Source organism: Python bivittatus, unplaced genomic scaffold (genome assembly GCF_059951505.1).
Source record: "Python bivittatus isolate LINGU-HERP-01145 unplaced genomic scaffold, Pbiv_v1 ctg000330_np1212, whole genome shotgun sequence".
Classification (NCBI taxonomy): domain Eukaryota; kingdom Metazoa; phylum Chordata; class Lepidosauria; order Squamata; family Pythonidae; genus Python; species Python bivittatus.
Window position 1 is genome coordinate 27068829 of NW_028277058.1, and position 72089 is coordinate 27140917.

General features: G+C 36.8%; 1 protein-coding gene across 2 annotated transcripts; it reads right to left on the reverse strand.

Moving 5' to 3' along the window:
• Positions 1-21621: 21621 nt before the first annotated feature.
• Positions 21622-50424, reverse strand: RASSF9 (Ras association domain family member 9). 2 transcript variants are annotated; one of them, XM_007440086.4, is made up of 2 exons: positions 50021-50424; positions 21622-23271 (listed from the first exon to the last, which is right to left on the reverse strand). In XM_007440086.4, exons 1-2 carry the CDS (start codon positions 50065-50067, stop codon positions 22011-22013), a joined length of 1308 nt encoding a protein of 435 aa, XP_007440148.1. In that variant the 5' UTR covers positions 50068-50424; the 3' UTR covers positions 21622-22010. The 2 variants fall into 2 exon arrangements, with proteins under 2 accessions (XP_007440148.1, XP_087997986.1); XM_088141860.1 differs by lacking the exon at positions 50021-50424 and adding an exon at positions 49555-49660.
• Positions 50425-72089: the final 21665 nt, after the last annotated feature.

Here is a 72089-nt window from a genome sequence, read left to right on the forward strand (position 1 = left end):
TCTTCTGTGCTTACAAAGGCTCTGGTTTTCTGCAATTCAAAAGGATGGATTCAAAAGCACTTTTGTGTTTATGAAATTCAGTTCATAGTGGAATTATTTTGTATCTTGTATGGAGACATTCATGACTATACTAAAATCAGATGCAAAGATATTCTTCCACTTGCACAAAATATTCCTCCATTTGCATATAGGCTACTGATGATAAAATAGCATTAAGATGATCAAATCACATTATCACAGGTTTTTTTCCTTTTTCAGAATAAACGATGAAAAGTTTTGCTATATTGGAAATCCCATAGTATAAAAAATAGGGTTGATCGATTCTTGAAGATAAAAATTGTGAATAATCCCTGACTCATCCAACTTATCTGTTAACAGCTGATGAATAATGGTGGATAAATAGACTTAGAGACTATTCAGGTATAATGGGCAGGGTGATTATGGCTTTATTCACACATAAAAATTGGAAAGGGTGATATTGATTATATCATTGTATCATTATGGATATACCTTTATTCAGCAGTTGCATTAAACATGAAGGAAGGAAGCCATTACAATAGAAGAGAATGATTTCTTAATTACTTGCAAAAATGGTAGAAAAAGGTATAGCTACTTGTTCTACAATGGTGAATATATATAGCTCATATACTAATCCTATGTAGTTTTCATTATTACTTTTTAATATAACTCAGACTAAATTAATATGTTGAAATCCCTTATGTGAGTATTTAATCCAAATAACCCCTAAATCAAAAACAGCACTATAGAATATCGGAATGGAAAATCTTTGCAGAAAAGAATATGGCACTCAATATCAAGGCACCTTATATGGTATGAACTGCCACTATTAATAAGTCAGTAGCAAGTAACTGTAATAAAATATGCATGCTTATTAAGCACAGGAAGAGAAAAATTTCCATCTGCTGTTGTGTTCTATATATCAGATTCATGCATGACTTACATAACACAACACAGCAGGAAAAGAAGAACTTCCAAGTCTGAAAGTTTAATATGTCACAAAAGCAAGAGAAGGAACACAGCAACTTTTAAACTAAATACTGATTGCACATGCATTTTGTCAATGATCTGAGGCCATATGTTCAGTAGTGCTGGCTTGAAAATTTGTCCTCCTTTCCATCTTTAACCAGTTTTATTCAGATGGATGAAAAATAAACTACTTTCAGTGTTTTTGAAAGCCTCCTAAGTAGGATGACTTGATTAAGAGTCCCAGGCAAGATAGAACTAGACACAGACACACATTCATACACAACGGTATATCCAATCAATCCAGTCTATTCAGCAATAATTTCTCATCCACCCCCCTCCCCCAATTTTTATTTGGGACTAGAGCTCAAACAACATTCACCATAAAGGCACAAAGAACAAGAAGAAACTATTCTAAGGATTCATTTAGAGATTTGGAATGAGATCTCACTATTTTGCTGGCAACATGGAGGTCTCCCATCTCCCTCTTTGTATGTGTATGTGCGTGTGCTTGATTTTCATTAGAACCATATGTAGCAAGCGTTTACTAGTAATAGACAATATGCACGATGTGCACATACATGCATACACACAAACAAGACTCTCTCACAATTGTTATAGTATACAAATTAATAATGCAAGGGAAGAACAATTTCTCATGTAAAGATTGCATTTTAATTATCAGCAATGTTAGTACTGGAAGAAATAGTAGAAGTGGAAATCTAGAAATGTAAACAAGTCCATACACATTGAAATCAACTTACAAAACTCTTATCCAGTAGTTTTGAAGATCACCTGAATCCTATTTAAACCACTGTTAGCAGCAGTATGTATGTAAATAGATTTGTACATATAGCGAACTTTGTATGTGCATGAATTGCACACCCATATTTAGACAAATGTGTTAGTGGGTCTCAGGAGCATGTAACACTTCTCAAAAGACAGTATCACCATCCATATTACCACAAGTACTGCATGTACTATAATGGCACAATTTCTAGTACCTAATACCTGCACATGCTAAAAGGTGTGTGCTTGTACAAGGGAGGGTGGGGAAAGACCCTAAAAATTGTTATCAGATGAAAATCCAATGACACACAGCTGCCCAACTTATGGTACTAACTCTTTCGCTGATCATAAAAAAGGATCTCCAACTATACATTCAGCTGCTGGTTTACATATCTTCTCTCAACTGCTCTGAGATGGTTTGTAATGGTCTGCAGAACTGAAGCTTTTGAACAACATGAAGAATGTAGAGTCTTCTAATCCTAACCCCAGGTAGGTACAATTTTTCCTGGTGGAAGGGGCAATGTTTATTGAATTAACTAGTTATAAGATTGTTTATGAAGTCCTACCTACCCAAGTGTGGGTTTTGGTTTATTTCTGGAAACTTGCAGACTCCAGGTAGTTGGCCCACTTTGCTTAAATATAATATTATTGATATCTTGGATCTATCTCTGTGTGTGTGTGTCCACACGTGTGCACCTTACAGTCTCCTGGACTTGACTCTTGGAGACTGCCTGGACTAGTCCCTGCAGTTTTTGTGACAAGATTTTTCAGAAGTGGCTTGCCATTGCCTTCTTCCTAGGTCTGAGAGAGAGTGACTGGTCTAAGGTCACCCAGCTGGCTTTGTGCCTAAGGCAGGACTAGAGCTCATGGTCTCCCAGTTTTTGCCTCGTGCCTTAACCACTACACCAAACTGGCTCTCAATTCTATAATTTTATATATTGCAAAAAATCAAAAGAAGAAAAACAAAACCAAAAATTGGCTGCTATTACTTGTACTTGGCATTTTCAAGGAACTATTACTGATTATAAGTTCAATACTGGGTTAGACTGAGAAGTTTAAAAAAATCCTGGAAGAAGGCAGTGGTAAAGCACATCTGTATTTTTGCCAAGAAAGTTACATGGACATGTCTATGAAGTCATCAAGAGTCAAACTTGACTTGAAGAAAACTTTATGTTTTTATATCTTCTTAAATAATGTAGCAATAAGTTATGTGCAATCAAAATCAGAAATATGCACATGTGAACATGGCTCCCCCCCCCCACTGCCCCCTATCAATTTGTTCAATGAAGACATGTATATTGGCTTTCATGATAATATTCCAATGTTGTAGTAAATAGCAGCTTAAGGGGTGTCCTTAATGTGGGGCAATGATTTAATGATCTTAAACAGTCCTTATGCAACAAAAAGGAATTGGCATAGTGCTCAAGTACTGGAAGTAATACTGAGGGAATGTAGTTTAAAATATCAGTTAGTGGATTTTGGCTGGTCACTACCTGTCAATCTAGCCTCTTCCCCAGAGTTTTTAAGAAGATAAAATTAGGGCAGGGTGGAAGAACCACAAAAATACCATGAAAAGGGAACATAAATGCACTAAATAAGATAAAATGCATTTTGATTGCCCACATGGCAGTTGCTTTTTTGATGGCCATACACAATTAATGTAATCTTAGTAGTTCACTGTAAACCACTGTAGATTTTGATATTTTCATGCACCTGTTCCTCTTACTGCCCTCTGACCCATAGCTTCTGCCACATAGAGTTAAAAAAGCTCTTCCTATGATCTAGTTCTAGATATTTTAAAGGGGTTACTTCAAGAATTAAAATAGGATTGATCCTTTTCACTCCATTAACTGCAAGTTATCCATTATGTTTCCTACTTTCCCCATCTGGGTTCCTCCTTGCCAAGTAAAATGACTACATTTATATAGTATAATAGCAATTTTCAAATATATGATTTTTTGGAGATTTTTATCCATATGATTAAGATAATATCTCATTTACCACATTGTATTTCTTTTCACTAATAATTTCAGTAGAATGGTTACTTAATTAAGTTCACAGTGATGTGAACCATTGTGAAAGTGAAACCATTATGTAATCTTTCTCCTTTCTGTAGTATAAAAGCTTTCTAATGTTCAAGGTAAATGATACAATTTGCCTTATTTCTTATGATAAATATGATGTCCAGATTGCTGGGCTGCACAAAGAGAGTCTGTAATGAAATCCTAACAGTAAGCCTTACTTGAGATAGGCACATTTCTGTACAGCATTGGTACAGAGAGTAATAAGTACAGGTGCAAGAACAATTCCCTTAATAACATTGCACAGCTATTCCAGAATCTCTTCCAGCTTATTTTCTCAGAAATGAGAAGCTGAGGTTTGTATGAAAGAGCCTCTTCCATGTATCTTTGCCTAATAATGCGAAGCAGATGCCTATGAAGGACAAACTTTGCTGTGGTGGGACTGCAACTGTAGAATGCCGTCCCATGGATCCAGGCTTAGCTGTTGTTTGCACTGTGGTACTTTTAGTGCCAGAAGAAGATCTTTTTATTCTCCCAGACTTCACCAAGAGAGAAATACTTTAAGCTAAACAAATGTTGATTAAAAGTAGCTACTGATTATTGTGATTTATGCCATCAATTGAAGAGTTTTATATTAATGCCAAGATGAAGATTTCTTCTGCATATTTTTTCAACTACTTCCATTCACTTTCAGAATGACTTTTTTCCCCTTCTCCCAAGATGGAAGAAAATAGTGAAGAGATTTGCATGGATGGATGCACTTACCTTAATTAGAAAGGTGACTAAGGGGTTGCATATGTGTGAATGGCCTGTCTTTCACTATTCAATTATCTCTCCAACACTTTGTTATCCTCCTGTATTCCATTCTTTAAATAAATCCCAAGGGAGAATGCTCCCATGAAACGTTTTCAGATCTGGAATCATGGGCAATCAGGCAAACCACAGAGTGATGGAGAGATGCATAATCAAGCAAAACAACACTAGACTTTCAGTCAATTCACATTAAAATAAGCTGTCAAATACTACCAGAAGAAATGTGCTAAAAAAATAGAATGATATGAACAACAGAAGCTTCTTACTTAGAAACAAAAGTCCAAGAAATAAGCCATTTATGCATCTGTGAGAAATGGGGGTAATTATTACAGGTAATTTAGTTCCTGTCATTTTCCAGAATATATATTTCCGAAAATCACACAAGGTCCCTCTCTTTTGGAGGCTATTACAGTTTTAGAGGTGGATTTTGAGTTGTTGAAAATGTGTATTGTTATAGAATTTCCCACACCTGGACACATTTTGGCTGATATGGGGACAGGTCTGGAAGAATCAAGGTCCATGGTTTACCCCATTGGAAGTATTTTATTTCACAGCTCATGAAGTATCAAAACAAATAATACAGATTTAGTGCTGTGACAAGAATAGACACAATTAAGCATTTTCTCATAAAGCAGTTAGTCCTAGATCTACTAACACAGTTGTCCCTCAATATGGAACACCCTCATATAATGATTAAAAAGAAGAAAAAAAAAAGAAAAGAGAATGACACCAAGAGAGAAATACTTTAAACTAAACAAATGTTGATTAAAAGTAGCTACAATCTTGTAAACTAAACAAATGTTGATTAAAAGTAGCTATAATCTTGTATTAGAAATTATTTATCTTTTTTATAACTTTATTAAATTTTAAAAACAGAAAGATAAAAACTAACAAGAACTAATAATCAAGAAAAAGAATAGAATACAAAGAATAAAGAGAAAGAAGGCAAATAGAAGTGTAGAAAAATAAAAAAAGAAACAAATACAAAAAAAGAATGACTTCTGACTTCTTTTACAGCAGATATAAATAAAACATACATTAAATTCTTACTCCAGAATTACAATTTAACATCCATTTTTGATAATCTATTAATTTTACTAATCATCAAATCCATATATCATAATCTATTTTTTTTTCTTTTAGTCCAAAAGGGACTTCCAATTAGCATTAAAATTAGTCAATATTTTTTCTCTAATCAAAACTGTCAATTTTGCCATCTAGCTTCATCAGCTTTAACATCCATTCTTACTTTGTAGGTAATATTGAGTCTTTCTACCTTTGAGCATATAAAAGTCTCACTGCAGTTATCATATATAAAAACAATTGGCAAAGATCCATAAGATATTTCCAGTTGTTTATCCCTCAGCCCCAAAAGAAATATCTCTGGTTTCAATTGTATATTAATCTTCAAAATCTTCTGAATTAATATTTGTATTTGAGTCCAACATTTTTTAGCTTTATTACATGTCCACCAAGATTTGATTTGATTTGATTTGATTTGATTTGATTTTTTTATTTATTTATATTTCAAATTTGTCACCACCCATCTCAATGCAGAGCAACTCTGGACAGTTTTCAGTAAAAAGAATAAATATTAATTAAATAGAATAAATATGAATTAAAATACATTACAAGAAGACTTCCTATATAAATAATAAATACCTTAGATTTGGGTAGTGTCTTCAAGGTTGTGATGGAATGGAATTATGAAGGCCACACTCAGGGAGGCAAACATCCTCTTTCGTCTCCAGAAGGGCGAGGAAGAGATAAAAGGATGAGGCTGGCACCTCCCTGAGGAATTCACTCTGTTTTCATAGCTACTGTGGGAACAGAGTTTGAGTCTGGGAAGACTGATGTCAGGCCTAGCCCAAGGAACTCCAGGAGATCATACAGATTCAGTTCAGCAATGTTTATTAGCTACAACCTCTATCAAGAATCTTCCCAGACCGAAACTCTGTTCCCACAGTAGCTATGAAAACAGAGTGAATTCCTCAGGGAGGTGCAAACCTCATCCTCTCATCTCTTCCTCGTCCTTCTGGAGACAAAAGAGGATGCTTGCCTCCCTGAGTGTGGCCTTCATAATTCCATTCCATCACAAAGGTGCTAGCCACTCCCAAGGCTGATTTTATCCCCATTTGCCCCATGCAAGTAGGCAGAGCCGGGTCTTCAGCCCTTTCTGGAAGGCCGGGAGAGTGGGGGTCCGCCTCACCTCTGGGCGAAGAGTGCTCCACAGGGTGGGAGCAAATTCTTGTTCACATTTCCAACATATATTTGAAGTCCCTTTGTACATTTTTGACAATTTTTCCAGTGATATCGATACATCATTTTATAAAAATTCTCTTTAAGATTATAACATAAGATAAATTTCAACCCTTTCATCTACATATTTTCACATTGTTCCATTTGTATATTATATCCAAAATTTTAAGCCCATTTTATCATATAATCTTTGTTCATCTTCTGATTCAAATCTCAACAAACGTTTATACATTTTAGCAATAAGATGTTCGTCATTAGTGCATAACTCAATTCAAATACAGTTTTATCACATTCAAAACCATATGTCATTTTATCAACTTTAAATCTTTCTACTAATTGTGTATGTGAAAACCATTGACACATATATCCTTCTGATATCAAGTCATTTGATTTTATTTTAAATTCTCCCTGGTAAAAAATCTAAAATGTCACCATAATTGTAGTAGAAATTATTTCTCAAAGGAAAGTTTTTATCTAAGATAAAGAACACTGATACGATTTACGGGAACCCAAAATAAGCAAAATGATTTGATTTATTAGAAAATTTCCATGGCATGCCATGCTTCATCTATTCCTTTCCCCTGGTTGTTAAACTGTCAGCTGGCTAGCTAGCAAAAAGCCCCATCTGGGAACATGCAACAGCAAAACAGGCAATGGATAGAATGGGTCATTAAATCTTTTAATGGAAGCTCAGATAAATGAGTGGTATAAATGTTCATAGCATAAAAGGTGTTTGCACAGTGAAGTGGCAATGCATTCATTGTATGGTATCAGGTTTAGTTTTCAGTTATACAATAGAAATTGGAGGGCTATAGAAAGGAAAACTTTGTGAAAAAATGTATATAATTTCTAGATGAAGGTATATGAAAGTAGTCTGCTGTCTGTGCTCCTATGTTCTTGTTAGTTCATTATTTGGAACACAGAAAATGGGCAAGCTAGGTAGCATTTATTACCTTTGGTAGCGCATCCACCCTTCGTTACTATTCATGATAAGTATTAGAAGTCCTTCATCTTTAAATAAGTTGGATATTGATATAGTCTTCATCCAAACAATAGTTTGTCTCTGCATGCATCTAATTTTAGGCACTATAAACATAGGTTTACTTTTTTTTTTTTTGATAGCACTAGCATTATACATGCATTTTAGTGGCCAAGCATGAAAGGTATGGATGGAGTTGGATCTTACTAGGAATTATTAAGTCCATTCTGCCACATAGGAAAGTTGACACTGTTTTTCCAGTTTCTGCAAATGCTAACTGATTCATGCACATTATTCCACATCATAGCAATTCAACCTAGATGTATAAATTCATTTATTCACTAATAGTAAATTGGATTCCAGTAAGGAATTTACACAGGGCTGATCAATATTCCTGTTCCATATGCTAAACAATATCTTATTCCTTTGCTATTATATCACCAAAGAAATCCATAATTCTTAAGTTGCACGATACATTCTCTGCATGTCAACTGGATATTAGCTACGCCACTCCCTTGAAAAGTTATCTTAAGGCAAAATTAAGCTTAAATCCCAACCAGAGGCATCTGAAAGCTCTGAACAAAATTGTCCTTGACGTAATATTGCTGATGGAATTAATTTTCCTGTTCAAAACTTTATAACCTTGGGACCAAAATGTGGAGTTAGTTATTTGTTAAGAAATACAGAATTCAATGGATGTTAAAATGGATCCTTTCCATTTCAATAAAATTTGCATTTTATTATGATTTCCTATAAATGTTTGCTTTAAAAAATTGCTTACTTTACACTTTCTCTGTGTTTACAGAGAAACAGAAGCAAAAGACATGTCCCTAAACTGAAGATTGTATAAACCAAACTTACATAAAATAATCACCTCTATAGTGCTCTGTCCTCTAGACCCGCAGAGTTACAGGTACTTATGGATTTGGAAGCAATGACCACACCAGCATGAGTACTTAAGGCTTTATTCCAAGATAGTACAAGAAAATAACAACAGTATTTCAAAACAGTAAAGGTGACATAATAACTAATACTGAAGAAGAAAAAGAAGAAGAAAAACCAGACTTTATGCTCTTTCTGGTAACTCTTGGGAATTCCAAAAAGATGACAGTGAGCAGACCCCCTTCAAAGCTAGCAAATTTGCAGTATTTTCCAGACTAGGTCTACATCAAAGTCCCATCACAGGGGAGTTTCTGACAAGCTTATATAAATTCCAAACCATAATTAAGTACAGCTGTTTTCAATAGCTTCACTTGATTTGCCAAGGCTAAGGAGGATACATTTATTGTATCTTGTCCTTGGAATGCTTTACCTACTCCTGCCAAGGATGAAACTATCTCAGGGTTAAGGAGCATTTGTTTATACCAGGTGATTTGTACTGAAGATGAGAAAGATCATCGCACAGGTGTTCCATACCAAAGACAGGACAAAACAGAGGATAACCCTTTAAAATAAATGTTTAATTCTGCATTACATACTCAACCATCACATGGTAATGTAAAGTTCTATGTATCGTGCACATAATGTAAAGAGGTACACATCATTATCCAATTGCTACTTGCCAGTCTTCTAGTGAAACCACCCACCAACCCAACAATGTCACAACTCTACTAGTGGGCTGTAATCTCTTTTATCTGTTAGTTTTGTAGGTCTACATAATATGGCCACTGCTCTGAAAATTTAGCAGCTCCAATTTATTCACTCCAGCTTTTTCTGATGATTGGGAATATTGCTTATTTTTTGGCTACCTCTCTATGATAATTACTGATCCTATTTCTGCTTTCTGAAAATGCTTTTTTTGGACATGGTATCATCTGTTGCTAGGTTTGTAAGTCTTCAGGATTTATTTTTTTCTCTAAGGCCAAACTGAGGACCTGGAGACTTGTATATTGTACAAATACTATATGTTTTCTCTAGTAAATGACAAAAGAGGAAACAGATCACCCTTTCATTGTATCTATTCTGAAGTATCCAAAAGGCCAGAAATTAGCTATCTATGAGAGCTAAAAATGGTGTTTGCAAGTTACCAAGGCTCTTTATTACTACAGAGCAGATGTAAGCATTTTGGTTCTGACAGCTCCAACTAATGCTTTGATAAAGCTTGTTGGATTCAATCTGTAGAAACTATGATAGTTCCTTTGTCCCTTTGTGTAACATTGGTATCAGCAAAAGCTGGGCCTGCTGTTACACTATGAAGAATGCAACCTTATAAGCTTCTGGCTTATCTTCCATACCCAGATTTCACAGTGGTACAACTATGTTGTCTTTTATACTGCTCACTACTCTGGCTACAGACTAAGGCTGCTGTATTTATCACTGCTTCCTGTCTAATCATCTTCTTATTTTGACACAATGCTATTGAATCATCTTTTGAAAGCTAATTTAGATTAAAGTAATCCAGACTATTGTCATAATACACTGGGAGAATCAAGCGGAAAGACAAGCATAAAAGATGCAAGATTCTTCATTTTTTTCTTAGAGGAAAAAAGGAAACATGCTTGTGTTTAGTGTGATATGAAACTTTGGTAGAGAAAGCTCTGTGAGTGAACATTTGATGGAAAAAATCTACTAGCGAGTTCAATGATCATATTTGGAGTTGAGATTCTTTAGACACCCATTCTGTTTTGATCTGGAGATTCCGTGTGCTAAAAAGTCTCTGCTATAGTTTTATTATAGGTGTTCAGTCCAAAGACTCCAATGTGCAAGCAGAACAACAACATGGAAAAAAGGATCGAGAAAAGAGCAGAACTAAACAACAAAAAGTGTTCTTAAAAAAGACAAAACAGATAATTAGGCTATAGTATGCCCAAATCTCCTCAGATGCAAGATGTTATTCCACTTAACATCATTCATGTTATCATGAATCAACATCAGTCATTCAAAGCTTTTGGATATGTATGATGAATATAATATATTTGCATGTACTATCTCTATCTCTATCGTCTCTATATCAAATTATGTTGTGGCTTTGAATTCAAGGCTCGTTCATCTATAGTGGGATAGTACATTCTTTAATTCTTTACTTCTATAATATGGATACCACTTGTCATGCAATGAGTCTCCAGATAATGTATAGCTGATTATAATATGTACACCAAATGCAGCATGCAAACCTGTGCTGTTGAGTACTGGATCACTATCATCATGCAGTGTCAAATGCAAAGGAGAATAAAAATGCTTTCTATATGCCCTAAGGTAATAATACTCTCTTGGTTCCCCACCCTAAATAGAATTCTCCAAATCACTAGTCTTTAGAGCCATATTTCCCTCTTGGGACTGCTGGATAAACAGTTAGAAAGCAGCCATGGAACACTGTTTTTATGCATGATAACTGCAGTGAGATTATTGTATGCATAAAGATGGAAAGATTTGGCAATATCTACAACAGAGGAATGGTTGGTGATGACAGAACTTGCTGAAATGGCTACATTAACTTGTTTGATTAGAAAAAAAGACAATATCTACATTTATTGGTGACTAGAGTCGCCTTATGGACTTTTTGCATAAAAAAGAAAAAAAATGAACATATGATTTATGGTTTTGATGATTAGACAGGATAGATTATAAAAAGAAGACAGTCATGATGTAACTTTAGAAAGAGAGGTTAAAATATAATTGTACTTATAACTGTTGTGAAGAAGATCAGAAGCCACTTCTTTATATCTTTCTTTATATCTTTTTTCCTATTTTTCTTCTACTTTTTTTCTTTCTGCACTTTTAGCCTTTTTTTTCCCCTTTCTCCTTATTCTTTTTTGTTGTATTTTGATTTCTATTAGTTCTTCTTATTGTTAAAACTTTCAATAAAAAGAACTATACATAAAGAGAAAGGAAGCTCTGAAAATTAAGTCCTAGAAAAATCCCACAGAACTTCATGAAAGCTCATCCCTTTGTGTTGATGATGGATAGAAACATGTTTGAGACCTATGAATTCTTGCTATGTAGAACTTTCTCAACTCTGGTTCACATTTAGGGTAACAGTGGAAGCTCATTTTTTATTCATGATACTTTTCAGCCTGGCATGAGTTTAAATCCAAAGAGCTTAACCTTAAAGAGGGAGCGGGGTACACATTTGGTGCTTTCATCATACAAAATGGGTGAGTTTGTGGGCCAAGGTAAGGAAATAATATTCTTGAAAAGAATTAAGGATCTCCATCCCTGCGGGCATTTGATTACTTTTTAGCACCAGGACCAGCAAAACAATCAATACCTTACAAGCTAAAAAGGTCTGTATCAATATGACGCCCCATGTTATCCTTTACTGAGGCTTTTAACATTTGTTCTAAACACACTGAAATGAACTTCTTTGACAAGTACCCCCAAAATATTGTCCTATGTCACAATTAAACAATAGCTAAGTTCCTTATGTGTCCTTTTAAAGGGAAGTAGATGTGATTAAGAGATACTATGTGTGGGTGTAATAATTCCTTTGCCAATGCTATAACTCTGGCAGCATCGGTTCTGGCTCTGAACACCGGCTGTTGAGGCAAAGGAACAAAGTAGCACAAGCCACCCAGTTAGTGATTTTCCTCCAGTGCTAGAGGGAAAGGGCATATTGCCATTCACTCTTATGAAACATCATTGACAAATTTCTATCTTGAATGGCTGGGATACCTCGCTGCCAGGGCGTGGTAATAGACAGACAGACAGATGCCCAAACACACACACACACACACACACACACACACATATTCAATAACAATATGCCTGGGCTTCATGCCACTCAGATTTACCAATGTTACAAGCATTTTTAAGAACTGGCATATCTATTTCAAGGCAGCAACAATTCTAATTTGGTGAATCAAAGTAGTTTTAGTTTTTGTTATTGTCTACCTGAGCCTCCTTCTGACTGCTCGCTTCTTATAGGAGACAAAGATCTTTGTACCACATAGCTTGTCCTGTGCTTTCTAAGTTTGATTTTATGCGGATAATGTGACCACTGTTGGAGAAAGAATCAATAGTCAACCAAGTAAGCTTCTGTAAGTGTCCTAGGGGATGAGGTGCCTTTGCTTCAAAAAGTAAAATCATTGGGGTACACTGAATTATCGCTGAAGAGATTTGCTATGGTCTGAATATTCTAGTTCAATGTATTCTATAATGAGACTGCCCTTGAAAAGTGTCTAGAAATTACACTTAGTGTAAAACCTAACCAATGCAAGGCACAGGGATTGAGGAAGCCTGCAATTAAAAATATACAGTGGTTGCCATTGTGTACTGGAAACAATTCAAGGTACCAACAGAAAAAAATATATGTAGTTCAGGGTTGAACTGAGGAGCCCTTGAGGTTCTCTGAGCTTGGTTGTTTTCTTGCAGATGTTTCATTATACAACTAGGTAACATCTTCAGTGCTAGAATGGAGTGGGCAATCCCCACTCCATTCTAGCACTGAAGATGTTACCTAGTCGAGTAATGAAATGTCTGTAAGAAAACAGCCAAGCTCAGAGAACCCCAAAGTCTCCACAATTCAAGGTGCTGATGGTAATCTTTAAAGACCTAATAGTTGGGGCATGTCCACTGGAGAGACCACTTCTCCCATTCTGAACATGCTCAGTTATTTAGATCAGCAGGAGAGTTCCTTTTGAAAATCCCTCCTGCTGCCAGAAACTCTGCTATATAGAATGTGTGAGTTTTCCTACATGGTTTTCAGGTTAGAAAATGTAAGCACCTAGGAGATACATTTGGTCCACCCATTTCTTTCATCAGGTTTTTGTTAGTAAAAGTGTTTGTGATTTTAACAATACTCATTTAAATTTTGTCTTGATTTTTACTGTTTTTATTCTGCTTCATAATTGGTATTATTAATTGCTGTAAGCCACCTTGAGTGTCTGTAGGCAGAAAGGTGTGATATACAGTATGTTTAATTAATTAATGACTTAATATGAATCCCTCTCCTTTTCAAAGAGACACATCCAACACCAATGAACAATAGGTACTGTACTTCAAAGTATTAGGAGGGAACTGAATAAACTGTACAGTGTTAAAAAGTGCTTACAGTATTTCTTCCTTTTCAAAGAGAGTATATAGCATGGAATTGAGTATATAGTATGGAATTGGGGCCTTTCCTTTTCAGGTGAAACTGGGTGAAATGGTTCTCAGATCTTATGATCAATACTTTTCACAATATCCGTATTTTGGCTGCATATGAATGTTTAGTTCTACTTATACATTTTTGAAATGTCATCATTTATTTTATTTGTATACTTTCCTTTGCTTTTATGCCTTTCTTCTTTTCCTCATCAAGGTTCTGACATGAGGAATCAAGGATAACATTAAAAGCTTTTTTTACATCTGGGGATGACTAAGTACCCTTATTAAGCCCGCTCTTGTCTACTAAGGTAACATTTGCACTTTTTGATTCAAGGGAAAAAAATCATTTTGTTCAAGTACAGGACAAATGAAGTACTAAGAAAAAACTAGCAAAAAACTATCATTGTCACAATTTTCTTCCATTTATCAATTAAAATGAATCCTATTAACTATGGTTTGTTAAATAAATCCCAATTGGTTGAATTCACATAGTACACCACAACCATAAACAAACTCTATTTTTATATATTGCAACCAGTTTGGGTACCAGATGTTGAGATTACCAGATTGGAATGCATTCTTCTGGCTAGTGTTTCAGATTTCTACAGATACTGTTGGATATTTGCAAGATCTACAGCTTTAATAGAATTAACTATAGAGTTAACAAGAGATTGTTTTTGGCTGTGAACATAATTGAATCAGGTGGCGAACTCTGTATAAGAGAAGTATTTTTCTTCTTACTTGTTCTGCCTTTTCTGATTTTTCCCTTTTAGGCTCATTGCTTAACTCCCTGCTGTCTTGGTATATTTGTATTATATTATTTGTTTGTTGTTACTTTTATGTATTGTTGAAGATATATTTTCTGCCTAATTTTTCTCTTTTGTATATTTTGAAATAGATATAAAGGTTGATATTTATATTTCTTGTCTTCTCTTAATTTTATTACACAACAAATACATCTGGAGGTGATGATGTCACTAGAGGAAGCTGTAAAGCATTCCAGCTTCTGATAGTCCTAGTACTGATGCTCCTTCATAAGGATGTACACAGTCAGAACACAGAATGTTAGAATCATAAACTAAAGATCATTTTAAAATGTCAAAATGGAAATATTAAATTGGGTGTTTTAGGAATATACACATTTCAACACACTGAAATGGATTATTTTATCAGATGATTACCTGGCACGTCACTCAGGGAGTGAGTGTGTATGAAGGAATGGATGGCAATACTGCTCTAAAAGAGTATTGTTAAGTATGTGTTTGACTGTAACTCAAGATATGACAGGTTGACTTTTATTCAAACTTGTGGATATCCAATAAACTTATACACTGTATAAGTTTATTGGATATGCAGCTGTATGTACCTGCTGCAGATGAAATGGAGGCAGATATTGAGAAATTCCATGGCAAATTGCAAGAAGTGCTAAATGCAACATCAGTAATGGACTGCAGTAATTATTGCAATGTAATAAATGTGAAAGAGCATGGAATCATAGGAAAACATGGTTAAATCCTATAATGAAGGAGATAGTTTAATATAGTGTTGAAAAAACAATTGACTATTCATCAAGCTGAATAGTCTTGAAGTGCAGGCATTATCAAATGGATGTTGGAACGAGGCAAATTATATAACAGGAAACAGAATTTGGGAAGTGCAGTCCAATCATCCAGAACTTTTCCAGATGTACACAATGAAACAGACTATGAATGATTGGTACCAAGTATTTGGGTTTAACTTAACAAATTAAGTGAGTAGCCATTCCTTCAATATTATGTGTAGCCAGAATATATGATCAGTGTAAGTATAGATTTAGTATGCTTAACTTATGTGAAAAAAAATTTACAGAAAGAAATGAAAGACATTGTGAAAACTGAACTGGAAAAAATATATACTGTATATTCCCAAACTTTCAAAGAGGAAAAGGTTCTGGTGGCTTTCAGAAAAAGCTACTCTGATAGCTAGGGAAAACAGAAGATGGGCAACCAAGAAAGATCAGTGATGACTGAACATTGGCTTTCTGTGTCAGGCAAGAAAGGACAAGAGTGTCAACGGGAAAAAGATAACGAGATATCTTTTTAGTAAGAACAGAGAAATCGGAAGTGAATAGATGCAAGTGAGATTAAATTAAGATGGAAAGACAACACCAGGGCTTTACAAACAGGATCACAGAATGACAGAAATACCTGCAGAGACAGACTATAACTCTAGTAAAAAATGAGCTATAATAGGCAAAAGACCAGCCATAGAACTGGGCAGTACTAGTTTGTGATTGTGTGGCTTATAAATGGGAAGAGATTAATGTGTGTGTCTCTGTATACACGCACACACACATAGACATGCACACACATATATTACATACACCTGTATCAAGGAAAAGAGGTACCATACAAATCACTGCACCATTGCTTGAATGAGGAATTACTATTTTACAAAGAACAGTGGAGCTATACATGTTGAGAATAAATGCCAAATGAACATATAGGTTTCAGTATAAGTAGGACACAAGATGGATACTCAGAAAAGCAAGGTAGGATAAGGTGGCTTACCTTTGCTTCATGACCTACAGAAAGGACTGATTGAGTATACCATTCCACAATGTGGAACATATTAAAGCTTTATGGGTACACTAGAACATTTTAACATAGAACATTTTACTGAGGAATCTTTACAATGAATAAGAAGCTAATGTACAAATTAAATCTGGAGAAACAAATTTAGAAACAGCTAGTAGAAACTAACATTTTCTGCTAGCACATGATGCAAACAGATGATGAACTACTGTAAAAAAATAATTAGTTTGGCAAGGCTGAGAGAAATAGAAGGAAGAAAAGATAGATAAAGTGGATGGGCAGGATAGAAGAGATTATGGAATGTCCTTGGAAGAGCTAATGAGAGATCAAAATGATGAATATTTGTCCATGTGGTCACCAAGAGTCAAACTTGATTTAATGAACTTAAGTATATTGGGCAGGACTTTCCCATTCATTTGAATGTCAAATTATGGGAAATGTTGCAACTGTAATCACAATGCTTGCAGCATTTGCCAGCCTCAGAATGAATGCTGAGGTACATGTAAATTCACTGAAATTGTAGTGGGTTGGTCTATGCCTCATAATATGAAGTATAAAAACTGTAAGGAAAATATGTCAAATAAAATAGCTCATTATTATAGTCCTCACTTAACTTAATAGTTCATTTAACTATGGTTCAAAGTTACGATGGTCTTGGAAAAGTGCTTTATGACCTGTACTCACACTTACCAGAGTCACAAACCATCGCACCCCCTGCAGTCACATGATCACAATTTGCAACCTTTTTTATGACAGTTGTTAAGTGGATTACATGGTTATTAAGTGAATCACATTGTCATTAAGTGAATTCTGGCAAGAACATTGGGGAAGCTGGATCTGCTTAATAACACGATTCACTTAACAACCATGTGATTCGCTTAATGACCATTGTAAAAATGGTCATAAAATTGGGTCTGGTCACATTGCGACTCACTTAATGACCGCCTCACTTAATGACCAATTTTCCAGGACCTGTTGTGGTCATTAAGCAAGGACTACCTGTAATAAAAAGATTTGGCCAAAGATGATAATACGAGCAGTAAAAAAATATATTCAATCTGCATTAATATTATTCATTAAAAAATTTCCTTAATTATTGCAGAACATAATTTAAAAACACATATGCAAGAATTCAGAATTTATTTTTGTGATGTGCCGAATCCATTTGCAGACTTTGATGCCATTGTATTGTTATGATAATAATTATTTATATTTTTTAAAAAAACAGAAAAACTTAAGACCATTGCTATTTAATTTCTCTTATCATAGATATATATATATATACAAAAAAAGCCTACATGAAAAAATAAAACAAACAAACCATAACAATGAAAACCTAATGCAATGGAACTGTGTAGTAACAGACTGGGATTCAACTTTGGTGACCAAAGTGTTTAAAACTCTTCTAAATTTTTGTACAATATAATAGGAGTAGACAAAGAAGAAAATTATGCACGTTTTAATTTTAGTATTAAAATTACTGGGACTTGACTTTATATGCTGAATACAGTTTTTAAAATCTGTGCTATATTAATACAGTGGAGCAGCACTTACTGTTGAAAAAACTTTTATCACACCCCATAGCTCAGTTGTATTGGATGGACTGTAAACATTTCCCATATAAAGTCAGAGAACTCTCCAGTTTTTGGAAAAAACGAACAAAAGAAAACAGAATAGCCAAATCAGGAACTTTAATTCTTCTGTGATTGCAAAGACCATAACAGGAAAATTAAGGGATGAAAAACTAATCAGTTTCATCAATGTTAAGGATGTATTAAAGAATACCCAATAAATAAATAAAATGGGGAAAGGAACAAACAAACCAGCAAACCAATGAAACAAAGACAGCTAAATAAATTCCTCATTTTGAATGAAACATATTTGCTGACCAAAGGATGTCTTATTTGGGTGTGGACTAGAAATCTGGGAGCAGGGGATGTGGAATGGAATTTCTGAATGAAAGCATAGCTAAAAACTTGAAGAGGTGGACTCACACAGTGACATGGTGTTGCATATCCCACTTGTCTGAATAATATAACCCAGGAAGAAACTTAATTTGGTAGAGTTGTTTTATTTGGAACACACAGAAAATAATTCTAATTATTGCCCATGTTATTTCTATACAAATTAATGCTAATTAAATTCTTCAACAGCATTCTTGATAGAAGTAACAGTGGTTGTTAGTTAACCTGCCAGTTATCATAAATATTTTAATTTGACCGTTCCTTTTTAATCTGGAAAAAATATCATGACACTCAGTGAGAAATGTTTTTACACATATTACAATAGAATGCAAAGAAATGATTTGTGAGCAGGTTTTAGCCTCTGGCCCTTTCACCAATGAAAATTACTTGTTAATTACCACTAAAACTAATAGGAAATTTATTAATGAGTAAACCCCTATTGAGTTCAGTGGGACATAAGAATAGATTCAGGGGGATGGGTGAACCCAAAGAAGAGAATTTTCCCAGTCATTAAAAACAATAGCAACAAGGTAGATAATTGATGTTTGCAAGGTAGATAATTGATGTTTGGATTAGGTGGTCCAAAGATGATATTTCCATTATCTTTAGTGAACTGCCACACTAAATCACTTTTGTAACTCTATCCTGAGAGCAAGAAAATCTTCCAATCTAATTCATTTTTGCAAAACAAACTTTCAAATGAATTGTATACCCAATCCTAAATGTTTTGGAACTTCCATCCAACTACGATCATTTAGGATATATCCAAGTGGATAAAATAGAATATAATAATATATCCAAAATTTCAAGTCATCTTTCACATGTTTTAGTGGGTACAATACAGTTTGGGTTTACATCATAATTAGGCCAAAATCTGGTTTATGTCCTTTGTTCAGGTTTTGTTTGGAACATTGTTCCAAACCATTTTTATAATTAAATGTGTGCAATTTTCTTGTGGCCAGAAATTATATTTCAAAAACATAGTCTCCATAGCTACATGGAGATGCCAGTGATATAATTTCAAATGAAGGGCAGTGCCAAAATATTCAGCTTATTCCTGATGGGTTACAAATAGAATGGGTGTCTTAACCCTTGTAAGGCACAATTTATCCCTTTAAAACATCAAAACCAAAGTATAACTATTCTGAAAATGTACACTCTAGTGTTGTGAAGGGATGCTGGGGAAGTGATTCTTTAAGACAAACCATAATTTAGTGTAACATGAATCCAGCTAAGAAGTCAGTGGCTACAAGGTTCACTGAAATGAAAATGCAGTTATATTAGGAGTAAACCCTGAATATGTTTCATTGTACTGAGAGTACTTTAAAATGAATATGCATAGGATTGGGCTAGGCTTTTGTTTATCTTAATGGGCTCTGGTTATAACTGAAGGCACTTCATGGAGAAGGTAAGAGAAGAAACTTGAATCACCCATACTTCCTACATCCCCCCTCCTCAATGTTTAAAATTTTTTAGGCAGGAGATAGAAATATATACCATTCAGAGACACTGATTCTCCTGCCTCTCCTCACTTCCACTTTGAAAGAAACTTGAATGCAGAGGACAAAAAAGTCTCATACATCCACTGTTGCTACATCCATGAAAATTTCAAAGCAACTGTTATGTGGGCTGGTTTTCAAATAACTACTATAAAGTAGGTATTTGTCTTCTGCAAGATTCTATAGATTACTTTTCACCCAACATTTATAACTTAATGTAAAAAGAGTATGTGAATATCCATATGGGTTATAGAATGAAATCTGGTGGCTACTTATTCTGTAAAAAAAATTCAGATACACAAAAAGTCTTAAGAAAAGGAGATGACAACTGACAAATGTTGTACTTTAGATTTAACTCAACTGTGGGGCTATCCAAGAAAAACATATTAATACATGAATAGGAGCAGTGGAGGCACACATCAGTCAATCCTATTTCTTTAAAATGGGTATGCACTGGATGAACTCCTAACTGCTGGTGGCCCATAAAACAGTGAGCATCCCTAAATTAGTAAGCCTTGAATACAAGTTGAAGTGATGACGTGGAGATAAAGGGTGGAACTTAACTGGGTCTGAAGTGAATATTGAAACCCATTCAAAGTTTGCAAAATAAATTTGGTAAGTTTAATTCTGATTCCCAATCTAATGGCATTTAAAAGAATCAAGCAAACTTCTTTTTTTACATTGCCAAAGGTATGAAAAATTATCTTTTTATATATTACATGAACCGCAGCAATTCTTCAAATAATACAGGTTAGCATATTTTCAATAGCAGAGACTTGAAAATTATAGTGTGTGTGTGTCTATATATATATAATAAATTATTATAAAACTATGATAACAGTACTGCTAGTCATCTATGTTTCCACTAGGAACAAATAGGTAATAGAGCTCAAAAATGTTCCCATGAAGGCATTCAGTATAACATCAAGTGATTCAGCCACACTTTTTAAAAAAAATTAGTCAGCAAAAAGAAATATTTAAGGAAAATCTCTTCATAACATCCAGAGATTAATCTGTAGATTCAGGGGGATGGGTGAACCCAAAGAAGAGAATTTTCCCAGTCATTAAAAACAATAACAACAAGGTAGATAATTGATGTTTGCAAAAAGTGAAACATCAAGTCAGAATGTAAAAGAAAAAAAAAGTTAAACATACAAATAATGCTTCTATTGTCCATTCTAGATTGTGGCCTTATTGATGGCCTTTCTCACTGTATCACTACATTGGTCCAAGATAAATAGCATTCACATGCTGTAATCTGGGACTATTGGTCTGGTAGGCCTCATCTACAACATATATTCAAGCACTGACCTAACCTGTTCTTGCTTAACTAGTATATGCTAGTTAAAGAGTTAAATTATTAGATTCTTATTTAGCCCTATGGCACTGTGAAATTTATTTTCTTCATCCATCTTCAATATATTTTTCTTACTTTTATATTTAGAAAAAAAACTGATCTGTAAAATCTACATCTTATTTAGAGATATGCAACAGTAGTAAACAATTCTATTGAACATTTGACAAAAACATTGCTTATATGCAGCTCAAGAACTTTGACTGGAATAGCAACTTCTGAACATTGTTTTGCGATTTAATAAAATGCAGCACAAGACGTCTGCTGTACTGTTCCCTCTAATACAGTGCATTTTCTGCAAGTATCAGAGAAAGACATTCAAAGATTATACTGTGTGTGGCAAAGTATCCATGTTGATATTGCACTGAATTGGCAGTGAATCAGTATATAAAAACAAAAGCCAATATTCCCCAGGGAATTCTATGGACAGATAATGCATACAAAGGAGAACTTGTATTGCTACGTGGACTTAGACCTCAGCCCATCTTCACCAAGATGCTCTGTATCTACATGATCAATAATACAGTTGAATTTGGTATATTATTTGAAAAAGGGAATATAATTTTACTGTATCCTCCTCTCTGTTTCTAAGGTTTAGCTCTATTTCTGATTTGTCTGATTTTTATTAAAAAAAAATCAGGGAAACATATCCCATTAGAACTAGATTTAATAGAAAAAATGCCACATTTTCTATGTGAGATTTTTAGGGTGCAAATATTAAATTAGCCTCAGTTAAAATAAAGGTTGTCAATTATGTGGACAACAGCAACGTATCTCCTATAGCTGTCTCTGAGTCTTGGCTGTGAGCAGAACTGATTCCAGTGTCAGAGTCTGTATCATTTATGTCTAAGTTAGTCATTTTGTGAAGATGATCTGTTCCTGGAAAGTTGTTTGTACCAGTTTCGTTGTCCTCTGTTTTCTCTTCGCTGGTTGGGCACCTGGATTCATTTTTGTCTTTAGCATGCAAACCACTAAGCTCTTCTACAAGTAGTTCATATTCTTTCTCCTTCTTTTGAAGCATCAAGTCCCTATATTTTAGTTCCTGCTGGATGCAGTTCAACTGAGAGTGAATCCTTAGGGCATCTTTCATACTTCTCTCCAGCTCATTCTTAACACTTTCTACATCCGAATTCTCCACTTCACTTTTAGAAGCATCTTCTGTCCATACGTCTCCATTTTTTTCAGTTTCCTTAACTTCTTGTTCAATTTCAGCAGAGAGCTTTTCAATCATTAACTTGTGGTGCTTTAGTCCTTCTTCCACTTGTAAAATCCCATCACATTTGCTTGAACTTTCCTGCTGATTGTTGTGAGGCATTTCCATTTGCTGTTCAGAATTGCTAAAAGAAGGCGTTAAATAAGACTCTTGAACATAGTTTTCCCCATCGCTTTCAAGCCGATCTAGATGGAATTTGGCTTCACACTCTTCAATTTCCACATCTAATTCCTTCATTCTATTGATTTGTTGGTGAATAGTATGGTCTTGAGAAAGGATGAGATGAATTAATGTTTCTATATTGTCCCTCTCCTGCAGAACTCCGTCCTGTTTAAGTTTGGCCAGTTTCCGGAAGGTTTTTCTAAGAATTCTCTTTTGCTTGTCCACTGGCAACATCTTCATATAATTTGCTGGACTGATATCCCAGTGTGTTTCTAGGTTTGGGACTACCTTGGCTTCAGATGTCCTCCACAAAGGCAAGGGGGGAAAAGCATCTGCCTTGACCAAGACAAAGTGCAAATTAGGTTGCTCTTCCCCCCAGGCTTTCCAGAGTCTGAGCATTTTTGTGAGAGGTGGAAGGACCCGCTCAGAACCTCTCCATTTTTCTATAATGCAATAATCTTTAGGTTGCCCAAAGAGAAATCTCTTCTCAGCAAAGGTGGCCTGATGTTCTTCCAGCAAAGCTTCAACTACTTGCATGCAAGTTGTGCGTTTAGTCAGCCCACTGACAATCTTCTCTTCCTGGCAAACCCAGACTATGATTTCTCGTTCACAAGAATCCATTTCTTTCACAGGTGATCTGAAGTTAAAGAAACAAAAATATTTTATAAGCCAAATTGTAGCATTGAGCAAACTCTAGATTATAATGAAATATGGTCATCATGCATTGAAACTGTTGTGTAAAACTTTCTATACAGATATACACATTTGAGAAGTGTTAATAAATGTGCTTGTATGTTTGCTGTTTTGCTTTCTTCCCTCCTTTTTAAAAATTTTCTTTTTCTGTTTAATTATAAAATATGTTCCCTCCCCGCAAACCCCAAAACTGTAGGCAGACTCTGGAATCTTAAGATAACTTGGAAGATTAAAATGGTTATGACTGTGCCAGACTCTATGCCCATGAACATTTTTTTTAAATTATTCAAAAATAATTTAAATAATTATTTTTATTACAATATTAAAAAAAACAAAATTATTTGAAGGAATAATTTTGGGAAGATTCAAGCCAACCTCTTTATAGCAGGATGACATCACTGAGAGTCTAACAGAATAGAACAACTGCAAAATTATACAGAAAAGGGGGTCAAGAATCCCAGGAGAATTTATCCTACAATTTTATATATATAATAAAAAATTGTAGGATAAATTCATTTTATAATCTGTTATAAAAATATGCATGATCAATCTTTAATCATATGCTTATATACAGTACATTGCAGTAATTGTCATGTAATTCTCAACCCTAACCCCAACCTAACCCTAACTATTATACAGAATATAATGCAGAGTCAGCATAAGATTTCAATCCCCCATGATTTCAACCCATCCCACCTGATCTCACAGAGAGGGCATGCTCCGGACCCCCTTGGCAAAAGAACTCCAACTAGCGGGGTCCAGAAGGCGGGCCTTCTCTGCTGTAGCCCCCACCCTTTGGAACATCCTGCCCCCAGAGGTGAGACAGCCCCCCTCACTCCCGGCCTTTCGGAGGGATTTGAAGACCTGGCTCTGCCATCTGGCCTGGGGCGGGGAGGGAGGTAATCAGAAATGGGGTTGGCTAGCCCCATAGAGGCCTGGTGTTGCTTCCATTGGCCCCTTCCTTCCATCTTGTGTAAATGTGTTTTTCTTTTTTATAAATTTTTATTATGTATTTGTTTTAATTTGTTGTAAACCGCCCAGAATCCCCCATTGGGGGGAGATGGGCAGGGATAAGTCTGCTAAATAAATAAATAAATAAATAAATAAGGCACTGATTATAATGTTGGAGTTGGCCTGAGTAGACCGAGGTTCAAGTTCCTACAGAATTCACTGGGTAACGTGGCTCTCCCCCCACTCCCAGCCATCCAAACCCACCTCACAGTATTTTGTGGAAGTAAAATGAAGTGCTGGAAGAGCACCTTGTAAACTCACTTAAGCTGACTGAGAAAAAGCAAGACATATATGAAAGGAATGAATCAATGACTCAATGAAGCAAGCAAGCAAGCTGTTCTGTGCAGTTTCCTGAAGGGCAAACTACAAATGCTTTATATAAATAAATTAAATCTAATCTGAAGGATAAAATACAATGTATCCACACTTTTGAGTTGCATTTCTTTTCTTATGTGTGTGCTGTAATTTCCCTAAGTTGCATGTTTTCTTGGATGCATAAGTTGTTGGGTTTTTTTGTCTTTGAAGTAGGCTATGTGGACTTCTTCACAGAAACTCTGAACTATACAGAAAATAGGTTTGTTGAAATATACGGAAAATGAAGGGCATCGATAAGACACAAGGTATAGACAGAACTTAGAAATGGTCATTTGACAGATGTCTACTCAAAGATGAAAAACAAAACAGGGAAGTCAGGAAAAGCAAGGAAATGCATCTGTGGGCAATGAGTAATAGTAGTAAAAAGCAAACTCATTAAGGTGACATTGCATAGAAATCACAGTTCCACCCAAGATCATTAGGAAGGCTTATTTCAGCTACCTACTTCCCCCTCTGCATGATATATTAATTAAATGAGAATATAGGATCAAGCAGTCTGTTTGAACTACTTGCAGTGTTTGCAGCCATATGTCATTTAAAATTAGCTCTTGCAGAGGCACTTCTTTCTAGGTTTTACCCAGTGCCTGGATTTGCCAAAGATACCCTGCTATCACATTAACATATTTTTCAGTGAATAAATAAAGTATATGTGAGAGGTGAGCACTCAAAGATATATAAAAAAGGCACCTCCGTGAGAACTGAACATGTTCAGTGAACATGCTGGCTGTTGGACTTGGGGTAAAAGAAAAGAAAAAAACAGAAAACCATGAGGGAGGGGGGAATGGAATATAGTTTCTTGAAAAATAGCTTGATCAAACAGGTCTAACATTCAACAGGAATGCTCCAGACTGCAAATTTCCCAGTCTACAATGAATGCTTGAACCTTAATTAAAATCACTGACATGGAATTTGTTTTTCGTCAAAGCATATGAGTGAAAGGAAGGCTGTAAAACTTGCAATGGAGAGTGTGGTTTTCCTTTCTTTCTGCCCTTTCTCCATCAGCACTGAAAGCAGCACTTACAGATTATAACATAAATTATCTGCCTGTCCCCCATAGTATCTGCCTGGCTAATTAAAGGCTTACAAGGTTGGCATGTTCTGGGTTCTTTGATTAAGCAATGTCACCTCTGTAGCAGTGCCTGCCCTCTGGAATGAGGTTTTCCCCGAGATCCAGATGTCCCCTACTCTGCTGCTCTTCAGAAGAGCTGTGAAGACCTGGCTCTTCATTGGCAAGAAGAGTGAGACCTCTCACTTCATTCCATCTGGTCTGTCACACCTGCCAACTTTTAACTTTTATTGATTTTATTGCAGTTTCTTTGTTTGATTATTGTGAGCCATGTAGAATTGTTAGGAGTTCGGTGGCATATAAACTACTACTACTACTACTACTACTACTACTACTACTATTATTATTATTATTAATGATGTAAGTAGATATTAGAAGTTATAATTTTTCTTTTTTTTAATTTTGCAAAATATTTTTTAGTTTATATTATGCATAAGGTTTTGCCAAAATCTCTTCTGATTTTTGTTCACCATTCTTCAATTTGAGGGAAAATAAATGGCTTTTAATTTTTTAATACAGTTATTTTGCAGAAATGTTAATATATTCTGAATCAGATGAACTGATGGAGTGATTATTATTTTCACAAATAATTATAAGATGCTAATAAAAAACAAAAGGGCAGTGACAAAAAAGAATGTGTCCAAAAATCTCCATTTCAATGGTTCTTTTTAAATATATATACTGTATATATATATAATTTTCATTAAATAATTTTTTTTAAAGAATAAAAACAATACAAATGTTGAAAGAAAAAGTAAAGAAGTAAAAAAATGGTTTTAATGGGAACGAAATAGAAAAACTTTACTATTATAGTTACAGATAACATTAAGTTAAGTAAACTAAGTAAAAATTATACAGAGCCTCTGTTTTGGAATATAATGAATTGAAATAAACAAAACAAAAATCCAAAATGCACATTAATTTCATTGAATAGCTCTTTGAATTTTAAGCTGTAAAACATTATTTTAAAAATAAATGCATAAGGAATAAGCATGCTGAATAGGGCTGATAAATGCTATCTAATTAGTGGAAATCTAAAACTTAAAAACTCAAAGAATCGATGCTCTTGTAGGAAGGGGCTAGTTAATCAGAGTGGAAAACAACAGCTATCGAATGTGTGATACAAGATGATACTGTAGACTGGATCAACATAGTAGCCTTTTAAAAGTTAAAATAAAAGGGTTTTATTTTGTTGTTGGCTAGGAACAAAGTGGGAATTGTACCTGTGTATACAGCCTTTATGTATGTTTGTATTGGAAAAAAGCCTTTCTTCATCTCTTAAAGTCTAAAATCAGAGAAAGGGAGAGAGAGAGATTATGGAAAGATCTCAGCAAGGGATGGGCAGGCATCTGTCAGGAAATCCTTTATACAAAGGATGTCCTGCTCTAGACAATTCACTAGGTCATCTTCTAATGCTACAATTCTATGGTATTACAAATTGGCCGGTCCTACAAAAAACCAGATTTACTTCAGTTGTCATTTCATCATCCCTCTAAATGCCATAAATGAACACACACACACACAAAAGGCTCTCTAGTATTTTAAGATGTGAGAACATTACCCATCTCATAAAGCCAGTCAATATGTGTCCAGTCTTCCATTGTAACAGAAATTTAAAATGGAAGTTATACAAATTGAAGCTCTTTGTGCCACTTTACAGATGTTCTGGCTAGTCGTAAACATCTCACTATCTCAGGCTATCTCTTTCTGAAAGAGAGGGTTACTAGTGAGATGATATTAAAAATGATTATGGTTTTCAATTATAAATTGAATTATGCAGTCTGGAGGAAACTAGGGATAAAGATATTTAGTTAATAAAGTCTGACATCCTAAAAAGGAGATTGGTTACTTTAATCTCTGAGCTTGTCAAACTAAAAAAAATTACACTGAGATGATGGAAGAAATAAACAAATATCTGGCTGAGAGAAAGCAACATTATGGATATTTCAGATTCAATCTTTGAGAAATCTGGTATGAAATTATTAGATCTTCACCTTAATGAGTACCTAAGTGGGATTTTTTCTTTCTTTTTGTAAAAATCTACTAATTAATGCAGAAATGGGAACCAAAGGGCTGAGAGATGAAGACCAGGGAAAATGATACAGGCCAGAAATAAGAGTGAGTCACGCATTTGTAAGCACTACTTAATATTTCATATACAGGCTATGTGTATGTGTATTATCTCTAACCTAAGAAGATAATATTGGCCAATTTGAATGGAAGCCTATTGGGCAAAGGCAATATCCATTAATAGCTTCTGATAGAAGCTATTATAGAATAGCTTCTATCAGAATATAGAGATAGAAGGAAGGGAATCAGAGGTAAACTTGTGCTGTTATCATTTCTGGGTAGTTATACATGTTTTTATCTGCTTTACAATATAGGTAATACCCACATGCCCTAATGCTTTAAGGTACTTAACAGTAATTAATTTCAAAATGAAATTTGTAGAGGATAAGGGGATTCACCAACTTGGCTTGAATTCAATAATTAATTCTAAAAGGCTAATCATGATCATTGTCATCATTTTATCTTGTGAACTTTGCAGCACAATCCCTCTGCTCTAGCTATAGTGGGTGAGCATGACGTTAACCTAATGTAGTGATAGTGGTATGCTTAACCAGCAGTAGTCAATAGCATAGCTATTTGGCATGAAAGTAATGTAACAGCAGATATTCACAACTGTCTTTGAAAACCCCTTCATCATTATAGCTGAATGGGGAACTCTGCAATACTGAATGTCATGCAGTATAGAATAAATCCATCTATGAACTGTTCACTAGACTGTTCAGACTTGGAAGGTCAGCAGAAACAGGGGAAATATGCTGAAAAGGAGGGCAGCGCTGGTCTCTCAGCTTACAGAATGAGGATTTCTCCGTTGAATAACTACTCCACCTTAGAAGCAAACATATGAAAAATTGATGATGGGAGTCTTTGTATTACATGGATTATCCAGGGATCACCCCTGCCTATCCTAATATTGACCCAAATCAATCAAACACACACACACAAGTACACACACACACACACACACACACACACACATATATATCCTATGTTGAGTCATAACTCAGTCAAAGAATACAGGGGGATTTAGAAGTTATTTTATTCAATCTCTGAGTTATAGGCATGCTACTAATCAGTAAGTACTTTAAACCTTTCAGCTAAATTTACTATTTCTTTCATCTTTAGACAGTTGTTAATACCAAAGGTATCAAGCAGCATCTTAAAACTGGAAGATCTAAAGCATCTGCTCTTTGTCAACTCATATTTCATAAGGTTAAATCAATAAGGTCTAATATCATATGGTCCTCTCAGGCAGATTATATAATAATTCTTTAATTATAGATAATCCTGGTAATACTCAGCAAAGATACTCTGAACTCTGCTTTTCTTTGTCAATAACAATTTCACATCATAAACATTTTTGCTTTACCATCCAACTTGAAGTTTATATATTAATAATTATTGTCAAGGAAATGCTTCATGGCATGTGTTCTTATGAAGAAATGAACTGTTTCCCATTATCATTTGACACTGTTCTACTGGTTGTATTATCAAGAAAGGGTCTATTACAGCCCTCTGCCTTTATCCTATGCACAGGGTGTAGACCAAGAAACAGCCCTTCTCAGTAATGGTCCTCAGTGTATGGAACACTGTCCTAACCCTGTTGGTATTTCATAAACTAAAGCTGTTCCAACATGCATTTGGTCTTAGTTTAATTTATTGTGGGCACTACGTACTGGATTTTATACTTTTGCTTTTGCCCTTGTTGTACTCTGCTGAGAGTCTTCCAAGTTTGAGGCAGCCTACCAATATTGTAAAATGTATTTATTTATTCTATCAATTTATTTTGCAACCATCCTGCAAATAAATAAATAAAGTGTGTTCCGAAATGAGGTGCAGTGCAATTTATATTTTTCCTGGATTGTACCAGTCCAGTTAACATTTCCATACCTAGAAAGCTATACCGTCAAAGCAAAGAACTTTTCTCAGGGATTTTTGTCCAGAAGATTACAATATATTGTTTAGGAAGAGAGGACACTGTGAGGCAGGACTCCGATGATCAGCTTCAGGTCTAGAATCTGTCAATCATGAGCAACGGTACTGCCAAATGCCCTCCAGATGCTCTGTATCTCCAGTTTCTGGCTCTTCTGTTCCCCCTTCCCAGGTATGCTTTTTTCCCTAGCATTTTCTCCCTCTGATCTTCCCTTCTCCTCTGCTTACTAAGAAGAGTAAACACGTCTTTTCTTTAGTTTTATGACAAGTGTGGCATTCAGTCTGGAAGCCTTCCATTGGCCAGGAGAGAGGGACACAGAGAGAGAGATGCAGCATGGAGTCATCTTTGCTAAGTAACCACAGACGGTCCAAAAAAACCTAGAAATAATCTCCAAGGTTCAGCTTCAATGCTTGCTAACTGTAATCCTTAGTCAGACAGTGCACTGGCTACAATTTAAAACAACATTTCCAAGAAGAGATCCCTATCATTTGTTCTCTACAAAATCAAAAGTGTATTCAAGCCAGGCTTTCATTTGGAGTTTCCCCCTTTTTAGTATATTTTAAGCAGTAAACAAATAAGGATTTGTCAAAGCTTTCAAGGCAGGAGTATTCAAGTTACAACTGCATTTCATTTGAAATTCAAAGCTTTCCATGCTCCAGGCTTATGGAACACTGAATCCTAGGTATGCTGGTTATTTCTTTTCTAACTTTTCAAAGGCTCTTTCATGGTAGAGGTAAAATAGCACAACTGATAGTCCTAATCAAACTGCAAGTAAACTTATGTATTTACTGTATATCTACTTTCCTTTATGCTTATAGCCTTTTGTGATTAAATTCTGCAGACATATTGCTTAAAAGGATATGACACATTTCTCTTTCTCTCTCTCTTACTCACTCACACACACACACACAATCCCCTTAAGTTTCCTTATGTGGAAATGCTAGCCAAATGAATCAGTACATCTTCTATGGCTATCTGGATAAGGCACAAGACAGATAACCTGTAGTTTTCTAAGCTTGATTAACCCATGATGAATTTTCAGGTCAGGGACAAATTGAAGAAGGAAGAATACTCAAAGATCACATAGCTAAACTGGAACACAGGAAACTGACATCCTAATTATGACCATTGCTCCATCTAGCCCAGAATTCTTGACATTGAGTGACTGCAACCTCCCAAAACATCAGACAGGAATTTTACAACCCTGTCTGGAATCTTGTACTTGCAAATGAAACATTCAATCTGACTATCAGCCTATACTCAAACATAACATGGTGTAATTGAACTGAATCTGAATCAGGGGACAAGATTAACAAAACGGATAAATAAAAGTTAAATATCAAGCCAATCCACCTATATTATTCATTTAGCCATGACGTCGCAGTTATCCAGTTAATCTCATGGAAATGGGTTTCCTGAAAACCAAAATCCTAAAAGCACTCTTACAACTTAGCCCTGACATTTTTCATCAGCACACTCTAACTTCCTTAAAAAGTTTTTTTTTTTTTTACAAATAAGCTTTCCTTAAATTGCCTTACACTTCTTCATTATTATTTCTTAGTATTCTTGATTTATTTCATAGGTCTCTTCTGTTCATTATTGCCAGCAACAGCTCTCCCCCTGCTCCTCCACCCACTTTTCTTCCACTGCCTAAATTTCCAGCTTCCTTCTTCTCTCTGTGTTGCATCTGCCTGGGCATCCGTGCCTAAGTATAATAGAAAAATAGGACCTCATATTGACAGCATAATTCATCTAGTGTCATCACATTCTCAAAATAATCAAATGACACTACAAACATGCAATTGAAGTAACCTGTGGTGTAAAATGCCCTTATTTATCATTATCTTTTGGAGCTCTATGACAACGAAGTAATGAACAAATGGGAACTGCAGTGCATAACAGAATCAGGTTTCTGTCACCTGAGCTCACAAGATGCAGACACAATTGCTTTACAATGAGCTTGGACTAAAGCCTGAATAAATAGCCCATGTGGAAAGAGCAAGTTTGAACAAACCCCTGGCATTTAATGAAGCATGCTTCATTTTAGCTTGATTAACTGGATAGTCATTTTAAGAATTTGACATGTTTGCATTTTACAATTTCAGTATGTCTTACCTTGAACCAGATTCATTTAGAATACACACACAAAGCATGTATCTGTGCAGCTGGTCCAAAGTATTCTATCACCCTGATACATGGAATAGGATTCCAAAATGCAGATTAGAAATGGATAGGGGAGTTCCAAGCAAGAGAAAAGGATTCTGTTACTTAAATGCATTATGGATCTCTCTGAACAAGCAGGACAATATTAAGAGATCCCAGGCTTAAATCATATTTAGGATAACTAAGCAGTGACAATAGTACATAATTTGCATGGGAGATATCACTTTCAGTTCACATAGCTACAAAATCTGACAGGGGGTAAACTGTTCCAGAGGAAAGGGACCATAACACAAAAGACTCATCACTGGGTCCTTTTTCATTAAAAATCCCAAGGTAGAGGCACCTGGAATGTGCTCTTTCTGTTAGCTCTTACCAGATAAGCAGATTGTACTAAGAGCAGGTACTGTAGTCTTATAGACAGCAAAATCCCAAGCAACATAGGACCTTATACATAACCAGTGTTTTGAACTGCACCCAGAAAATGGCCATCTGGAGAAGGAAGATGCAAATTACACAGCATGCATTACAATACACACAATGCCATTTTGGTACTTGCATTAAGGCATCACGCACAAGAGTGTAAGCAGTACAGCTTGTGTTGTGACGTTCACTTATATGGAATAAAAGTATACGGGTTGAAGATATCTTTGTGATGGCAGTTAGAACTGCCTTTTGCTCTAATTTTCAAAGCGCCTTTCCCCATCTTTCTCCCCCTATTCGTTTCATGCAACAGCCTTCCCCACTCTGATGCCTTTCACATGTGCTGGAATTTGTTAATTTCTTTACATATATATATTTTTTTAAAAAACACCCAATAGCTGAAGCTGTCTGGACAGTTTGCAATGAAACACATTAAAAGATACAATTTGAATAAAAACATGTAGAATAAAATAAAATGTGAAATGAATCTCCATATTTTCCAAGTAGAACAAATGATCATCAGATTTGTTCTACTTGAGACTGGCTTATTGGTGTAATACTCTGATTAATTTATCTAAGAAGTATGATAGGAAGATATAGGTAAGTGAGTCTGTTAGGATGTTGCTTCAAGGCAGCAAAATAGACGAAGAACCTGATAGCACCTTAAATGCCAATCATTCTACTCCAGGCAAAAGCCCTGGTAAATTTGGTTAGTCTGAAAAATGCTACCAGACTCCATATTCTAAAAAGATCACCCATAACATGCACATGCAAAGATGATTTTGATTATTTTTGTTCTTCTAATATTATCTGATAACTTTTATTCTACAGGTCTATTTGTTTAAATCTGTTTTTCTTTAACCCACCCAACTAACAATAAAAGTTTATACCTGCAGCTTACCTTGAAGCAACTGTCAGGCACAATATAATTAATTGATATACATACAAAAGGGTCTTTAAGGTCAGGGATGAAACAATTAGTACTTTTATAAAAGACTGGAAACTCCTTATGGACTTTTTGCTGAAAATAGAAAAAAAAAGAATTGGTGATACATGGATTTGCTGATTATAAAAGGTTGAATATGGGAAGAAGGGAACCACGTAATACAAGCTTGAAAAGGGAGGAGGGATAATAAGTTTGTTTGCAACTCCTGTAAAGAAGATCAGAAGTCACTTCTTTATATATCTTTTTTCTTTTTTATCTGTACTGTTCTCTGCACTTTTTCCACATAAATGGATACATCAAATGCCTCCTATTTGGAGAATATGGGATGAGGTAAGCCAGACGTTATTGTTAAAAGTGCTTTTCACAGTCATTTGCTTTCAACAGAAACAATATGGAATGAGTTTGTCATCTTAAATACAAATTAAGGGCACTGAAATACTTCAAATTAAATGTATTAATCCATGTTAGTATCAAATTAATTGTGGGGTTTTTTTACCCATTGGGAGGAGTAACCTCAACATTTCAAAATTATTGCATACTCTACCATCACAGTTTTGTACTAATTAAGCTAAAATTTATTATACTTTTTCTGCCGTTAACTATTGTAAAATTTATCTAAATAATTATCTCAGAACCAGATTGTCCACTAGATTAGATTATTGGACTTGCACTGAGATCAAGTCCATGCTCATTTATGAAGCCCACTGGGTAATCTTGAACAGTCACTTTTTCTTACAACTGACTTGCTGCATTGATAAAATTAAATAACTATTAAATTACAGTGTTAATTTCATAAGAAACATGGGACGAAAACACATTATCCCATGATATAGAGTTGCTGATGATGGAAAGTCTTTATGACTACGGACAGGCCAAGAACTTCTGTGTGCTTTTGAGATAACAGATTTACAGATCTGAAAGATTTTGCTAGTGGAAGGTATAGAGCACGACCTTTGAATAATAATTTTAGTAAAATTAATTGTCCTTAAAAAAAAGAAGTACTGATTTGTATAATATGACTAATTGCCATGCATCTATAGAGCCTTCCATACTCTGGTGCCCTCCCTATGAGAAGAATTACAACTGCTGTAATTCCTTGCCAATAGATACAGTTTGGAATTCAAGGCAATCTCCTACAAATTTCTATAAATGAATCTTGCTAATGAAGAGCTATTAATGTATAGTAAGCTATATGAAATCATCTCATTGGCCAGAACAAATGGAGGAATTCTCAAAACTGTTGGGCCAAAAATGGAGTGAGGATCCATTTGAAATCCTATTCCACAACAGAAGGTGCCGTGAAGGAGGATTACATTTCTTCCTCTCTTGTATCTCCACGGAATAAGGTGGCAATGCTTTTGTGTACTGTGCAGCATCTTTGCCAGCAAGACATGGGAGGATAGTAGGAACTGTCAAAGGTTTGCATGATGAATTAGCATTGTTTTTTGTAGTCAAAGTTAATCAGATTCACCTCAGTTTGGATTCTGCTGTTGGGCAGGTCATAAGAGGCTACCCTGGCAGCTGCCTGTCAGGTATATACAGTATGGATTCTTTTCAGTCTGGGGATCTCAGGAAGGTGGATGGTATATGAGGGGATAAAGATAAACTTTTAGATTTTTCAACCCTCACCTTTACTGGCTGATTAAATTGGCCAGGTTGGTTAAGAGGCATGATCAATGCTTCCTGAGTATATTACTGTATGTATTCCTGCATGCTTAAAAAAGGCAGTTATGATCCTGATTGAAAAAGCCCCCCCTCAACCTGGAAGATCTTTATAGCCCAGTATTAAATATTCCACTATTGGGTAAGGTGATTGAGGAAGTGGTGGCACTGCAGTTCCAGATGCATCTCAGACAGAGACTTAATTTTCTGGGTCCATTTCAATCTGGTTGTCATTCAGGATATGGTACAGAGAGAGAGAGAGAGAGAGAGAGAGGAAGGAAGGAAGGAAGGAAGGAAGGAAGGAAGGAAGGAAGGAAGGAAGGAAGGAAGGAAGGAAGGAAGGAAGGAAGGAAGGAAGATGGGAGGGAGGGAGGGAGGGAGGGAGGGAGGGAGGGAAGGGGTAGGTAGGTAGGTAGGTAGGTAGGTATAACCATGCCAGAGCTTCAGTAACTAACATTCCAGCACCAATGCCTGGGGTAAGAGCCAGGTCTTCACAGCCTGGGTATTACACATGTGGCTTTAAAGCTGTTATTACTAGAGAAGAACATCTGTACAATGACTATTAAGCTAGAAAAGTCAATATTTTTTTTTCTAGTGTTGCATCCTCATATGGTCCACCTGGATAGTTCAGAAAAAAAGTCAACCTTGCGTAAGTTAGCAAGGGATTGAAATGGGGCACTCCAATTATTGGAAATGATTTGGGGGGGGGAAACCCCTAATCTTACCACTTCAGCATAATTTAAATAAGCTTTTCATGAAGATCCGTGAACAGCTTATTGAATTGCTTAGATAACATTTTGTCTTGCTTTCAGCAGATGAAAAGCATAAAAAACTATCAGAACAAACTGAAAGCAGGTCACTGATCTTATTTGAAATTCTTGCTAAGACTCTAAGAGAACAGCAGCTGAACCATGGTGTCCTTGGAATGCCGTCTAACAGCAATGGAAGCAAAACAGACGGCTTGCAAAATTGTTTCTCTGTGTTTCTCTAACACAGGCTCCATGTTCTCCTGACTAATATATGTTCCGCACACCTAAAACTGTTTCATCTGTTCTGCCCTGACTATTTATCTTTGTGATATGAAGATGGTGATGGAAGGGTTGAGTCTAATACAGTATTCCTCAACCTTGGCCGCTTTAAGGTGTTTGGACTTCAACTTCCAGAATTCCCCAGCCAGCATGGCTGGCTGGGGAATTCTGGAAATTGAAGTCCACACAGCTTAAAGCCAAGGTTGAGAAACACTGGTGTGGTATGATCCTACTATTGGCCTATCTCAGTAGCTATGCTACTAGCATCATTAAAGGGGAGTTCTGCATTTGGAAACTGTTGGAAAAATCACATTTTCCTCTTGAACAATTAAGAGATACTCTCCACCTAATTTTCTGCCCCCAGATTTGATGGAGAATTTCAAAAAAATAGTTTATGCCCTGTTTTAAAATTCTGTTAGGTCTCTGAGCTTTGGGTTGAGAATAATAATTACAGCAACTCCTTTTGTGTAAGGAAAAAATAACACACAAGGTAAAATGTCCCCACCAGTCTCATCTCCATTCCAATAAAAGGCAGTTAAATTGTGAAGAAAAGCTATGTATCAAAAGCGAAGAGAGAAAATGGATAGGTCTTATGCATAATTTATTATTATTTATTAAATTTGTACAGCCCAACTCCTAGCAACACTTGAACATGACCCAATGGCCTTTTCAACTGCTAGTAAAGAAAGTAACCCAATCAGTCTTTCTATTGAGAACAGTCTACAAATATAAAGGTAGCCTGATCCCACTTCTACAGCATGCTGACAAGTGGGTTCAGGCCAGATAATTTGAAACTAGTACATCTTCTTCTAGCTTCCTACAATCATGACTCTTCCTACTGCTATTCCTAGAAAACTGAGTAAGCCATTCCACCACAAATGGCAATAGTATCCAGAAAACAAATACTGGATTTCTGGCAAATATCCGTATTTGTTTCTGGATACTATTGCCGTTTCACTTTTGCTTCATCCCACATTTTCCTGATTAATTTTGTCCAATTTCCACATCAATTGTAAATTGGGAAGAAAGATTGACAGAGAAATTTATGCTAACACATTCAAGTTCAGGTTACTGAAATATGCTGATGGTAGTCCATTCTTGCAGGTTGGTGAGTTATTAGCTAAGACTCAAATAAAGAATCCTAAAAGTCTGGATTATGAAGAAGACATTAGATGGAAATTAGACTTCGCTTTATGAACTGAGCTCCACAGCACAAAATAATGAAAAGATAATTTTTAAATTGTTTAAAGCACTGAATCAAAGGGCTTTAATCATCCATTGTTAATTTGTGATTGCCCTATATTGAATGTAGATAAGGTGAGATGATTATACAACATTCCACTAAATTACAGTTCAGTTTTGACTGATATCATCTGTTGCAGCAAAAGTTTTTTTTAAAAAAACTGAAATATTAGAGCCCAGTTCCATAAATGCTTCTATTGTGTAAGCTTGTCTGTTTTTAAGATGCCATAAGACTCTGTATTGTTTTCAAGATTTAGTGAAACCTTTTGGCTGATATGACATGTCTTCATTTTGGCACACAGATGAATACTGATGTTTTCCTTCAATATCTATTCAAACTGATTCCTTTAAAAGCTTTATTTATTTATTGAATTTGATGTTGCCTGACTCCAAATTCCTCTAGGTGGCTTGTGATACATTAAACAATATAAACACAATATAACCAAAGCAACAGACAACAAAACCAGAGTTGGACAAAGAGAAAGAAAGAGGAAGAACAACAAGATGGCATCCTCTGCAAATCACAAAACATCCCACGAACAACTAGCCTCCAGCAAAGGGGCACCAACCATCCTAGCTCTCTGGGAGAACAGCCAGGTCATTATGGCCCTTCAGAACACCAACAGGGTGGGAGCCATCCGGATATTAGGAGGAACCTCATTCTAGAGGGCAGGCACTGCAATGGGTAAGGCATGTTTTCTGGGTCCTGATAGATAACTTTGTTTAATCAAAGGAAGCTTTTGAAGTATGAGAAATTGCTCAAATACTAACATTTATAAAACGGACTGTGCTGCGTACAGGCAGGGTCAGTGTTCACATTAAAAGAATTTGGTGATGAGATTTCACAGAGCTTAAGGGACATCACTAATGGGGAGAACTGAGACACTATCTGGACTGATCTGCTGTTTTATTTGAAAACAGTAGCTTTCCTTCATTTCTGTGCAGTTTCCCTCATTGACCACATTGCAAATGGTTCTGTAGTCCTCTTCTATGGATTAAAGACTTAACCTTATAATATATCTGTAGGGTTAAAAAGTGACAATACTTAAAGGAAAAGCTTTATTTTATTTCATGTTATATGCTCACTATATGCGTTTATCAACTCATCAGTATAAAACTATCTATATCAAACCTCACAAATATTTTTTGAATGTCATTATCTGCATAATGTTCATTGTGACCCACCTCCTACATTTCATTTGACTTCCACTTTTCCAACAAGGTAGATATACAGGTAGTCTTGACTTATGACCATTCATTTAATGACCATTTGAAGATACATAACGGTGAAAAAAGTGAATTATGTCCAGTCCTCAGACTTATGACTATCGCAGTGTCCCTGTGGCCCTATGATCAAAATTTGGGCACTTGGCAACCGGCATGTATTTACAATGGTTGTAGTGCCCTGGGGTCACGTGATAGCCATTTGCTATCTTCCCAGGGAGCTTCTGACAAGCAAAGTCAATGTGGGAAGCATGATTCACTTAACAACCACAGCAAAAAAGGCTGCAAATTCGGGTGCAACTCACCTAACAGCCACATCACTTAGCAACAGAAGTTCCAGTCCCAGTTGTGGTCGTAAGTTGAGGACTACCTGTATTTGTTGTTCTCTTAGGATAATATTCCATGCATCTCATGAAATAGATTTAGTTTATGCTGTAATAAAGCATAAAGAATCAGCTCTTACCGCCAGAGCTCCTACACCTACCTCTTAAAATTTTTATTTCATTATGTTATGCTACATACTTACTTAGCAGAATGGTTTTAGATCTTCTTAAGTACTTAATATGGTTGCTCTTTGGTTTTAATTCTCTTAACAGGAGCAAAACATGAATTCCTAACCACCAGAAACACTTGATTCAACCGAATGCAGTTGCAGTTTCAGATTCTAATCACAAAAATAATTGTTAGACATGACACAAACTTTGTGTGGAAGAGGTGATTAACATATACATTGAAAACAAGTAATGAAATAAAACCCAGCCTATCAGCATAATCATAGAAGAGAGAAGCAGAAGGAGGTCTAAGAAAAATCCAGCAGCTAGAAACATAGGAAATGTTGACTTCTTCGAAATCTCAAGAAAAAAGACTGTGGTGAAAGCAAATACCTCCTGATATGCAGCTCCTAGTGCTACCAATCAAAGGCAATGTGGAGCCAGAGGCATCTTTCCTTTTTTATTGATTTACTGATTAGTGAAAAACATCAGGAACTGTCCTACTCCCACAAAAAACCCTCTTATGAAGGGTTTTTTTTTTTGGACAAGTCTCCTTAAAATGTTTGGATATTCATTGACCTATGCTTTCTAACAAATGTAACAAAGACTTACCTGCATTACAGGTTTTTAGATTGGGTCCTAAATGGCTGAAATCATTACCTGCAATCATGTGCAACTTTTCACACCCAGTGAATCATTAAACATCAGGGGATGGCTATTTTACATCTGTTGAACTATTGCAGCACTTGGCAATTAGGCCTAACCAGTTATTATTTTAAGGCTACCAGACTGGGAGCTGCTAAGATGGAGACTGTCTCCAAAATCTTGCCAGATCACTGGAAACTCAATTATTCAAGGCATTATAGTATAAATTTCTTCATGGACAACATTTTTCATACCTTAAGGCACCTTAGTACTTTGACTCAGTTGCCCCCTACTCTTACATTCTTTCTTGTTTTTCTGCAACTAACTTCTGGTCTACTTTCAGCTTTTTCATCAGGGTAACCCCAGAGGAGCTACTGTATTCTGTTCAGGTTTACTTGGAATTAAGTCCCACTGAGTTGAAAGATCCATTTTTAACATTTCAGTGCTGATTTCAAAGAGGAATTGTATTTCCTTCCAACAGTCTTATAGTGATTATATTTTAAAAAAAGGTTGACCAGGAAACTATTTTCCATCCATGTAGGAAATTCCTAATGTATAATTATCATAAGCATAGGAGAAAAAGAGGTGTGGCTTGCCATCAAGAAACATAAAGATAAATAATAATTAACAGTAAAATTATTTTTGGAGTTATATCTCTTCATTGGAATGCCACATGAATTCTCTCTTTAAAAAAAGAAAAACTACCATGTTGAATTGTGGGAAAATGTCCAAGGATGACAACTTCTTTCTTATATACAGCTCTGAAGCCTGCAAATGAATTTTAAAGTATACAAGAGATATTTGACAGTGCAAGTAAATGTGAATCAGACAGCAGCCAGGCACTTTTTAATATATATGCCACTTATCTTCTCTACAGCTATGGGAAAAATGACTTCTTAGTGCTCACAGGCACTTAAAGGATTGCTAGATAGTTTGTATCTAATTAAGCAGGCAAAAATCCCAGTAGAGCAACATTTAACTCTGGTCTGATTTGTGGTAAACAAATCTGAATTAATTTCACTTGAGCTATCAAGGGATGACTGAATAGGGTTGACATAACTGGAAGGGATCTTTGGAACAAAGACAGCTATCCAAGAGATGAAGCACAGCTCTAAATTCCAAAATCTATGAATGACATTAACATATCAATGATGCCATCAAATTCCATTAGTGCAAAGGTGTCTACACACATACAAAATCCCAAATTGAAGATCTTCCTGAATACTCCCTTAGTCCTTATATTCATCTGGGTGGAAAAAGTTCCTCAATATAGTTGGCTTATGCAGAGAAAATTATATTTTTGCTATCGGATAATGTATTGATGAATTTGTTAATTAAATTTATATACAGCCTTTTGTCATGTTGTCTAGATCTCCTAATATCTGACATTCAGTCACACACTGATCAATTATAACGGGGATTCCCTCATTTAACATGGCAAATATTCTGTTTAATTTGAGTGTTTTACATCTTGCTTTATGTAAACCTCATATAATGGCTTATAGTTATGCACTTAATAAACTTGATAAAAAACCCTATTCTTTAGTGCTCTTTGTGATTTATTTATAGACCACCCCAATCATATAGCTTCTGGGCTGTATACAAGTAAGAAAAATAGTTGAAAGCAACAGAACGTAACACAAAGAGATCTGGATGGCTTCCACCCTGATGATGTTCAGGAAGCTATTAAAGGCCTGGCTACACTCCCAGGCTTTGGGACAGGGTGGTGGTTGAGCTCGTGTCAGATGGGTCCTTTGCTTATTATGTGTGGTTTTGGTCTACCTATTATTTTATTGTTTGTGTGTTTCATTTTTTTTTTAAAATTGTAAACCACTTGGAGTTGGGCAGTCTATAAATTGTAGAAATAAGTTGTAGAAATAATAAAAAGCTAATAGCATTGACTGCTATTACAATGAATATATGAAAACTTTAATTATGAATTGTTCACAAAATTGTAGGTTATACAGGTATACTTGCAAAATCACAGATAACAAAGATGTCTCTGTACTGTTCTTGAAAGGAAAATGTAATTTACTAAGTTTACCAACTTTAAACTTCAATTAGTATAGTCATATACTATGATCCTAATCATAACACTCTGGAAGAGTCCTCCAAAACCTTTAACCTAAATCTATCTAAGGCAACAATGCCAAAGCTGTCTTAGTACCTCCAGGAAGACCCTATCAAGCCCTGAGATCTCAAAGATATGAAAATTCAAAGCTAGAAGACTGAGAAATACTGGGATGTTCAACTGCAAGAGAAAACCTAAGGTTCCTAAGTGAATACAAAGTAAACCCCTATGCAGCCCCTCTAACCAGTTTTGGTTGGGAAGAGAATTGGATCAATGTCTCCTTCAGCCAAGAATCATCTCTTCTGACCCTGGATTACCCAGCTCCTGTCCCTTGGATTGTGTGTGTGTGTGTGTGTGTGTGTGTGTTGGATGCTACACCATGTTACCAGGAGCCAGCCAATGCTGTCTGTTTCTTATCTAATCTCTTCTGTTTGCTGATCTGTGTGTCATGATAATTGCTCTAACCTGCTTACACTACAACATGAGATACATACAGTGAACACAGGAGCAGTTTCTTTCTCTTCCCTCTGCTCTCCAGTATGTGATTCTAGCCAAAGTGCTGCATTACCAGGAAACCTCAAAAGCAGAGTTACAGACATGCGTTTCAACATGTGGACAATATATTGATCATACCTTGTAACCACTAAAGGCCCAAGTGTGTGTAGAAAGGTCCTGTTTCTTTGCTATGCGGTCATAGGAACAAAGTCATAAGAGTTAACAAAATGAAAGTTATCAAGGTATAAAAGTGGTCAATTTGTTTGCATCTCTGCATTATCTACTGAGGTTCTCTTTGAATTAATGCAACTTTTTCTGGAACAAACTATATTCACAGAATGCTTGTCTGTCTTCCTGTATTTGACCTTTATAATATATGAGTTGGAAATTGCTTGCCGTAAACAACTGGTTGTAATGCAACTTATCTGCAAAATATATGGTAACCTCTGCAAGCTTCAGTACAAGTCAGTTTATCAAGTGCAGTAAATAGCTGTTTCATTAAAAAAAACAACTCTTCACATATCCCCTCCCCATGATGTATCTCTGCATCACATCAGTTATCATCAATGAAACATTCAATTAGATTTAGTTAATTTTTTTTCAAGAATGAAGAATGAAGACTAATGTCTCAAATATTTATTCTGACACCACAATTAGACTCTTAGAATGAAAATTCAATCTGCATTTAAGATAGTTTATCTAGCAACCAAACTCTGTGAACCAGGAAGCCCTGAAGCTAAATTTGAATCCTAGCTGAATATAATTCACTATCTGACTTGTTTGTTTCCTTATTTATAATTTCCATTTCTATGGCTGTCCACTGGTACATAACTCTGTTGCTGAACAAAGTCACTTTGGCTTCTCCCATTTCTTAGGCATTTTCATAAATCCTGCTGAAGTAATTTATGGCCAATGAATACAGAATTCCACCCTTGGTGTCCTATCTTAATGAAAAAGCCTTAAAATGTAACCTGAGATTAATTGATAGTTGCCTCTCTAATTCATAAGGAAGCTGTGAGAACTGATGTTTACAGAACATTTATAATTACAATGTTTGCATATTATGATACTTAAGATAATGTCTGTAAAAATACTTAAAGTATTTATTATTCTTATGTTTTCATGGAACTTTTGTCCTCTATGATCATGGCTTTGTGAGTAAATAATAATCTTCTGAATGTATTTAGCTGCTTAATGCCTAAATGAGCTGCTGCCTTTTAACCTGTGATCCTAGTTTAAAAACTAGGGCAGATCCATGTGGAAATTTGCTGTGCTACTGATTCAGTTTTTCAACATTCAGCCAGTAGTATGGAGAAACAGCAGAATCATGTATCTTCTCGCTATGTAATGTAGGAGTTTAGACTATTTTTATTATACAGATTACCCACTCAAGCTGAGTTTGTCATTCTTTGGCATACTATCTAGAAAGTTTTCAGTTCTCAGTTGAGATAATTTGCAGTTAGTTTTAACAAAGGACATGCAATCCAACTATATGCAATTTCCAACCTTATATTATGCTCCAATGCATAGATAGTCATCTTAACTTTTTGTAGCTCCTTACATACTAATACTTTAAATTCAGAATGAAATATCTCATGGCTTACAGTCCACTCAGATGCTAATGAAAGTTAAGCAACAGACCTCAATGTGTTCACTAAAAGACCATACAGAAGAAAACCGGAGTAATGAACTCTGACCTCAGCCCTCATCTCCTCTTGTCAAGAGGGAAGGTTTATATATGTTAAGGCCATAACTGCATTCAATTTAATACGGAAGATCTATACCGCATTCAGCCAAAGCTTCCTTATTGATCTTCTCAAGCAACTCAGACAGACTGCATCTACAGGGAATAGCTACAGAATGCATTTACCAGTTTTCCCAATATCTTCTTTTGATAAGAACCTGAAGATGTCTAATAACAATCATATAAATTTGAATTTGAATCGACAATAGCTTAGAGTAATCATTTTCTTAATTTTTTGGTGGTAGATTCTGTTTTAAACTTTATTAGATGAAATTAAATGAAAAAATTAAGAAATGATTACTCTAAGCTATTGTCGATTCAAATTCAAATTTATATGATTGTTATTGTTATATATATTTAGCTTTTGTTTTGACACATCATAGTTCTTTTATCAACACAGATAAAAGCCAACAGAGATGGTTACATGGACCTAAACTGAAGGCCTAATTTGCATTCCACTTAACAGTTCATTACTGTATAAGATTTCCTTTTTCTGATATACTACAATGGGTTTTTTACACTACAGTGAGTTTTTCATCCCCATCCCCCATTATCCAATGGAATACTGAAGTTATGAATAGGAGTTAAGGAGTTAACAGAAGGATCCAAACATTTGGGGAAGATTTCCCCTTTCCTTTTAGTTCCCGCTATACCACAATCTAATTTATTTAGATGTGCACCCAAAACTGGATCTGGATTTCATATTAATCATAATTTTTAAATGAAATGGTCAGTTAGATGAAGAAAACCCTGTTCATGTTATGATGTGATACCACTTACCATAGTGCTGTGTTATTCAGTAGCTGCACTAAATTTCAATCCATTTAATAAAAAGCACATACAAATTCTTGCAATTCCCATTAATTATAGTTACTGGACAAAAGTTTCTGATTATTTCATGGAAGGAGATGGAAACTTATAAGAAATTCATCTGTGTCCTTCTAGTCAAGAATTGAATTCAAATTTTGGCCATTATACAAGCAATATTTGTTCCAGGTCATTGTTGAAAAGTGACAGTTTGAGGCGTCTGCACTGATTTCTACAATCTAATATGTATTGTGCTGCTAATAATAGCCAGATGGGCATATGTGAAGGAAAGAAGCATGGGACTAGCTTTTCCTGATTTCTTTTACATATAGTTTGTAAAAGGACATTCATATAGGACTCTCCGTTGATGAAATTAAGAACAAAAGTTGTGTAAATCAGTAAAATCTGTCTTGTTTTATTGGTTGCATTCACAACATGGTGTTCCTGACAGTTTATCATTTTAAAAAATCTATTTTAACTGTTCACAGGTCTAACACATAACTTTTTAAAATGAAACATTCTTGATCTGTGTCATTTCCACAACACATAATTTCTGAAGAGTTCACAACAACAACAATACTCTATTGATATTTGTTCTGTAAGTATTCCCACAGTAACACATTATTATTAGCTCTTTTATGGAAATACACTCTTTTTGGTGGCGTTTTTCACAGATGAATTTGTTTTATGGACAGACAGACCCCTAGTGAATTCTGCCTAGAGCTGGTTGTGCTGCAGTGATCTCCAATTTCACAGAGTATGGCATTTTGCAAGGAAAAAAATTATAATTGACTTATCCTACATGTCTAACAGAAACATTCATGCCTCTCTACAGAAGACGTATATACTGCTTCCTCACTTAAAATTTCCAAGTGAGCCAGTCCTATTTGTGATCAGCCATATTTTTAGTTTTCATTATTAAATGTTTATTTCTTACTACAGAACCTGTAAAATCTGGAAACATTTTCATGTCCTGTTTTTTCCTACAGGCTCTCTACATGCAGAGTTAAATATTTTCATTTAGGGCCTTTTTTTTGGTACTGTAGGTATAAGAAAATAAATGTCGTTTCACAGTTCAAGTGATTTATGCATGGCTAAGTATTTTATTTGCTACTATTAAGATAATTCTTGCTCCTTCTCTGGATTATGTAAGCTTATCCACAAGTCCACTTGTCATATAATTTTCTCTGCTGGAATGAAATCATTGCCTACCTTCTTCAAATAATAGATAATTAAAGAGGGAGATATGTTTTTTTTTCCCCTAGCCATAAATCAAAATATCTTCCTGAAGGTTAAATTAGTTCACCTCCAGATATTACTAGGAATGTTTACCACCTAGCAGTCTGATCCTCAGAAATAAGTCATACTTTATAGGATCTAACTAGTGAGAAAACATTTACAAAATTTGCTCATTTCTTTTGAGTCCCATCTTTATATTAAATACACCATGTAGGAGAAGAGAGCGAAATTCTCTCTCTTCTCTGAGATGATTTTACCTGGTACTTCTCAGCCCAGCTCTGATATTTAGGCTTGCATATGAACAAACAAGAAGCAGGCTCAGTTTTTGTCAGCGGACAAAAACTCTTCACAGTTCTAGCCAGTCAGTCGTGCTCCATTCTGAGATCCTGTTTCATTCTGGGTCCCACCCACTTCAGCACTTTTTTTATTCTTTTCCACCACAGGCATTCAGTACTCGATGGCTATCAAGCATGCAATGTTTCATTTGGCTGCATCAGAAGGGCCGTTCCTTTAGGTTTCGGCAGGAACAGAGAGGTTGTTTTATTTCTGAACATCATGGGTTTTCCTGACATGTTCACACTTACCATTTGTTTCTTCCTGGCCTCCTATTACTACATATATGTCAGAATTCAGTGGCTGAACATGCTAATAGAGGGAGTGATGTGGTAGTTCATGCTAAGACAAGTCAGATATGTCATGTTTGTTTTCAATTTATCTCTTTTCCCTCATGTGCTGTTGAAAACAAACACAACTAACTGTAGCTGATTGTCTTGCATTCCAATGCACCTCCTACGTGATTTGCTTCCCTTATCTGAAACAAGCCTTACTGTTGTAGCACTGAGAGTCATACAAGTCTAATTTTCAAGCTCAAGTCTCTTCTTAAAAATCCAATGTTTTTAATGGATTAGTCCAGGAAAAAGAAGAATATAATCTATGAATAACTCCAGATTATAGCATGTCCCAAAGAGAGAGCCAGATAATAACCATCACATTCAGGGTAAGGGACATTTTTACAAAGACATGATGGATCAATCATGATGACTATGACACATGCTTCTGGAGAAAGTGAACTGCTAAAACTATAATATCAGTCTGTTTGATGCAATGGAAAACTACCATGACAGGTTGTTTTCCAGTAAGTGATAATGTTGCTTTCCAAAAACATATCCGATCTTGCTTTCACATCTTCACAAACTATCTGAAGAATGCTAAGGTATCCCATGAATTGTATACTCCAAATGTGAAAAATCACAATTGTTTTAGCACTAGACTGGCAGCCACTGCTATAATCACTCAAAATTTATTTTTTAAAACAGTTAGCTGAATCAGTAGTCAGTCCTCATTCCTCAGGTGTCCTCAGGTGGTGGATATTAAGATAAAAGAACTGCCAAAATGAAACAGTCCAGCCATACTACTATAGTGCAAATTCTAAAGCACACCACCCAAAGATAACAGTGATTTTGTAATTGAGTATGCCATGAAGATAGGGCTGGAACTGAGAATCAATTTTTAATATCACAACTGTTTATATAATCCTTGATAATTAAATTTAACATCCATGATCATCCAAAATATCCCACTTTTCACTACATGACAAGGAAAGGATGCTGTCTTTGTATGTTGCCCAGAAGCCCTTGGCTATTCAGTGCTGAAACCCCAAAAATGGATGAAGACAACTCTCTAAACTGATCTAGGAGACTTCTGCTTATGTTGGTATAATCCAGATTTGTGCTGAAGAGTAAATACCACGGTATGTACTGAAATCTGTTTGAATGTGTAAATGCTTTGACTTCACTGAAGGCATCTGGAAAAAAGGAATCTGTACACCAGCCTGTTGCAGTAGGATGATTTGTAAACAAGAAGCATGGATAATGACCTGACAAATGCAATTCTGCTAGACACATTTTTTTAAGTTTGCTATATTATTTCAAATGTATTTTTGAGACAGTTTTACAAATGCTGCTCTGGAATCATGAAACTGTACTGAGCTCCCCACTCTTAGCAACACGGCTCATACAGTTCTCTTGGTTACCGAAAAGTGTCTGTAATGCTACAGATATACCATAGGCCAGGCATCACTTGTGTGTAAGCATCAGAACTAACATCAGAAAGCCCAAAAGCTCTATTTCAGGGTGATGCTGTACATTCCAATTCCAATTCTGATAGGCAAATCCTACTCATAGCCAAATTAAGTTATGTTGGTAGCAAAAGCAAGATAATGATTCCTCTACCTCATCACCATTCCAGCTTTAAAATATCAATTTTCCATCTCTCTTGGCAGATCTTGAATGACCAGACAGAGATTTCTAGTAGGAGCAAATTCTATGCAATTGCCAGATTTGTTCCAGTATAGTAGCTCACCGAAGGATGTTTTTGTCTACTTATTGCCCTTTGTTACTGTGCTGGAGCTTGCTGGCTTACAGGAGTAAAAGTGGCCAACAAGAATCAGTTAAATGCAGGACAGATTTTTGGGGGTTTAATAATAACCCTCTTTCCAGGAAAACATGGGGAGCAATTCCCACTCACATTTCAAATAACCCAAAAGAACTTTAGCCAAGAATAAGTCTTTGTACCCTGCTGTTTGTACAGGTTTACTCAGAAGGAACTCCCAGCGTGCTGAACAGTTATGTGGATTCATGCTTGTATACATTTATACATAATTGTTACCCAAAGCAATTATTATTTCCAACATAACCTTCAAAATAAAGCAGAAAAAATATAGCTCAAAATATTGCTTGGTCTACAGCTCTAAGTGTCACTGGAATATACCTATATAGTAAAGTTATGTTATATTGTATTTTATTTGGGCCTCAGCTTCAGATTTTGGGTCTGACCATTTATGAATGCCAGCACAATGCTGAAGAGAAGTCAAAGCACACACATGTAATGGGAATGATCATAATACATTAACTAGGAAAAATAGGAAACCTTTCACTGTGGAGAACCCTACATTTCAACTGAATTAAAACAGAAGCAAAACTCTAGGATCACAGAAACCACAAGGAGATGAACTAAGGTAACAGAAAGATCCCCACATTAACCTCTTCTATCCCCATTGCCAAATCACTCTTAAAGCAACTCTACAGGATCATATTCCTTCCAAGGGAACATACACTTCAAGATGTAAAGCCACACCAGCAGTTAAAAATAATTACACAATTCCGGAGCATGCAATATTTTATCTTTACAGTACTGGGAAAAGACATGTAGAAGCAAGCATGATGGGGATGGGGGGTGGGGGGCAGACAAAACCCCCCTGAAATATAGGAAGACAGATGAGAGATACACCTAGTGTCTCATCCCGTCCCTCCTTCCCATATATTATCCCACTGCCATGCAGCCTAGACATCTTAAAGTCACTGCTTGTTGGAACGTGATTCCTCCTCCCGGGAGCACTCGGACAAACTTGGGAAAAGGTTTAGGTGGGACACACGGTAAGGCCAGCAACAGACCGTCTGCCAGTCAACTCCGGGTTTTTTATCTTAATGGGACGGGTCTTCGCCGTTTGCAGCAGGGCCAAGAGTCTTTCCCCCTCCTCCCCCTTCCCGCATTTTAAGGTAACAGAGCCTTAACTTTTGTTGTGAACCTTCGTTCCTACCTGGGATATTCTGTAATCATCCATTCATCCACGCTGACATTTTAGAAATAGTCATCTCTTCATATGCTCGGTTCGCAGGCTAGGTTAATAAGGGGCATGTGTTGTTACGTACACAGCCCGATTTTATTCCCTGCTCGTTCGCCCCCCACCCCGCCGAAAAGGCCAGCGGTAGGAGGAGAGAAACTTTGGAAAGTTTTGAAAACTCCGGTGCGAGAGACTCACTTTCACTAGGCAATGGCGGAGAAGAAGTAAGGTGGGCAACAAAAGACATATGCCCCCTCCCATCACAATCAGTTTAGAGGCATCTGTTTCCAAAAACTCCTGTTAACCTTTGGCGTACGCGGAGATAAAACTGGGGACCGGCTGACTGACACTTTGCTGAGAAAGAGGCTAGCAGGTCCTCCGACGAGTGGAAAAAAACCCCGCGCGCTCAGACCCAGAACTGAGCTTCAGTTTCTCACCTTACCTGTTTTTGTGGCGGGTCTTCAAGAGATTCCTTCCAAAGGGAGCCATGCTAAGCCCCAAAGGCAGCAAAAGAACATCAAACAAAGTCGGGACCTAGGCTTGGGGGGAGTAGCACAGCCGTCTCCTTATGCGCCTGCTGCTGCTGCTGCTGCTGCTGCCGCCGCCGCCGCTGTCGTTCCAGCTTGTTAATAGTCACCCAGCGTAGAAGTTGTGCAACCCGTTGCTAACTTTGAACTCCTGCCTCTTGTTGTTGCTGCTGCTCTTTTGGAGCCCTGCCCAGTTGCAAGCTGGAAGGAGGCATTTAGGACAGGAGAAGGGAATGAAAGCAAGAACAAAGGGAGGGCGAAGGAAGAAGTGGGTGGGGGGACTTTAATTAGACGTTCTTTCTGACTTCACTAATGAAACACGCAAAGCTCGGCGAAGACCCAGGACTTGGAGTGGGCAGGAGAGAACTTCCCTGGGAATGAACAGCAAGGTCAGGGCAGGCTTAACCAGAGGACAGACCCTACCGCTTACCCCATTCTGAGCCAAGAGCTGACACTGTGCTCACAGCTCAGGTAGCGTTCCTCTTGTCCAGATGAGCTTACCGAAAATCCAAATTGACTAGCAAACTTTTGAGCTTTACAGAACTCTCCATCAGAAACAGAGGAAAAACGGCAAACAGATGGGGGAGGAAAAAAATGTTGCTCAAGTGAAATTGCAGAAGACTCAGATATAATTCATAGAGTGCACTGTTAGTGTACAAGGTATACAAAGGTACATTGTGGTTTAAGTTTACAGACCACAGTGGCTTGCTTCACTGTGGTTTGTTTGGTTAAAGCAAGCCACGTGTATAAACTATGGTTTCTGACCTAGTATGTGTGTGAACACAGCCATTGTGGTATATTTAAAAAAATCTGTGGGGAAGCTAGTCATGGCTTAGCACAGCATATTACCCAATCATATAGTTCCTAGTAAAATAGGGATATATATCCCAAATATATATAGTTGCCCTTACATTAGTAGAATTATGGATGAATTTTAATCCAAAATCAAGTAATATTGCAAAGTATACTTTCCCACTAAACCACATTTCCCCTTTTCATTTCTTGGCAGAATGACAGAGTGGTCTATGAGAAGTTGGGACAGTGACCAGGGAAATATCTTCCCTAGTTCTAGTAATATGATTTGAACTTTTATGTAGCAGCATATTTTTTCCCACCAGCCAGCGAGAGGATATGGGATCACAGGTTTTCCACTGCTAGTCAGTAGAAAAACCATTTCCAGAGACTGTGCAAAAGTGATTGGGCCTTCCTGACAGTTCTGTGGGTCATAATTTTGCAAACAAGGGTTACAAGGCTGCTAGCATGTTATTATTGTATTATTATTTGTGGGTTTTTTCTTGTTGTGTTGGGTTTTTTTTTAATTCTGTGTACACAGGTTCACAATTTGCCAAATGGGCATATGTGTGTGTGTGTGTGTGTGTGTGTGCATGCATATGCACACGCACACACCTGTGCCTTCAAGTCAGTGTTGACTCTTAGTGACTGCCTGGACAAGTGCCTGCAGTTTTCTTGGCAAGATTTTGGAAGTGGCTTGCCATTGCCTCCTTCTTAGGGTTGAGAGGGAGAGACTGGCCCAAGGTCACCCAGCTGGCTTTGTACCTAAGGTGGGAGTAGAACTCAGGGTCTCCCAGTTTCTAGCCTGGTGCCTTAACCACTACACCAAACTGGCTCTCAGGCAGCTATATAAGTTGATGTAATAAATAATAAATATATATCGTTGGAAAGTGCACTACAATTTACATGATGAGGCTGATCAACAAGAAAAGAATCAGCAGGCCAGCTGTTTACATCTGATTATCTCTCAAATGCGTAGGTATAGAATGAGGGATACCCAACTTGGTAATGATACTTGTAAAAAAATTTTTGGAGTAACAGTTAATGCAAAGTGAGCCGTCAATGTGATATGGCTGCAAAAAAAGGCAAACAAAATTTTAGGCAGCAACAACAGAGGTATAATTTCTGAGTCACTGGAAGCAGTTGTTCCATTTTAGTCTGCTTTGGTCATCTGAAGTACTGAAAAGCAATCAGGATAATCAGGGGACTAGAAGCTGAATCCTATGAAGAGAGACTGAAGGATATGAACACAATCATGGTGAAGAAAGATACCTGATGGGGTATGATAGGATCCTCTGAACACTCAGAGGAAGGGATTCACTCTTGTTCTGAAGTATTTGGCCCAGAATAATTAATTTAAATTACAGGAAAGTAGATTCCAGCTGAATGTGAAGAATTCTGTAATAGTAGGAACAGCTTGGCAGTGGAAGCATTTACCCAGAGAGGTAGTGGGTTCATTGGATGTGCTCATTCACCTATTCTTGGATGTGCTCACACAGAGGCAAGATGGTCTCCTGTCTAGGATGCTTTAATTTGGATTCCAGGGCTCAGCAGGGCAAGAGACTCAATGACCCAAATGTCCCCTTCCAATTCTGTGACTGAAAGGTTTTTAGCAAAGTGAGAGAGAGAGAGAGAGAGAGAGAGAGAGAGAGAGAGAGAGCGCATCCCACAGTAATATAAAGCTTGTATTTTGGAAAATATCTGTGTCTCTTTGAACGCTTACTAATTAAGAGATATACCTCAGGACCCAGTGGACATAGTAGCATCATGGACATTAAACTAAATACACAAGTGTGAATGGGAACATGTACCTGTTGTTTAAGAGGTTATAGTTCATGTAGACCCCCCAGGAAAGGTGTAGAAGAAGTCTTTACTTTGAACGTTAATTATATATATGAGTTCAGGAAACCCAAGTCGTTTACCCTTCCTGTGTTTATTTACACATATTATTACCTTGCAAGCTGCTTTTAGGGCCTAGTCCATTACCAGAATGCCACGAGAGCATAACCCAGGGGGAGTCTTTACCATTCTGCTCCAGCAGTGGGGTATACTTAAAATGGGAGTATATCCGGGCTCCTCAGTAATACCATATTATCTTCCCAAAGTGCTCTGGACATTTCTTTCTTCTTTTTAAAAGGATGTTAACATATTTCCCAGTTTTGGAATATGAACTTCAAATCCAATCCAATCCAATCTTTATTACGGTCAAAGACCAGCATAAGGAGGGTGGGGTACAGTCAATTAAAAAGCATAGAAAATACATCAGAGTTTAAATAATAGTAGTAGTAGTAGTAGTAATAATAAGCTAAAAGATATAAAATAAAAAGTATATATCTAAAAGGAATCCAAAAGGAGGGGTAGGAGCATTAGATGGGTATAGGGGAGCATAAAGGTTAGCATATGGCAGGCTATATTAAATTACATATCACTCTAGTATCACAAACTAGACGCTCATTAAGACTACTTTATGGCACAGGTTATAATCTGACAAATTTTAATCACTGCTGTGCAGAACCTGACATTATATGTTGTAGCAGGGTTGGTATCTGAAGGTTGGTATCTTCTACCCAGAGAGGGGTAGAAGTGTCCTGTGCGCCCTGGATATTTATCCAATAATGGTGAGATGAGTCTGGTATGAGTGTCTCTGTAATACAGGTACTGGAGAAGCGCATGCTCTGTTGTTTCTGTGTATCCAGAATCACAGGGGCATTGTCAGTCTAGGTAAGGAATCTTCCTGTATCAACCTTCAAGGACAGCTGAGGGGAGGGCATGACATCTGGCCAGAGTAAAGGCCCTCCAATGCTTAGGTACTTTGAGTTTAGTTAAGTATGTCATAGGGGAGGCAGAGTACCTGTTGGATTCACTGGCAATGACGGTTGGGGACCTGGCTAGATCCAATTGGCGCTCTGTGTCTGCTACATGCTGTTTGATGAGTGCTTTGGCTTGGTCATATCCCATGCTGAGTAGAAGGCCTGGAGAGAAGCCCAAGGATGAGATTTTAGTTGCTACTGCCTGTTTTCATGTGGACTGAAAATTATCCCTCATAGTTAATGGGGCAAGGCCAAGAGGAAAAAAGGAGAGTCTAAGCAAATAGTTGAGTATGGTCACCCACACTCTAGCCTCCACTTTCATGAGGCCTGTCTCTATTCTCAGGGTGGCATTAGAGACACACTTTGGGACTTGAAGGGCCGATCTTAGAAATTTGGATTGTACAAGTTCTAATGGTGGAAAATTGGAGAAGGGGCCCAGCCGGTCAGCATAAAGAAGTTGTGCTATTGGCTTGGCTTCAGATAATTTGAGTGCTGAAGGAATATAGTGACCACCTCTTGTCTTGAGGAATTTAAGGATGGCAGATGAGCTCCTCTATGCATTTTCAGCAATGTAGTTCTCATGGGGTTTCCTACTGCTCTAAGAATGGAGGAGTACTTCCAGGTATTTGAAACAGGAGACCTGCCTGCTCAATCTTGTGGCCATCTATGCTCCAGAAGTGACTCTTGGGCCTTTTGGCAAATGCCATGATTTTACTTTTCTGATAATTGAGTTCTAACTGGTCTTCCTTGCAATACTGTGTTAGTACCCTCAGTGCTCTTTTAAGGCCAAGAGGTGTTCTTGAAAGTATTGCTGCATCGTCTGCATAGAGTAGACAGAGATGCGTCTTCCAGAGAACTTCAACTTATAGTTCTTCTGCTGCTGTTTTGGCATGCCAATTACCGGGAAGACTGAAGACCTTGCAGAGAGACCAGTCCCAGTTCTCTTTATATCACATGATTTTTTGATCAATTGGCAGCAGGATGGGGCATCTAGAGCTCCAGCTGAGTAGATAGAAAGTTTGCATTCCTCACTGGAGACAGCAGAAGAGTGTCATGGGACTTCATTCCATCGCCTTCTGATGGATGCAGGGATTTCTCCAGTGAGAGAACTGGGAATAAAAAAAGTTTATATTTTCCCCCCTTCAGTTAACTAGGCATTTTGCTAAGCATAATTCTTCTGTCAGTCATCAGGAGCTTGGTATCATAATTCTTCCTGAAAAATTGTGTCTTATAATGGTCAGGTTAGGATTTTCTTCATTCTGGTAGCCCAGTTGTGGAAAACTTCTTTGGGGAAGTTTGGCAAGATTTTTTCATCTGTGAAAATCTTATGAGAAGATTTAAAAAAAAAAAACAGGGCAAAGAACTGTGAAGTACAGCAGAAAGGGAGAGGAAGAGGGAAGAATCCTCTATTTTCTGAAGTGGTGAAAGTGTAGAATAAGTTCATAATGCCTTACTTTTTTATGCTGAAATTATTTCAGTTTAATATAAACAGGTAAAGAGTTGACTAGAAAAAGAAAAGAAAATGGGGACCTGTCGGTTGTATGTAGATGTTTATTGTCTCTAAGTCATCTGATCATAAATTAGGAAAAAAAAAAAAAGTGGCCCCATTAATCTGCATGGGATGGTGTTAACATCCACTCCATGGATCACCTATTAGTAACAGCACAAGGAATACCCTGCATACTTCAGGTTAACATATTTCAAATTAATCTCAGGTCACTAAAGCCCCTGAACTGTGGCTACATAAAGAAGAGGTAAAGCTGTGTAATGAAACTAAGAAAGAAGAGCAAGGAAAAAAAACAGCAGCAAATAAATCCTATAAACTTGGCCATCGATCAGGGGCCCAACTTTATATATCCATAGAAAGTTTTCTGTTGATACCACTGAACTGGAGTTGAATTCAACCACGGGGAATTTCCTCACTATTCAATAGTGACAAATATTTCCCAACCACCTGAAATGTTTGCCAGTCTTTCTTGGCAGAGAAACTTCATTCCACAGCTGGGAATTTTTCCAATACACATTAACTCCCCTCTTATCCACCCAACCTTCCTCTTTCTTTGTCTGACTTTAAATATTATGGTCAGGTTGTTTCCACAGGCAGTTTTATAATATGGCACTTTCACTTATTACAAAAATAAACAATAACATTGCAACAGACAAGGCTTATCTTATTTTATTTTTACAATTAGCCAAAATACTTTTTTAAAAATTGAAAGAAACATAGCATAGTGACTAAGAGACAAAGCTAAAAATTAGGAAGGGTGAACAGAATTTCTAATATAAAGTTCCAAGTATCCTTAGTTAAGCTCAAGTCATTCTGATAGCCCAGTTTAGTAAATATATGTCTGGCTTTTCCTACAATGAAATGTTCTTCTTTCATAAATAAACTCAACAAACACAATACGTCCAAACAGAAAACTAGAAGTTTAGTAGCTTTTTCTTGGGGGGTAGGGAGTGTTATGTCCAACTGGACAGAACTGGCTGGCAATTGAAAGCCAATAAAATAATATTCATTACACAGTACCTGGCTCATCCTGACTGTATTATGGCACGTACACCCTCTTTTACCTGCAGTCTGAAACATTATATCCAAGAAAAATGTTCAGCACCATTCCACTCTCCCTCTGTAATACAGATGAAATAATAATATCATTCTATCTCACATAGGAAGTTTAATGTTTGCAACAAAACAATAAATCAATTTGGAATAATACTAGTAAATCGTACCCAACCCATGTGTTGTGCATTTCCCTGCCTCTCCTTCAAAGGTTTTAAGAAACATTTATTTTCGTTTTCAAGTAACCATAAATTATTAAGTCTAATAGTTAATTATTAACTGATTAGTATTAACTGTGTCCAAGCAAGCTAATTGCAACATGTTCTACAGATGCCTCTGAAGACGATGCAGAAGCTATAACTGGTCCAGAATTTGGTGGCTGACAAATGGAACCTATTATTGCAATACAGTAGTTATTTTACAATCTCTAGTAGGCCTCCAGGCACAATTCAAAGTGTAAGTTACTATCTATAAAACCCTACATGATGTATCCCCAGAATATATCAGAGAATACCTTACTCAAAATAACTCTTCTCATCCAAGGAGGGGCTGCTTAGGGTCCTGACCTCTGGAGGGGAGTGGACTATGGCCCAGAAGGCAGGCCTACTTGTTGGTGACCCCAACATTATTGAATATGCTGTCCTCTGGAGTATGTGTGGCCCCTTCACTCCAGACATTCTGAAATTAGTTGAAAAGTCTTCTTTTTAATGAATCATTCAGTCAAACATCTAGTGACAGCTTAACAGCCATTTAAGTTTGTTTTGATGTTATTTTAAAGGGGAGGGGCCATAGTTGGGGATGTTTTGATTTTATGTAGATGTTTATTTTGTAAACTTCCCAGAGTCTATAAAAGTGGCTACTATAAACATTTTGTCAATAAATAAATACCCAAACTCCCAACCTATTGGCACCCAAGGACTTTTGGAAAAGCCAAGTCTTCATAGCATTCCAAAATCCTGATAGGGTTGGAGCTGATCAGATCTCAGAGGAATGACGTACCACAAAAGGGAGGTTATGACTGTGAAGGCCTGTCCCCTTGGTTCACGCTGGTGATATTTCCGAAGGATGGCCAACTGTGATTCTGATTAGCTTTAGGGCTAGATAAGATTTTTTTTAAAGAAAGTATTAATCTTTGCATAATTCTTCATTTAAAAGGTTGAGTTTTGAAAAATACAAAAGGAGGTACAGAAGATTGTACAGAAGGAGATACAGAAATTGACAAACTTGTCCATTTAGAAAGAGAAGACTGAGTGTTTAAATTAAAAAAAAAACTGTTTCAAACTCTGTATATTTTATTCAACCTTGCTTGTAGTTTGAAATTGGGTTTGCCATTTTTTTTCCTTGACTGGCTCCTTCTGAGCGTCCCCCATTTTGAACAGAACTGTACCTGTGTAATCTGGCTAGTCTGATGATTGGTGAGAAATTCCAATATTTCTTCATAAATTCAAGGGGAAAAGCATGAGTATTTTTTTTTTTTGAATGTAGGTGAAAGTAATTCCAAGAGATTTATCCAGCCCTACTTCAGATAGCAAAATAGTATTTTTTTTCCTCAATAGTACTCAGTTACCAAAGAATATGTTATATTTTTAATGTATTTATTTATTGATTGTTTTTAGCTTTGTTGTACACTGCCCAGAGTCACCTGTGGTAAGGTGGGCAGCTATATAAATTGGTTGAATAAATAATAAATAAAATAATTAAGAGAGATAATGACTACCCTCATTCTGCTATCCCATCATATATTCATTGGACCTATAATAGAATTAATTAAAAGTGTGCAGAATGGACATGCTCTACCTTGATGGCACACTTTGTGCTCCACCTTATTACTTGGCTTTGGATTGTAAAGGCAATGCACTCCATCTCATACAGTGTTGTGAGAAAGTCAATCCACTATGGTTTACAGCCTTAACCTCAGAAGAAATGGCTACTGTACCTTTGCAGAAGCCACTCCATGTGAAGAGAAGTGCCCACTTCACTGCTCAGAAGTAGGAGGCTACTTTGTTTCACACTTTTATCCAAGTTTTGCTTGAAGCTTCATTGAAGTGCCCCTTCCAAAGTTCACTTTGTACAAGATTAGTATCAATTTTTCTCTTGATGCATACAATTATTGCTAGATTTGATGGTGTACCTGTCCATTAGAAATAGCAACTTGAAAATGCCAACTGAAATGAAGAGATAGATATACTTGAATATCCTAGTTGTAGAATATAGAATTCCTATCATTCATTATTCTATTTTCTTACATTTATACTGTGAAAACTATTCATAAGACTTGCAACTTCTCCTCTCTAGCACCAATATGTAAAGTTACTGTGATTCCTTCCAACAACAGATATGCATTAGTTCAAACTGTGCAGGATTGTCATGTGCCCAATTTAAGATCTTTCCTCTCCATGCTTCCATTGCTTCTTTAAGAGAAATAACTGTGGGAACATAATAATCCATTCTAGAACAGCTCCATGGCAGGAAAGATCTATGCTAAAGTATGGCAGTTAGATTTAACTATTAACAGACTTCCTAACCCAAGCCAACTCATTTTTAGATTATTATTATCATTCAGGATATAAAATAATCCATTTCCAAATAATTAAATATGGTAATATTCTTTAGATTTAAAAAAGGGATGTGTGTGTGTGTGTTTGTGTGCCAGAAGTGGGCTGTCAAGTAGGGGCGGTTTGATAACAGTTAAATTAAACTAAGGACTATATCTAGTCTTCAGATCACTGCCATAAGCATTGTGCCTATGGTGCATCTACACTTACCATTTAAGCTGCTTCTGGCCTCTGCCCATGCTGGTTTGAATCTAAGTCAGCTTAAGGAAATCCAGTTTGTGACTGAGACATTTTTGCAACAGCTTGCAAGGTGTTCCATCTGGATGGCAGACTATCACATCCTCCCACTTGACAATTCCCCTGCTACTATGATTTCTTTCCTATGGGCACGTATGTATATGTATGCGGGTGTGGGTGTATATACAAGTACACTCAAACACATATACACGCACACAAATATATATAGCATCAGTATGTATCTATGTATGTATCTAGATACATGCAGACATAAAGAAATCCATCCTTTCCATAATGCATTCTGAGAGGTTTTATAACTCCCTATACTACCATTACCTGCAACAAACTGAAGCACTCCAGATGATATAACAGGAAAAAGTGTACTTCAGAAGTGGAACAGAGCAACCTGCCCTCAGGTCACTTTTAAGATGAGTGGGAGATGACAGAAGGTGAAATTGTCTGTTCTGCCCTCCAGAAAGAGTTGCTTCCCCATTCTGGTAATGGGGCAACTGGAAGTAATCAGTTGCTGGTTGCAAAAAAAGCCAGAAAAAATAATTTATTCATACAGTTAACTTGAATTGCTTCAGAAGACCACAGAATGAATGGGACTCATGAAGAAAGGGAGGGAGGGAGGGAGGGAGGGAGGGAGGAAGGAAGGATGGTAGGAAGGAAGGAAGGAAGGAAGGAAGGAAGGAAGGAAGGAAGGAAGGAAGGAAGGAAGGAAGGAAGGAAGGAAGGAAGGAAGACATTTCTAGTATCCAGAAGCAAGTGTGGACTCTGTAAATGAAAAGGCATCATCCACCTATATATAATAGTTAATGCCAAGATTTCTGAAAGTTCTTTAGAAAACATGTATAATTGTATTGTAGAGGAAACCCCAAATACAGACAGATTAGAAGTTAGCATAATGAATGCTGACTGAATGTAGGAGGAAAAATGGAATGTGGTAGAAAAGACAGGAGCTGCTTCACAATGTGTGGGAGGGTGAGTGAAGTATCTCTTTGAAGCAGATGCATCTTTTTTTGGTTTCTGCCTGGGTCTGACAAAATATACATCTGCTTTAAAGAGATGCAGTGTAGATTCTGTTGCACATTCTTCAGGAAACATGCGCAACCTTATGGGTTATCCTGATGTCCTTTAAGCACCAGTGCAAGTGTTACATCTGCTTGTTTCACCTATGAGGTATCAGTCACTTTTAAAACATGAAAAGTTTTCAGTGCTAATGATCAATTTTCAAACATGCATAGAATTCATTTCCTCCTCATTTCCGTTCTCCTGAGTGATCAAGCCAACCGACATTTTGCGATTTTCAAGTACAACGAACCCATCACCGCCTTCTTAGGAGTTCAGCTACAGAAGATTTCCGAAATAATTCTTTTCTTTATGAATTAAGCTTTTGAACGAGTGGATTCTTGATTCATAGGAAAATTCATTCCACTACAAGCACCAAACCTTCCTCAGGACAAAACCTGTACTAAGCAGATTAGACAAAACAACTATGAATTTTAAATAGGCATCCAAATCACCATAGTTCTTGCATTTTTTTTTAATGCAAGCCGTGTTGCTTACTAAATGAATATTCAGTGGTACTCTAATAAAACAACAGCAGCTAGATTTGATTCAAAGCAAAATGTAAATCATTCATCATTGACTTTGGGTAAAACAGAAGCCAAAGTACACTTGTTTATTACCTGGCTATATATGTCATTTCCTGACTTAAATTGTGTTCACGTACTTCTAATAGGCATCTTTCAGGAAGATGTTCACCAGGTGCATATCTAGAACCAGATGAACATGTTGCTTTCATTCAATTTTTAAAAGTATAGAGCAGTGTTCAAGGCCAGGTGTTGACACTCCGAACTAGCAATTATGACTGAGCTTCCTTTGAAAGTTGTAATATTTTCTGGACATGAAGTTTTATTCCAGAGTAATTTACAAAATCAAACTCATAATACAATTAAGATAAAAATACAGTCATATACATTTAACAGCCAGCAGTTATAAACAGAGCACATTTCCAGAGCTTAAAACACTAGAGGAATGGAAGAGATTGTGTCTGGTGCCCAAAATAAATAGACATTGCTACCATGTGAACTCTGTTATCACCTCTAACAAGAAGGGAACACAGCTTAAGCCACCATGGCTAATGGCAAGAAACTGAGAGCTTTAATTTCTAATCATTTTGTTCAACCCTGCATGTTCGGTTTGTTGCTTATGAGTTCAGTAGGGCTTCATTTTCATAGATGGGATGGTGGCCACAAAATAAAGTGTATCTAATCCCAGACTACCTGCTTACCAATAATTAAGCTGTGATCATAGCACCTTCAAATCCATGTTAAAAATATAAAAAACGATGGCATTTGTAACCTGAATGTTAAAAATATATTGTTGTTGTTGTTGTTCTTTAGTCGTTAAGTCGTGTCCGACTCTTCGTGACCCCATGAACCATATTGCGCCAGGCCTTCCTGTCCTTCACTGCCTCCCTGAGTTTGCTCAGTTTCATGCTCATTGCTTCAGTGATGCTATCTAACCATCTCATCCTCTGCCGTCCTCTTCTCCTTTTGCCTTCAATCTTTCCCAGCATCAGGGTCTTCTCCAAAGAGATCTCTCTTCGCATTAGGTGACCAAAGTATCTGAGCTTGAGCTTCATTATCAGTCCTTCCAATGAACAATCAGGGTTAATTTCCTTTAAGATTGACTGGTTTGACCTCCTAGCAGTCCAGGGGACTCTCAAGAGTCTTCTCCAGCACCACAGTTCAAAGGCATCAATTCTTCGGCGCTCGGCCTTTTTTATGGTCCAGCTCTCACAGCCATACATTACTACTGGAAAAACCATAGCTTTGACTATGCGGATCTTTGTTGGCAAGGTGACGTCTCTGCTTTTTAATATGCTGTCTAGGTTTGCCATAGCTTTCCTCCCAAGGAGCAAGCGTCTTTTAATTTCATGGCTGCCGTCTCCGTCTGTGGTGATCTTGGAGCCCAAATAAATGAAGTCTGTTACTGCTTCCATTTCTACCCCTTCTATTTGCCAGGAATTGATGGGTCCAGATGCCATGATCTTAGTTTTTTTAATGTTGAGTTTCAAGCCAGCTTTTGCACTCTCCTCTTTCACCCTCATCAAGAGGCTCTTTAGTTCTTCTTCACTTTCTGCCATTAGGGTGGTATCATCTGCATATCTGAGGTTGTTGATGATTCTCCCTGCAATCTTGATTCCAGCATGTGATTCTTCCAGCCTGGCATTTCTCATGATGTACTCTGCATATAGGTTAAATAAGCAGGGTGACAGTATACAGCCTTGTCGTACACCTTTCCCTATTTTGAACCAATCGGTTGTTCCATGACCGGTTCTGACTGTTGCTTCTTGGCCCGCATACAGATTTCTCAGGAGACAGGTAAGGTGGTCTGGTACCCCCATCTCTTTAAGAATTTGCCACAGTTTGTTGTGATCCACACAATCAAAGGCTTTTGCATAGTCAATGAAGCAGAAGTAGATGTTTTTCTGGAACTCTCGTGCTTTCTCCATTATCCAGCGAATGTTGGCGATTTGATCTCTAGTTCCTCTGCCTCTTCGAAACCCAGCTTGTACATCCGGTAGTTCTCGGTTCATGTATTGCTGAAGCCTAGCTTGTAGGATTTTGAGCATAACCTTGCTAGCATGTGAAATGAGTGCAATTGTGCGATAGTTTGAGCATTCTTTGGCATTGCCCTTCTTTGGAATTGGAATGTAAATTGACCTTTTCCAATCCCGTGGCCACTGTTGCGTTTTCCAAACTTGCTGGCATATTGAGTGCAGCACTTTAACACCATCATCTTTTAGTATTTTAAATAACTCAGCTGGAATACTGTCATCTCCACTAGCTTTGTTGTTAGCAATGCTTCCTAAGGCCCACTTGACTTCACTCTCTAGGATGTCTGGCTCAAGGTCAGTGATCACACCAGCGTGGACATCAGGGACATTAAGATCTTTCTTGTATAGTCCTTCTGTGTATTCTTGCCACCTCTTCTTAATCTCTTCTGCTTCTGTTAGGTCCCTGCCTTTTTTGTCCTTTATCATGCCCATCTTTGCACTAAATGTTCCTTTCATATCTCCAATTTTCTTGTAGAGATCTCTAGTCTTCCCCATTCTATTGTTTTCCTCAATTTCTTTGCATTGTTCATTTAAGAAGGCCTTCTTATCTCTCCTGGCTATTCTCTGGAAATCTGCATTCAGTTGCTTATATCTTTCCCTTTCACCCTTGCTTTTCGCATTCCTTCTTTCCACAGCTATTTGTAAAGCCTCATCAGACAGCCATTTTGCTTTCTTGCATTTCTTTTTCTTTGGGATGGTTTTAGTTGCTGCCTCCTGTACAATGTTACGGACCTCCGTCCATAGTTCTTCAGGCGCTCTGTCTACCAAATCTAATCCTCTAAATCTATTCATCACCTTCACTGTGTACTCACAAGGAATATGATCTAAGTCATACCTGAGTGGTCTAGTGGTTTTCCCTACATTCTTCAATTTAAGCCTAAATTTTGCAGTAAGAAGCTCATGATCTGAGCCACAGTCAGCTCCTGGTCTTGTTTTTGCTGTCTGTATAGAGCTTCTCCATCTTTGGCTGCAAAGTATATAATCAATCTGGTTTCGGTATTGACCATCTGGTGATGTCCATGTGTAGAGTCGTCTCTTGTGTTGTTGGAAAAGAGTGTTTGCTATGACTAGCTTGTTCTCTTGACAGAACTCTATTAGCCTTTGCCCTGCTTCATTTTGTACTCCAAGGCCAAACTTGCCTGTTATTCCGATTACTCCTTGACTTCCTACTTTAGCATTCCAATCCCCTATGATGAAAAGGACATCTTTTTGGTGCTAGTTCTAGAAGGTGTTGTAGGTCTTCATAGAAGCGGTCAACTTCAGCTTCTTCAGCATCAGTGGTTGGGGCATAGACTTGGACGACTGTGATATTGAATGGTTTGCCTTGGATACGCACTGAGATCATTCTGTCGTTTTTGAGGTTGTACCCCATTACTGCCTTTCCCACTCTCTTATTCACTATGAGTGCAACTCCATTTCTTCTAAGGGTTTCTTGCCCACAGTAGTAGATATAATGGTCACCCGAATTAAATTCACCCATTCCCGTCCATTTCAGTTCGCTGATTCCCAAGATGTCGATGTTCAGTCTTGTCATCTCATGTTTGACCACATCCAGCTTGCCTTGGTTCATAGATCTTACATTCCAGGTACCTATACAATATTGTTCTTTACAGCATCGGACCTTCTTTTCGCTTCCAGATACATCCACAGCTGAACGTCCTTTCGGCTTTGGCCCAGCCGCTTCACTCTTTCTGGAGCTACTTGGAATTGCCCTCCGCTCTTCCCCAGTAGCATATTGGACACCTTCCGACCTGAGGGGCTCATCTTCCGGCGTCATATCTTTTAGCCTTTTAACATTGTCCATGGGGTTTTCTTGGCAAGGATACTGGAGTGGGTTGCCATTTCCTTCTCCAGTGGACCACATTTTGTCAGAACTCTCTGTCATGACCTGTCCGTCTTGGGTGGCCCTGCACGGTATAGCTCATGGCTTCACTGAGTTACGCAAGCCCCTTCGCTACGACAAGGCAGTGATCCATGAAGGGGAAAAATATATTAACCTCTCACATATACTTTTCAGTTAATTTTAGAAGAGAAATTCCATGTTGGAAATACACCCACACCCACACCCACACCCACACACACACACACACATATAATGTCATGGCTGGCTCATAAATTTTGTACATGTTGCTGTGTATTAAAAGTCTTTACAAAAGCATAACTGAAGCCACCATTGATATTGGAGATAAATCAAATGTCCAATATCTCCTGCTTCAAGTATAGACTGCCCAGAGTCACTTCTTCGTGAGATGGGCAGTATCTAAATTTGAAATATAAATAAATAAATAAATAAATATTGTTGAGGTTTAATCCAGGATTTCAAAGTATTGAAGCTTACTAGCTTCTGAGCATTTGCAAAGTATATTAACTTTCCCATTCATCCCCACCAAGTAAGTTTAGTCAACAGGAGCTTTTAAGGAGTTTCTTCCCACCTGCCTTTTTTTTTTTCCTCCAGTAAAGATTGTACATTGAATGAACATTTTTCCAGTGTTTTTATTTCAGCTTCCTCTCCCTGTTATTTAGTCCTCATTTTCACATACTTGCAAGTAAAATATGAATATTCCTCCATGTAGTCTATTACTGGTTGTAGTGAAGTATGGAATGGGGCAAGGGATATGAAAGATTCATTTTAAGAAGATCTTTTACTCACCTCTTTCTTGTGTCCTATCTATAACTTTACTTTAACTAACTTTATATTCACTGAATCAGTTAAAGTCATTCTGGGAAAAGTCAAAATCAACTGGGAATGAAATCTTAATAAGAGTAGAATTTACTTCCTGAAAAATCTAATGTTTGGGGGAATAAAAGTGAAGTCTTCTCCTGAATACCAGTTGGTTTGCATGACTGATACCACAAAGATTCTGTTGAGGATCTGTCTCTGTACTCTACAGCCCCACAGTAATTATTTTATAAACAGCAAAAGACATCATATATTTCAATCTATGCATACAAATTATTTTGTATGAAAAATATATCCAGAATGAAAAGGGAATGATTTAGTTTTGTGATGGTTATTGTTTATAATAATGTTTTCTGTAATTTGCTATTAAAGCATACACAAAATTTTGACATGTCTATCCATTATTTCATATGTGAAATCTGTAAAAAAGTGACTTTTCAACATTTCATATACCACCTTGCAAGCCAACTATAACCATCTGTGGTCATAGGTGGGAATGTATGATCCACCCAACCTATGCTTTAAACAGGCTGGAACAATGCTCTATTCCATTTGATATTATGTAATATAGTAATCAGTATTTGAAGGATATGACTTTTCCAGCATATCTGGCTGATATGGGTTATTTCAGTCAGGGCACAATGCAAGAAGTTCAGTAACATTGAGGTCCATTTTAATTACCATTATCTTATTTTAAGGCAAATATTCTGTACGCATCTATCTAGACCTAAGTCTCAATGAACGTAGTGGGGCATGCTTCTAAATAAGCAACACAGTATTACATTGTACATGCTAAAAACTACAGAGTTAATAGATCTAATCAAAAGCATTCAAGAAATGACATGTGGATTCCATGACTAATCACCCTTCCTGACTGCAAGTAATGAAATAATAAATCACAATTTTCTAAAAACATTACTGAATGAACAAGCCTTTATTATCAGCAACTTCTAAACAAGTATTATCAATTACTGGATGAGTCACTTGGGATTTGCATGAAGTCTTAAAAATTAACTCATGGAATTAATACTCTGATCTTCAGCCTGTCCTGCCAAAGCAAACCTTATTCATTGTAGGCAGTGCCAGGTATTTTAGATCCCCGGGCAAAGATATTTTGGGTGCTTTAATTTCATCCCTCTTCCACCAAGTATTTTGCCTGGACCCTGGAATATCAATCTTAATTTTATATTTTTCCTACTTTCTACCAAAGAATTGTGAGATTCACAGATACTAGAGTCCAGGATTGTTGTTTGTATTTAATGGTTGGGCCATAAATTTTGTTTTTACAGGTTGCTCTGTTTTCATTCAAATGACATTGAACCAGTAATGGGAGTAGAAATAGTTTCAAGAATTGGCTTTCTTCCATGTACAACATCACAGTGATGATTCATTTTTATTCTTTAGCATGTTTACTTGGAAATACATTCATTGATTTGAATTTGCTGTTTAGACTTGTACTGTTAATCATTTATCCTTTCCTTTAGAACCTTACTCCCCCCCAAAAAATGTACATTGGGCATTTTTAAACAGTTGGGTCTACTTTCAGATAAAACATCTTTAGATGTTATAAATCTTTTTTTTTTTACAGAAAAAATAATAACATTTCAACGTTTATCTATAGAGTCCCAGTTGGTTCCTTTGTGACTAGTTTACAGAGCAACATTGGAAGCGAATAAAAGCATTGCAAGGATAATTTGCATAATTATTGATTTGCATTAATCTTTCAAGAGCCCCACTGAATTCCCTTATTAAATGGACTCACTTTGTAGATTTGAGCTACTACCTCACAAACCAACCTACAACAGGAGCAAATGAGAAGGGAGTGTTTTGTTATGTTGCCTTGACTTTCTGGAGGAAAAGTGGGTTATACACCTAATAATAAATAAATTCATAATCATGTAATATTTATAGATATATAAACATTAAATATAACATACTGCATATATATAAAGCCAAACACAGAAGCCCTGGCTCACATCTCAGTTTTTTGGCCACTATGCCAAAGAAGAGGATGAAATGGAACACAATAGAATATTGACTGAACTTCAGCTGTGAATCAACACAGGATGCCCTAATATATATCCAACCAAAGGAAAAAAAAAGCTTTCAAAACAGAATGATTATAACTGTATACTGTATATCCATCCATCCATAAATATCACTAGTGGGCAATAAATAGGATCTTATGCTTTGAGTTAAAAAAACAAACAAACAAAATGACTCATAAAGTAGCAATCTAGCTAAATTACAACAAAATTCTATGCTTTGGTTCATTTTATTGAAGTAAATTCTATAGTTCATTCTGCTTTAATTCCCAAATAAATATGTCTCACACTGCAGAACTTCCATCCTCCTTTAGTTTTAAAAATATCCAACTTGCTTACACTCGCACCAGATTCTTAGAAGAGTAAAAGATTCATTCCTGTCAGTTCTGGAAATGCCATGTGACATATGGTCAGATGAATATTCCATGAAGCTCAAAGCAAAAAGGCTTTACTTGGAAAGGTTATAGAATCTGGATTTTGTCGCAGGACAGATGAGACGTAATCTGAATGTGGTGGGAATTAATATCTATCCTTTGTATGCTCAGATTACTCTCTGGTTGCTATGGATCTGAGCAGTGGCACCAGCCTCTATGGGGAGGAGGGACCTATTTAATCACTATGCCCAAGGAGTCTAATGGTTCCATTTGACATCCAAGGTCCTGGTGGACACTTCTACCAATGCCTTGGTCTGTCACTGGAATACAGTTTCTCATTCAAATACCACTGATTCAGGTAATTCAGTTTACTGAGGATCTAGGGGGGAAAAAAAACAAAACAAAAACAAAAAACCACCAAGAGCAATCCTGGTGAAAGGTAGTAAGTAAATCCGATCAAACACAAGCAGGAACTCAGTGGCAGTAACAGCAGCAAAACAGTGATATTTTTCTACTCTTATTACATTTGTGGATTGCTGCTTGGTGTCCCTTTTCAAAGTTGTCCAGATCTTTTTAGGTAAGGATGAGCCAGAAGAGTGTTTCTTCTTTGGGAAGTTTATTTGATACTTGGAGGATAAAATCATTCATTCACTCAGAATTGGATGCCAGCTGTACAAGTCTGATAAAAGTAGGAGCGACTACATATTATGAGGTTACATTGGATGACTTTCAGCTTGTTGATCCTGAGGAAGTGGACAGCTCTCAGCCTTGCAAGGTAGTCCAGACAGGAAGCATGACCAGATGGGCTAATTGTATTTATTGTAAGGCTTCATCAACAGAATCTTGAAAGTCTGAAAGTACATTTCTCCTCTATCACCTTTACAGCCCAAGAAACTAGGGAGGGTCCCTTCTGAGATATGCCATGCTCACATTCCCTTTGCCAGCTAAGCTGCCTCTTGTCCGACCATTCTCCTGGCGGTCACTCTTTCCCCTTTCTCCCAAGATCATTCCCATATACCATTAGAAAAGCTTCCTTGGTGATGTTGGCTTTGCCACCTGTGAATTGGATTCTTGCTCTTACTGGCTGGTGGAAGCCACCAAAGATGTAACAGGAAGATGGGTGAGGTTGGTGGTGAATGCATCATTGGGATAGGGGACGGTGTCTCCAGCCTTAAAGGAGGCACTGGTACACACCCTCCATAAGAAACCATCATTTGAATCAGCTGTTTTAGACCCCTGTTGGCCTACTTTTGGGAATGATTGTTGAGAAGGCAGTGGTTCTTCAGTTGTAGAACACCCTAAAGATGAGGGAATCTAGACCATTTTCAATCTTGTTTCACATCTGGCTATGAATTTAAAGTAGTATTGCTCTTGTAGATGAGCTGTTGTGGGCCTGAGATAGGTCTGGTTTGACCTTCCTGCTTGATCTTTCAGTTGTCTTCTACACTATTATTCACAGTATCCTTCTAGTCCAGTGTTTCTCAACCTTAGCAATTTTAAGATAAGTGAACTTCAACTCCCAGAATTTCCCAGCCAGAATACCCCAGCCAGCCGTAAGTCTGCATATCTTAAAGTTGTCAAGATTGAGAAACCCTATTCTAGACCATCTCTGGGGATTTAGGGCCACTGTAGATTTCCTCCTATCTTCATGGATAATTCCAGTTGGGCAGCGAGGAAATTGTGCCGTAGGGTTTTCTACTGCAAGTAGCATAGGACTCAAATCACTCACCCTTCATAATGTCTATATGAAGCCTCTAGGGGAGGTTATCTGCTGGCATGGAGTCAGGTATTATCAGTGTGTGGATGATACTCAATTTTGCACTTGACCCTGGGCCAAATGGGAGATGTGGTTGAACCGCTGTGCTGATGCAAAGAAAATGTTAGATTCTGGATGGGGAGCAACAGTGTTAGGATCAGTCCCAACAAGACTGAATGGTTGTGGGTTCAGAAGCCAACTGAGATCAGTAATTCTCCATCTTTTGTTCTAGATGAATCATAAATAACCGTCCTGCTCAACTGTTGCATAATCTGGGGCAGCTGTAGATGGGGGACTGGGGCTTCTGTACAGCTCCATCTTGTGTGCCACTTTTTACCTTTTCTGGATCAGGAGGCCTTTCTCACAGTCACTTAGTCCTTGGTCACCTCTCAGGACTACTGTAATGCCTTCTGCTTGGAGCTGCTCATGAAGAACTCCTGAAAGCTACAGCAACAAGTAGTTACAGATTTGCTATGGTGGTGTGACACCATTTGTTGTTATTACATTGAATTGTTAGCTATTCTTTTCCCAAATGAGGCCACTTTCAGCCCTTACTATCTATTTAAAGTGTCGTAACAGCTATATAATTACTAGATGAGGCTTTCATGCTGCCATCACCCTACCTTTTTTATTTGGGAAGAAAATACCATTAAAATGGAAAAGATGTCAACTATTGAGGGGTGACACTATGAGCCCCCCATATGGATGCAAACTTTTCTTTTCTTTTTTCTCATTGGATCTCTCGCATGCATGCAGCTTACAAGCATGGTGATCTTTTTCATATGAACATGCAGATGCAATCCCACCACTTTAGAGGAAAGATTAAATACACAACAGAAGGGCTCATGGGCTGCCTTCTCTTAGCACCACATTTGTACCTCTGAAGCATCCCAAGATCATGCCAACAAAATTTGGTGACAAAATATCATATTTTGCATAGTGTATTATTTTTGGAGCTGTTTTAAGGATAGTAATGGGGACACAAGGCTCCCATACTCCCATTTCCACCTTTAACTCTTCCCTAGACTCAAAATCAAAGGAACATTTGCCAAATTTGGCCCATCCCTTTCGGCAACATAGTGTCACTAAAGGCTTCTTGTAGCTCATAGAAGATAAATTGCAGTCCCAAACCCCCCAAAAATTTATCCACACTGGTTTTGATCTCTTGTATCACTTCCTCCCTCTTCTTTATACCTTTTGTAGAAATAATATTATCTTCCAATTTCTGGGACCATACAAAGGGTAATCAGATTCTTTTCCTGCTTTAAGATTAGCCAGGTCTTCTTGATGATAATCTCTAACACAATGTGATTCTCTATAATACCTTTAGAACACAATCCATCCTTACAAATCTACTCAGAGATAAAGTCCACTAAACTCTATCTCCAAAATCTAGATTATTTGGGGTGAGAAAAATCTAAAAGCAAATCTGTAACTACTTGTTGCTGTAGCTTTCAGGAGTTCTTCATGAGCAGCTCCAAGCAGAAGGCATTACAGCAGTCCTGAGAGGTGACCAATGTTACAAAGTATCATTCTGTTTAATCTTAATAAATTGTCTTTTCTGGCCATCCTTTCCCTGAAGTTTAAATCATTAACATTTCTCATCTGTCACTTATATTTGAATGCTGTATGGATTTAAAAACAAGTAGGCTACCAGGAGGATGGAAATAGAAGTGAAAAACATTGCATCAGCACATGTTAAGAGTAAATGATCCATCATAAATTGAAGTTATTGCTTCTTGTTTCACATGTAAGCTCAACAGCAGACTATTTCTAGGGCAGAGGCAGATACTGTTCTCATACTACCATTCTGCCCCCTAATGGAAGAAAAATAGAAAATGGGGAAAATTAATTTCTACTGTAAGGAAACGCATCTCTACCACAGTATCTATCTACCAAGGGTATATTCACTTACCATTGCAGGCTACCAGGTATATAATTAATAAACAATTTAACTATTCATTAAGTCCTTTTTTAATGAGGCTGTTTGCATTTTGTGTAATTTCTACTTACTTTGCAAAAAATAACAATTATAAAGACATTTAAGTCTGTTTTGCAGACCAAATTTTAAGGCTTATTAAAAGCATATAGAAATCCCAATCCTTGTCTGAGAGACTATCCCATTAAATGTTGTACATAGATTAGTATAGGGGTTATATTTAAAATGGAACAGCATATATTTGTGTTCTCTCTCATCAAATAATTTAAACAGCACAGTTCTTAAAACTTATCTATATGGTTATGTATTTTGGGACACCAAAAAACATCCAATTTTCAGTGGTTATGCCATTTCTGAAAGAAAACTAGTGATTCCATTTCAAATGTGATTGCTCATCATTGCCATATATGGCAAATTTCTTTCCAAAGGAAGACCTAAAAATGTTTTGAAGAATAAATGTATATACATTTATATGCATACACCCTTGTGAGTATAGTGCTTCTCTCTTCAGCTAACTAGATAATATATATGCATTCACATATTGTTTCATTAACCAACTAGTTTATATCCAGCTTTTCAGCCCATCAAATAATCAAAGGCACTTCCAA

Bases quoted from the DNA above. Each gene is read 5' to 3' on its own strand.
- RASSF9 (XM_007440086.4), bottom strand. From the start codon at position 50,067: ATGGCTCCCTTTGGAAGGAATCTCTTGAAGACCCGCCACAAAAACAG. The intron at 23,272-50,020 runs GTAAGGTGAGAA...CTTTAACTTCAG, and splicing joins AAGACCCGCCACAAAAACAG to ATCACCTGTGAAAGAAATGG.